The sequence below is a fragment of the Lathyrus oleraceus genome, chromosome 1, assembly GCF_024323335.1.
Source record: "Lathyrus oleraceus cultivar Zhongwan6 chromosome 1, CAAS_Psat_ZW6_1.0, whole genome shotgun sequence".
NCBI classification, from domain to species: Eukaryota; Viridiplantae; Streptophyta; class Magnoliopsida; order Fabales; family Fabaceae; genus Lathyrus; species Lathyrus oleraceus.
In genome coordinates, this window is record NC_066579.1 from 135440564 (window position 1) to 135512652 (window position 72089).

At 37.8% G+C, this 72089-nt stretch overlaps 2 protein-coding genes and 1 long non-coding RNA gene across 3 annotated transcripts; all 3 read right to left on the minus strand.

Moving 5' to 3' along the window:
- Positions 1-32153: 32153 nt before the first annotated feature.
- Positions 32154-33047, minus strand: LOC127095838 (uncharacterized). Its single transcript, XM_051034472.1, has 3 exons — positions 33018-33047; positions 32752-32793; positions 32154-32546 (listed from the first exon to the last, which is right to left on the minus strand). The coding sequence occupies exons 1-3, from the start codon at positions 33045-33047 to the stop codon at positions 32154-32156; spliced, it is 465 nt and encodes a 154-aa protein (XP_050890429.1).
- Positions 33048-33403: 356 nt separating this feature from the next.
- On the minus strand, positions 33404-36909 carry LOC127095845 (uncharacterized). Its single transcript, XM_051034479.1, has 3 exons — positions 34613-36909; positions 34223-34534; positions 33404-34136 (listed from the first exon to the last, which is right to left on the minus strand). The coding sequence occupies exons 1-3, from the start codon at positions 36907-36909 to the stop codon at positions 33404-33406; spliced, it is 3342 nt and encodes a 1113-aa protein (XP_050890436.1).
- A 2300-nt stretch (positions 36910-39209) lies between these two features.
- Positions 39210-39730, minus strand: LOC127122295 (uncharacterized). Its single transcript, XR_007803514.1, has 3 exons — positions 39656-39730; positions 39517-39568; positions 39210-39425 (listed from the first exon to the last, which is right to left on the minus strand). It is a non-coding gene; the product is annotated as an uncharacterized LOC127122295 (long non-coding RNA).
- Positions 39731-72089: the final 32359 nt, after the last annotated feature.

Genomic DNA, 72089 nt, shown 5'->3' on the forward strand with positions numbered 1-72089 from the left:
GATCGCGTGTATGATACAGTTCAGATTATTGACTATTGTGGTGAATTCCCTAATGTGCCTCTTCTTGGTACATGTGGTGGGATCAGCTACAATCCTATCTTAGCACGTCGTCAGCTTGGGTTCCCCCTAAAGGATAAACCCCATAACATTCTGTTAGAAGGTGTATTCTTCCAGGAGGGTAAAGATCCCCAAGGCCTGAAAGCCAGGATGGTTCGCGCTTGGCGCAATATTCATAAGAAGTGTAGAAACGAGTTGGGTCCGAAGAACTGCATTGCTTTGGAGCCATATACTTCTTGGGTCAGACAGAGAGCTTCTGAGTATCTTATGCCATATGACTATCCGAGACCTACACCGTTGGATGTGGCTGGGCCTTCAACCCTCCCCAACCAAGACGTAGAGGAGTTGAGAGAAGAAGACCTTTCACGTCCTTGGATCCGTGAAAGAGAGGAGTTGCTTCATCAGCTTAAGGAGAAGGACGCTCTGATATTATATCCTAAGGCTGAGGGATATCTTCGTAAAACGTCAAAGAGTTGGTTCGTTTCCTCTTGGCTCAAGGTAGCACTGACTATACCTAGACGATTCATCTCTTCATCGAGGAACTCATATCTCAGATTCTTAGGCAGTTCCTTAAGTTCTAAGGTTGGTTTCTTAGGGCATCGCATATGATCTGGGGTAAGGGATAAACATTTGTAAAGGTTATCATCGATGTAGGGTTTCCTAAAGTCATCATCTTCCATTATGAGAGTCGATGGTAACTTAATTGTTTTTATAATTTCTTCTTGTTCTAATTCTCTAACGCACTCATCAATGATATCTAAGGCATAACACGCATCTCCCATCACAGGTGCCATAAGAAACTTCGAAAGTATAAATTCTATTTTCTTGTCACCTACCTCAAAGGTCAACTTTCCTCTCTTGACATCTATTATGGCTCCTGCAGTCGATAAGAATGGCCTACCTAGAAGGATTGGTATATCATTGTCCTCTTTGATGTCCATGACAACAAAATTAGTAGGGATAAATAACTGACTTATCCTAACAGGGACATCTTCTAAAATGCCTATTGGATACTTAACAGATCTATCGGCTAACTGAAGTGACATCTTAGTAGGCTGTAATTCTCCTAAGTTTAACCTCTCACAAACCGCTAAAGGCATTAAGCTCACACTAGCTCCTAAGTCTAGAAAAGCTTTTTCGATGACATGACTACCCAAAAGACAAGGAATCGAGAAATTTCCAGGATCTTTATCTTTTTTGGCTAACTTATTCTCGGAAATAGCATTGCATTCCAAGGGCTTCGGATCGTCAAGTCTACGTTTGTTGGTAAGGATGTCTTTGAGAAACTTTGCATAAGAAGGTATTTGGGTTATGGCTTCTGTGAAAGGGATTTCTACGTGAAGTTTTTCTATAATTTTAATAAATTTCTGATATTGGTTATTGATCTGGGTTTGTTTGAGTCTTTCCGGATATGGTATAGGTGGTTTATATGGTGGGGGTGGTACATAAGTTTTATCTTTAGGTTTTTCTCTTTTTTCTTGATCTTCCTGGTTTTCAGATTCCTCTGGTTCCTTTACTTCGTCCGGGGGTTCGGTATATTCCTTAGAAGTTTTGGGTTCACTCAATCTTGGGTTTGGTGGCTCACCATAAGCGTTCCCACTTCGTAGGGTAATGACATTGGCTTGCCCTCTCGGATTTTGTTGAGATTGTCCAGGGAACTGTCTTCCAGGTGTGGTTTGGGGGGCTTGGTTTAAAGCTACCTGAGAGATCTAGGTTTCAAGCATCTTGGTATGAGTAACTATTTGGTCAACCTTGGTTCCTAACCAAGTAATCAATTCGTTAAAATGAATGTTTTGGTTCATGAACTCCTTGTTTTGTTGGTTTTGAGCAGTGATAAAATTTTCCATAATTTTCTCAAGGCTCGGCTTTGGTGGTACAGGTTGAATAGGTTGATTTGGTCTTGGGGCTTGGTAACCAGGTTGTATCGGAGGTGCGCTATTTTGGATAGGGTTATTATTCTTATAGGAGAAGTTCGAGTGATTCCTTCATCCAGGGTTATAGGTATTCGAGTATGGGTTCCCTTGGGTGTAGTTCACTTGCTCAGAGTGGGTTTCGTTTAATAGACTGCATTCTGCAGATTGGTGTCCTTTGGTTCCACATATCTCACAATCCGACGAAACTGCGGCTACAGTATTCGGTTTTATGCACATATGCTCGACTTTTAGGGCTAATGCGTCCATTTTAGCTTGCATCATGTCTATAGAGCTTAGTTCATGCACTCCTCCTTGGGATTCTTTCTTCTCAACTGTCGCTCGTTCGACTACCCATGATTGATGGTTTTGAGCCATATCTTCGATGAGGGCACTAGCTTCAGGATAAGTTTTGTTCATCAGCGCACCTCCTGCGGCAGCGTCGATGGTCATCTTAGTGTTGTAGTGAAGTACATTATAGAAGGTTTGAATGATTAACCAATTTTCTAAACCATGATGTGGGCATGCTCTTAACATTCCTTTTGCCTCTTATGTGTCTCACATATATAAATACATATACATGCATCATTCTCTAGTAAGGTTTATAGAGTGATTAAAATCTACATGAATCTAGGATTTCAAAGAATCTCATCATATTCAATTCAATTTATGCATACACACAATCAAACTACACATAATCATTTTTTGATTGGGTGCCATCTAGATTAAGATTGATAACATCCAATTAGGTTTGTTGTACAAAGAATATTGGGTTGCGATCTTTGAGGGATTCAAATAAGAAACCAAATTTGGGTTTTCCTTCAAGGTCTTCAGGGTTTGAAAGTTTTTGTCAAGATTGTGCAATTCGGATCCGGTCGAGTGAAAGCCTTGAGACTAGGTGTATCGGAAAGGGAGTAGCGTGAAAACGGTGGATCACATTGATAAATCTTGAGTTCAACAAGTGTGCGCTTGGGATTAATTCAGCCGGGTGAAAGCCTTGAGACAAGGAGGCCATACAAGGAAGTAGCAACATCATGTGGATTGAAGCGGAATTGTTGGTGACTTGATCAATATTTGATCAAGGTTTTTGGAGGTGCTAGAGACAAGAACAAACTTAGGGTTTGTGGGATTTTATTTCTCATCTCTTGTATTGATACTTTTGCAAAGTAAGATTTATTATATTAATATCTCAATTCAAATTCTAATTAAGGGAAGACGTACCCATAGAGAGGTCGATTGGGGAACTTCCTAAACAAATCCTTGCGTGTTCTCTCTCTCTCTCTCTCTCTCTCTCTCTCTCTTCATTTATTTTTCGATTCCCAAATTATTAATTACTTTGATATCTTGATCAAAATTGTTTAATAACTTTTGAATTCTTTGTTAAATTTTGTTGTTGTAGTAATCACTTACCATTTTATAGTGATTGGATTTTAAAAACTACAAACACTATACAAATATCCAAACTTTGTTGATTGCAAGCAAAGTGTTTCACGAATTGTGTCAACTAGTCTTTAGTGTGTTGTTGAGATTGGAGATAGATAGTTACTATAGTAGAGTATTCAATTTAATTCTTTAAGTATTGATAAACCAACTTGTGAATTATTATCATACCATTGTGCATATCCTAGTTTTTCAATAGAAGGTTCGGTTAGACGATTTTGGATTCGTGAAATATTTTAAACTTTCTTCTGCGCCATAAAATTTTATAAATCAAAGTTTCAAATAATTTTTTTATTTGGGATTTATTCACCTCCCGTCTAGATCTAGGCCTATCGTCTAACAAGTGGTATCATGAGCTCCGGTTGTTTCCGGTCTTAAGATTTTCTTATTAGATAATGGCTACCGAACCTAAAGGGACGCATAATAGAGCACCTATTTTCATCGACAAAAATTATGGCTATTTTAGAACTTGTATGCGTATCTGTAGCGGGGTATTCGTTACCATTAGAGATATTGACTAAATCTAAGGTAAATCATACAAGTCGAGTTGCCACCGCACTTCTATTTATCCAAAGGAATGGTTAGAAAGCGAACAAAACCTAAAAGTTTTAACAAAAACTAGTAAAAGAGAAACAGAGATCTGGGTAAGGGGGGTTGGTTATGCAATGGGAAGGTGTTAGGCACCCAAAACATCCTAGGTACTCCTAGGGAGCCCTTTTCACATTTGTTGTAGAGGTTGTTGTTTTTGTGAAAAATTTGTTTGTGCAAACATGATTGAAGAGATGAGAAAAGAATATACAAGTTTATTTACATTTTGTGTTTGGATGGATAAACCCATTGCCTACGTACCATCTTAAAAAAGATTAGGATCAAAACCTCGTAGTTCGGGGTAAAAAATCTAAAAATGAGTTGGTGGATTGATTGATCCAAAAGCCTTATGGTCTTTTGTTATCAAAGGGAGAAAACTCAACCTAAAACCACAAATCCACCATGTGAGGATAACTTCAACATGCTAGTGAGGGGTTAACCCTATAATAAGCATGGAAGACTCATTGTCCATCACTAAGGATATAGGTGAGTATTACATCTACCACAAAGATAACTCAAAACAGAAGATCAATGAACCAAAGGATGAAGGTTTAGAAGCTTTAGATCCAAAGATTCAACCAGATGTAGCTGAATTTTGGATCTGAAAAATTTGAAGAAAAGTGAAATAGCTTCTTTGGTGAGGTTAGGTTTTCAGTTCTGCAGCATTTCAGGTTGATTCATGGATCATTTTTGAATGAAATAGAGCTTATATTTATAGAGGAAATGGCAAGGAGAGGGTGATTCAATCCGTGTGCATGAAGTTGGACATTCCTTGCATGGGCTTGCATGATCATGCACAAGGCCCAAAACCAAAGCCAAATGCAATCTGAAATCATACCAAAGTGAACTAGACGTGTAATTTGAATGGTAATTGCTTGTGCATGGAATATTGAGGTGTTATGCATAATTGAACCAAAAGCTTCTCCTCTTCGAAAATACCATTTGCCAAATCCAAACATGAGCATGTGAGTAATGGTTGGAAAGGTTTTGATGTAAGGAACAATTGTTATGTTGGGCAAAAATCCATTTGAAGTGTGGAAATTGGTGAAATTGGAGTTTAAAGTGCAAGGTGCAAAACATGAAAAGGCAAAGTTTCTAAATTTGGCCAATGTTCAAGCCCTTCTGTTTTGATGATGCAATCCCCAAATGAAAAAACCTCCAACATCAAAGTTGTAGATATTTTCAATACAATCAAAATGGACTTAAATGTTGCATCATTTGGATTTTTGATGAAGAAGTTATGGGCATTTGAAGTTGGACTTTTTTGCCTTTCAATGCCTTTGGCCCAAAATGACCTATAATGTTTTGCATTATCACATGTATTTCCTTTGAGATTTTGAAATTTTGTTCAACATAACATTTGAATTAGACATCTTAGACTTTCCAATTAATTTGATACCACCTCAAAATCATACAAAATGAATGAGTTATATCCTTGGGAAGTTGACCCAAAATTAGGGTTTCAATCAAAATGACCTATAATGTATTGGAATGGGAGATGACCTTACACGCTTCAAATAAATTTTGGATGAACATGAAAGTTGTTCATATTTCCCTTAATAAAATTTTTTCTTTTGGAATCATCTCCATTTGACCAACACATAAAAAGTTAGGTCTCAGTGCATTTCAAAATAGTCAGATGAATTGACTGATCAACTTCTCAAGTCCATTACTCATATCTTGATGAATTGATGATTGAGGACACTCTAATAAGTTCAAATATGTATTAAATGAAGAATTAAAGAACTTCCCTTGATTGTATTTGACCATGGGCTGAGGTTGCTTCAAGAGCAAGGCATTGTGGTGCACAGATGAATTAGGGTTTCTTTGGGAACAAACCTCAAACCCTTTGACTTTGTTTTGATCAAAATGATGAATTGAGATGCTAGGAAGGCATATTTGATGGATGAGAGCTTTGGGAACCATTACCATGCTTGCTATCATCTTCACTTGGCCATATTTCTGCACAAAGGTTCTCCTTGAAGCTCTTGACCTTGTGATTGCTCAAGCTACAAACACAAGATGTTAGTGACATATTTTTGTGCTTTTGGTTAGTAAAAAAAATAAGAAAAGCAATAATATACAATTCAAGCATGCTTGGTGATCTCAAACCACTCACAAAAGGTCTCACCCAAAGGCAAAGGGAACCAAGATGCTAATGATCCTTGAGGCAATGCAAATGCAATGTTATGATACCATGAGGGATCTTAGGGCCAAAATTGGGGTCTTACAGTATCCATATCAACTCTATTAATAAGGGTGTATGGGACGTCATTTCCAATGGTCCTAATCAATTTACAATGACCAATGGTGAAGGCGTCATTGTACCAAAATACGGAAAATCAATGGAATGATAATGATAAGAAGTTGTGGTCTTATGATTGAAAAGCACAAAATATTCTCATATATGTATTAGGTGTTGATGAGTATTATCGTGTCTCTCATTGTGAAATCTCCAAGGCTATGTGGGATGCATTAGAATTTTCCCATGAGGGAACTAATGAATTCAAACAACCTAGGATCAATACTTTGAACCAAGAGTTTGAACTCTTTCGTATGAAGCATGGTGAAACCATTGCCGACATGCAAAAGAGATTCAAATATCTTATTAATAGATTTAATTATCTAGGTAATCCCATCTCCAATGTTATTGCTACTAAAAAGGTTTTAAGATGTCTTAACAGGGAGTGACAACCCAAGATCACCACTATCAAAGAGGCGAATGATCTTAAAGAACTTGATCTTATTACCTTGTTTGGTAAATTGGAAGAACATGAGCAAGAAATCATTTTCTTGGAAAAACATGAAAAATAATATGAAAGGAAGATGAAGAAAGAGAAAGGTAAAGATAAGGTGGAAGGAAGATGAAGAAAGAGAAAGGTAAAGACTTCTAGTTTAAAATCCTCAAATAGTGATTGTGAAACTAAAGATGACGAAGACTTTTATGAAGAAGACATAGGGTTGTTCATCAAAAGGTACAATAGATATATGTGGGACAAGCATATAAGCACTCCAAGAAGAAAGATTATGGCAAATCCAGAAGGTTGTCAAATTCCTCAAAGGACGATGAGAAGAAGAAAAGTAAGGGTAGAAGTACATGCTACCATTGTGGTAAAGAATGTCACATTAGGCCAGAGTGTCCTTAAATCGTGAAAGAAAATAAAAAAGGTCATCATAAAAGATCAAATAAGCCTAGAAAGGCTTATGTTGCTTGGGAAAGCGAAAGTAGTCCTTCAAATGGAGAAAGCTCTAGCTCAAGCGACAAATCGACAAAGATGTATTACATGGCCAACAAAGGAAAGAAAAATAATGTAAGTCACTTTAATCCTAAATATACTCATGACTTATCTTATTCTAAACTGCAAGAATCTTTTGAAAATCTACAAATACAAGCCATAGAAGTCTTCAAAAATCTTGCTTTAAATAAAATAATTTTCTCTCGTTTGCAAGATAAAATGTTAGAAAATGAAAAGAATATGGAAGCTCTAAGGAAATGCATGATACAAATTTTAAAAGATAATTGTCATGATAATAGAACTTCTTGGTTTGGGTGTGAGAGTTGTCATATTTGGCAAAAAGAGTCAAAAGATCTTAAAGTCAAGTTGAACAAGGCTTTGCAACCCAAAGCCACTTTTGCTATTGACACTTCAAAATATAATATTCCTTCTCATAACCCTTATAGAAGGCATGGTTATGTTGAAAAGAGTTCAAATAGCAAAAAAAGCCTATTCTCACAATATTTATTGCCATTACTGTTGCATGAAGGGTCATACCATTACAAAGTGTAACCTTAGGAGACTCTTGGTCCCCAAAGGCACTCATCAATGGTTGCCTAAGTGAAACCAAGTTTTCACTAATCATCAAGGACCTAATGAAGATTGGGTACCTAGCACTAGTCATTAATCTTGCATGATAAATGTCTTGACACTATGAATAGAGTATGAGATCTTTTTCGCAGAAGCTCAAGACATAATATTTGTAACACTTCTATATATCTTGACTTCGTGACAAGAAAGATAGAATGTGTTACTAAAGATTTTATTGCGTAGTGTTCTTTAAATTGGTAATAGTGTGTTGATTATTAGTAATGTGTTCTATCCAAGAAGTGTCAGAAAAGGTATTATTCTCAACGATGTAGGTTATATTTGAAAATAGATACTTAAGTTCATCAAATTAGGGATTGATCAACCTAAGATGAGAAAATGTGAGGAGGAGAAAGATGATTATCATAATTGAACAAGATTTAAAATCCAAGTATTAGGATGATGATCAAGTCAATGAGACTCTTAGACACATTATTAATAATACTCTCAAATACTTGTACAAAGAGAAAAGTGGTAAGAGCAGTTTTGTTCCTTTTGTGTTTGTGGAACTTGTGGCGTTCATTTCAACTTTTTTTCAAAAGTTTCTCATGGAATTCTTGTGCATTCTCCATCTTCCGCACGGTGAGGTTATATCATTTCAATTTTTTTTCTTATTTCGTAAGTGAGTATTTTTTTACCTGGTTAGTTTTCAAATATATATGATGTAGTATGTGTATGATATGTGTAATGTTTGTTCACTTCCAAAAATATGAATGCAATCATTGTGTGTTTCATTTCATATATTTATAGTGACTTCATACTAAATGTCATCATATGTGATATGTATTTTTTTTTGCCAACTCATGCTTACTCTTATGTTTGCATATTAATTGTTTTCAAACCATTAAATCATTGCGTATGCATAATGTCTTATTCATTAGTCATGCATAAGTCATTGTGAGTCATCAAAAATCATTTCATAAGTCATAAATGTGAAGTTTTGTCAAGCTTTGTACATCATGCATTGACACATGATCGCATAGGTCGACGCATAAATTGATTTTATTTGTATTTGTAAAAAACGCTTTAGAATATGTCGACACATCCATGGATAGGTCGGCCTGTGGAATTAATTTTTCTATTCTTGATTAAACATTTTAGTATGTGCCGACACATAACCTTAATAGGTCGACACATTAACTCATAGGTCGACTCATATTTAATTTTTGGTTAAAAAAATTTCATTTCACATTCATGTACTAAAATCTCTCAAGAGTCCAAGCTTCATCTCATCTCATAAAAGTCATTCATTTTCGTCAAATCTTGTTTGTCTCCATTAACCCATTTCACATTCCTTCACACCTTCATCAAATCTCCTATATTCCTCTTATTCTTATTCTTACTCTTTCAAAAACCCTCTTTTCATCCTTAGTCACAAAAAGTTTCAGATTTTCACTTGATTTTGGATTATTTTCTCTTTATTATGTGTTGTTGTATTTGTGTGTCCTGCTTGAGGGTGTAGGTATTAAAAAATATTTCATTCTCATTCATTGTTCATTCAAACTTTTTATCAAACACCTGGTGTGCATATCTTTGCTTCAATTTTCTTTATAGATTCAGAGATTTTTAAGTCCAAGATGATGCAAAGGATAAAAGCAAGGCTACTACTTATACTACTGTTGCTAAAAATCCATTCACTTTGGTTTCCAAGAAGTACGTCAAGGATTTTGAGTTAAAGCATCAGAACCGTCTTGTAGTGAAACAATTTATGTCGAAGTAGATTAATGTTGGCTGTTTGGATATACCTGATATTGTTAAGCTCGTTGAGCATTAACAAATCGACTATTTCCTACAACTTGCTCATGATTACAATGAGGGATCTCATTCGTGTGTTCTGCTCAGGTCCACATGAAGAACAAGGTTTTTGCTTCAAGTTTTCGATATGTAACAAAGTTTATCAGTTTACTAATGATTTGTGGAAAACTTTGTTTCGAATTATTGTGGGTGATGTTGATAAGGCTGACGGGGTTTATCCGTTGATAACGGATCTTTACACTCATGTAGAATTTAATTGGAATGTTCATTTGAATGAGATACTAAAGGCTCATAGTGGCGAGGACTGTTATGATCCCATTCCCACCAGTCATTTGAAGATGGTACCAAGAATTCTGCTATGGGTGGTGTCTCATATCTTACGACCAAAGAATGGCGAGTTTTCTAGAATTGACTATGCTGAGATTCATTTGGTATACATTCTGCTGCACAAGGTCAAAATCAATTGGCCTCACTATTTTGTGTCTCGTATGTTCTCTATAAAAAAATGCAACAAGGGAACTTCTTTTTGCTATCCTTCTATGATTGATAAGATTTTAAACTTCTTTGACATTGGTTTTCCGAATCTCACCTACAAATCTCCTGGTTATTCTCAAGAATTATCTCACCGCACATTAGTTAACATGAACTACTTTTGGGATGTAAATCGACGTGTGTACTATCTGCGCTTAAGTAAGTGTAAGACCCCAATTTTGACCCTAAGATCCCTCATGCAATTTCATCATAAGCATTAACAATGGGATCATACCTTGGCATCCTCCTTACCCCTCTTTCATTGGGTTTGTTTTGGGAAAGATCACCAAGCACTATATGATTTTATCATACTTGTATTTTATCATTTTTCACTAACCATAATACCAAAAATATGTCTTTGTATTTGCCTAACTCTTTTGTAGGTAGGGCATGATCTCATAGATCTATCAAGTTCACATCTAGGGTTTGAGACCCTCATGAACAAAGAACACAACCATGGATTGATACAAGAATGGTCATAAGCATCATATATGAGTCCTAATGATCTTTGCATGTTATTTTGATCAAGTTTTCTTCAAGAGTTTAAGGGTGATTTGCCTTGGAAACCTTAGTTTGACTAAGTAACTTGAGTAACTTCTCCAACAAGCTATCTCAACAATTGATCAAATTTCTTAAGGGATACTTCAAAATTCATCATCCTATGCATATATGATCTACCATGAGCCAAGAAAGTCAAGAGAATTGAAGTTTAGCAAGTTGGTTGATGGTGGTTGGCCAGATGAATTCATCTAATCAAAACTGGGTCTCCCTAGACCCTATCTCCTACAATTTTCACCATATGAGAATGATTCCAAGAGAAAAAAATACTCTAAATAACATTCCAAACAACTTTCATGTTGAGACCTATATCTAGTTTTTCTTGGAAAATCACTTTCTATGTTGAAACATTATAGGTCATTTTGTCTAAACCCTAATTTGAAAGTCAACTTCCCAAGGCCATAACTTGCTCAATTTTTTGAGATGAAAGATTTATAAGTTGCGCAATCAAATTCAATATGTCTAATTCAACTTTGATGTTTGGAGTGAGAGATAATTCAACTTTTATGAGCATGTGATATGAGTATACATTATAGGTCACTTTTGATTTATACCATTTAACAAGTGATTTTTCCAAACTTCAGAAATGCATAACTCAATCATTTCAAATCCAAATGACATGAAATTGGTGACCATTTTGAAGGTCTTTGAAAGAGATACAATTTTTGTGAATACACTTTTCTCATTTGAAGCTCAAATAAAAAGTTAAGCAAGGTGGAATATTGAGATATATGGCTTGACACTTAGAAAAAATTTCAACATGTTGAGATTTCCAAACTTCCACTTCAAAATTCATCATGATACAAGCTTCAAATGGAAAAGTATTGAACATGAAAGTTGTTCCTCTTGATCTAAACTTTCCAAAAAGTCCAAGTTCATCCATTTTGGACAAGAATTGAATAGGCTGCGCATGGGTTGAACATTGCATCATCATTTGGCAAAGATCAAACTTCAAGTTTCCATGTACACTTGCCTTGCAATCCAAGTTGATTTCAGACTCTCTAACACTCAATTGTGGACCTAAAGCAATGATCTCATGGGCCTGTACACGCCCATGCACCCATGCATCAATCATTGCCAATTTTGGAAAGTCATTTGGAAGGTGCAAATATCACATGATCCAACTATAAATAGAGCTCCATATGCTCATAATTCAACACACATTCGCACCAACTTTTATCCTAAACCTCTAACCCTTCCAAGACCTTTTGTGCATTTCATTCTACTTCTGCAAGCATTTTGAGTGAGATCAAGCACGAGCCAAGGCAAGAACAGTTGAATCCAGACCTGCATTGAAGGTATTTTCCAGAAAATTTCATCTCTTCGATTCTCTCACAATCTTGCTCAATTCTCTTGATTCTTTGATTGTCTGAAGTCCTACCAATGTAGGCAAGAAGATTGAGTTGCTTAGAGGTCAAATCGAAGCAACTCAGTTGACATACCTCAAAATTCAACTCCTCATATCTTTCTATATGTGAGGAGTTAGTTAAAATTGAGGTCAGATTCATGCTCTACGCCATTTTTTATTTAAGATCATGTCCTCTTTTTCCATTTTTTTGATGGTGATGAGTGGACCAGTCCGGTCAGGGTCACCGAAGAAGATGACCATCCTTTGGACGTCGGTGATGTGTTGACACGGTTCAGAGTCATTGATCCCTTTTAAATTGTTTTAATCTCGTGCGTTGTGTTTAGTTACCATGCATGTGCCGCGTTGACTCAAGTCCACCATGGAACGCGCGCTGGTGGCCACTTGATCTGCCACCTCAATTAATGAGGGAGATCAAGTGGTCCACGTTTTTTCTAATTATTTGAATTTCATTTTAATTGCTTTATTTTCATTAATTCATATTAATTTTAATATTGATCCAAAAAATATGAGAGTTTCTCCAAAAAATTTCAAATAATATCCTCTTTCATATTCTGAATTAAAATTATTTTTTGGATCATTATTAATATTTTTTATGATTTAATTGATTTTGCATTTGTTTTTAATTGTTTAAAAATACTTTTAAGTCTTCAAATATTCTGAAATTTTTTCTCCAAGGTCCTTTGACCTTGTTTGACCGATGATAAATCTCATGGCCATTTATTTGGTGTTTTGATGAGGTTTTAGGAATTTGACAAACCATATTTAATTTAAATGCCTTATTTTAGTATTTTTAATTTGAATAAATGCCAAATAATTTTTTTGACCAATTGTGATGACTTGTTTGTGTTTGACTCTTGTTGTTGCGCCTTGGTCAAGGTTGATTTGACTTTGTCAAGTTAATATCATTGAATTTAGGGGATTGATGGAATGTACATTCCATCTCCCAAAATGAATGGATGATATTAATTTTGTAAAAGTCCTCCTTTGATCAATTTGAGTTTTCATCTATTCCTCTCCCACTTCATCTCATTCCCTTTCTTTATGCATTCATCTCATTTGGCCTATGATATCTCAAAGTCCTAAAGCTAGTTGATTGAAAAATTAACATGAGTATGGATGAGATTAAGCCACACCTTTTGCATATTCTTTTTGTGTGTGGTATGTTTCATGAGCATAGTCCATAATACTATGTCTCTAACATGCATTAACACCAAAATTCTATTGCCCGACCTCAAATAGTTGTGACTTCTATATAAGTCCAATTACGATTGCTTAACATAGCGCTAAATTTGTGACATAAAAGGCATAACATTCTAGTTAGTGAGATTGTAAGTCTCCCATCTTTCATGATATTGTGTGGAAACTTGGCCTTTTTTCCTTCCTTTGGAAGATGTCTTGGTTCAAGGATCCATGCTTGTGATAAGTGGGTTGAGTGTTCTCCAAAGAATGTCTTAAAATGAAAAACAAAAGCAAAACAATACTAACTTCTAAACTATTAACAACTAACTTTTAATTTCAAGCCATTTACTTTAATGTCATTTAATTCTAGCTTTTATATATATGCCGTTGTTCATATCATTCTAATTGTTTATGTTAATGCAATTTTCACTTTATCCACTTGGACCATATTGTGTGATATTCCTTGTGTGTATACTTTGCTTGTTTGTGTGGTCTTTTACCATTAATGTACATAATAACAAAAAAACCCTAAAAAATTTTTGTGTGGACTGTTGGCTTGATCTTGGACAAATGGACTTAGAACTTAGGCAACATTCCTATGCTAAAGGACTTGGCCAATGCCAAATTATTGAGAAACCAAGTTCTTGCAATTTGAAACTTCATCTGATACATCATTCAAGATCCCTTTGAGTTCATCTGCAACATGATCATCGTGAAGCTGTTATTTTGAACCTGTGACTCGTGGAATTCATCTGTTACATGGGCTATTTTGAAGAAGATCATGGAATGGATAACCTTGGATGTGGCTATCTTTATTTGATGCCTTGCTTTTCAAGATAAAATAATTGTGCATTTGTGTGTTGCTTGATTCTAAAAAGTCCAAGCGAATTTTGGATTTCTATTGACATTCTTGTCTATTGGATTGCTACCCATTTGGTCAGATCTTTTCAACTCTCAACTTTTAATTTTGTGCATAGGATTAGTCCTTTCATATTCTCCCCATTTCTTTAATTTCAAAATCTCTCCCTCCCTTTTTCAAAATCTTCTTTGATTGAACTTATTTTGTTCTAAAACTTTGACCACTTTGCAAAAAGATAGAAACTTTGGCCTTATGCCATTGTATTTTCAAACTTCTTTTCTTAAATCAAACTTGTAAATAAGCTTAACCATACTTGACTTAAACTTTCAAAAAACCAAAAAGAACTAACTCATTCAAACCAATTTTAGGCCTTTGTGCCTTTCAAACTTAATTTTTGTTAAAAGCAATGCATCCATTTTGAAATTTGTATCACGAACTACGAGGTTTTGATCCCTCATTTTATGTTGGTAGGTAGGCACAAGACCGAAGGTCTTGCTAAACACAAAAATATAATAAATGAATTCTTTTCTCATCCCCCCATTCTATTTGTTTGTAAACATCATTTTGTACCAAATACACATGCACACAAAAAGGGCTCCCTAGGAGTACCTAAGACACTTTGGGTGCTAACACCTTCCCTCTGTGTAACCAACCCCCTTACCTGTAATCTCTAACATTTTATTAGTTTTGATTTGAAAACTTCTTACTTTTGGGTTTTGTTCATACTTTTTCCCTTTTCCCTTGGAAACAATAAAAGTGCGGTGGCGACTCTTGTGGGGAGTAGTCTCCAGTGGGTTTAGCCTACATTTTGTGTGTATATATTTGTATATATGTGATGTTTGTATATATGTATGTGTGAGATAATCTGCTTGTTGTGCTTGGTGATCTCTGAGTGGTGAGATAAGTTCTAACCCGAACTTGAGTGCAATTAAGATAGGAGGATGGTATAGTCATGTTCGACTTGTGTGGAGTAGTCCTTAACAAGTTGGCTTGAGATCCATCTGCTCAGTGGAGACTCTTTTGGATTTGGAAATGTCACACAAGTATTTGTGGTTAGGCATTACTATCTCTAATTTGGGTCTGAGAAGCTGATGACCGTAGAACATTTACCCCCTATTGGCCTATTTAGGACGTAGTGCGAAAATTGTTCAAGTGTAGACTTGATAACAGTTGTTACACGATACTACACTCAGACGAGTTTCTCTTGAGAATATTATGGGTCGATGAGTCAGTCATCTTAACCTGTAATATCCGATAGATGGAATTAAGACTCTAGGAACTTTTTAGAACATGATCTATAGGTTTTATCCTTAGTTCACTCCTTTGGGATGGTTTTTACCCAGTCTCCATGCTCGTGACTTGCAACAAACCCTTGATTCTTGGTTGATCCAATCAAATCTTGTCAATATCAATGGAACTTGGGTATTGATAAGGTGTAATCCGTAATCCACCAAAATGGATGATTGATCTTGACAATGACTTGATTCATCCCTTCACCTTTGTTTGCCTTGTGTGTGATCCCTTATTTGTGATTGTTGCATTCATGCATTCATACGCATCATAACATTCATCACATGAAAATTTCAAGGAACTGAGGTATTGTTTGCAAATATTTTTAGACCATGGATTGTGGACAAAGGAACACTAAGAAGTACAGTTTCAAATGTCCCGACTTGAAAGAGTTAAGGAAGCTAGCATATTTTGTATTAGATCCCTTGTACTTCAAACAACGTCATGGGAAGCTTTTGTCCATCTTGTCTACTGATGTAGTTGAAGGACTTTTGAGTGTGCTTGTGCAGTTCTATGATCCCCTCTACCGTTGTTTCACTATCCCAGATTTTCAGCTTATGCCTACATTGGAGGAGTATTCTCATCTTTTGGGGATACCTATTTCTATTAGAGTTCCTTTTAGTGGATTGGAGGAGATTCCCCGATCTAGTATTATTGCCGAAGCTCTTCACTTGAAGAAGTCTGAGATTGAGCCTCATTGGATGAAAAAAGGAGGATTGTTTGGGTTGCCATCCGATTTCCTCATCAAGGAAGCTACTTCTATTGCTCAAGCCGGTAGTATGGATGCTTTTGAAGCTATCTTTGTATTGATCATCTATGAATTAGATTTGTTCCCTAACATTGACGGTTTTGTTGATGTTACCGCCATTAGACTTTTCTTGATTGGGAATCCTGTGCCTACTTTGTTGGGTGATATGTATTTCTCTTTGCATCTAAGGAATTCTAAAGGTGGTGGAACTATTGTCTGTTGTATTCCTCTTTTGTACAAGTGGTTTATTTCTCACTTGCATCAGACACCTGCTTTTGTGGAGAACAAACAATGTCTAAGGTGGTCTCAGAGACTTATGTCTCTCACTAATGATGATATAGTTTGGTATGATCCGTCTTTGAGCAGTTTGGAGATTATTGATAGTTGTGGTGAATTCTATAATGTGTCTCTCATTGGTACACAAGGAGGAATTAACTACAACCCTGCTTTGGCTCGTCGTCAACTTGGGTTCCCTTTGAGAGATAAGCCTAATAACACTTTGTTATAAGGTCTTTTCTACCAAGAGGGTAAAGATCCCCAACATTTGAAGTAGAAGATTGTGCATGCTTGGCATAATGTGCATAGGAAAGGAAGATCCGAGCTTGGTCCGCACAATTGTGTAGCTTTGGAAGCTTACACTCTTTGGGTGAAGAAGAGAGCTTTGGAATTGAAGATGCCTTATCCTTGTGAAAGACCTATATCTATGGTTGTGGTTGAGCCATTAACTCTCCCTAACCAAGATGTAGAGGAGTTGGAAGACACACTCATCAAGATGAAGCAAGAGAAGGATATGTAGGAAAAGCGTTTCCGTGCTTTGAGCAAGAAGCATGAAGAATTGCAGTTGGAGTCTAAGGGCAAAGATGCACTTATTGAGTTACTTGAAGACCGAGTGACGAAGAGACAGAGAGAGCCAAAGGTTTCATCTTCTAGCATGCCTCAGCCTTTCGTTGCTTGGAAGAAGATTGTTGACCAGCTTGTCCTCGAGAAGACTCAAATGAAGACTTCTTTTGAGACCGAGATCCGTCACATTCGAAGGATGTACGCGCCTACAGCCAGATCTTCTGAGATTGTTGTTAGGGATCCTTAGGATGCCTAGTCTCCTTTTCCCTTGTATTTTTCATTTGGTTTTTGAAATTGTACTCAGTGTAATCCTTCCAATTATATAAATGAAAAGAGATTTTTTGGTCATATAAAATTATTGCAATTGTTGATATATATATATTTGCAAATGATATAAGTAAGTTCCTTGAAAACAAAAATCAATAATCGAGCATTGCATTTCATGTATCATGTGCATAAGCAGGTTTCTCTTTTGCCAGATGTCTCATTGGTGTTTCTTTTGTGCTTTAGTCGAGCTGACTCACCGGTATAACACCTGCGCCAATCATTTGAAAATCATGGAGCATCTAGAGCAAGAGAACATAGAATTGAAGGACGAGATCGCCCGCCTGACTGCCATGATGGAGTCAGTTCTTGCTGCTCAGAGTCAATCTTCTCAAACGCCTGCAACTCCTCCTGTGAGGACTGTTATTTCAGAGGTGGCTACCTCTACCATGCCTGCTGCTGCCGCCCATTTTGCGCCGACTATGCCCGCCACATTCCCGTGGGGAATGCCGACAACTTTGCGCCCGAAGGTTTGTGCCTACATTTGCTTCCATGTTGGCATCTAGCCCGGTCATGTCTGTGCCACCTCCGGTTGTGCACACCCTGCCCCGTGTAGAGGATACCATCTATCACTCCAAGTCGTCTGAGGGTCCGGATGTCTATGAGAAAATGGATGAAATGAAGGATCAGTTTCTTGAGTTGAGCAAGGAATTGAAGACGCTGAGAGGTAAGGATTTATTTGGGAAGAGTGCTGCTGAGTTGTGTTTAGTGCCCAACGTCAAGATCCCGGTGAAGTTCAAAGTGCCTGACTTTGAAAAATATAAGGGGAACTCTTGTCCGCTTAGTCATCTTGTGATGTATGCTAGTAAGATGTCTACTCAGACCGACAATGATCAATTTCTTATTCACTACTTCCAAGATAGCCTGACCGGCGCTGCGCTCCGTTGGTACATGGGATTGAACAGTGCCAGCATTCACACTTTGAATGACTTAGGGGAGGCTTTTGTCAAGCAATATAAGTATAATGTGGATATGGCGCCTGATAGAGACCAACTGAGGTCTATGTATCAGAAGGACAAAGAGACATTTAAAGAGTATGCGCAGAGATGGAGGGAATTGGCTGCCCAGATCACTCCTCCTTTGGAGGAAAAAGAGATGACAAAGATCTTCTTGAAAACTCTGAGTTCATTTTACTATGAACGAATGATTCCTAGTGCCCCCAGTGACTTTACCGAAATGGTAAACATGGGGATGAGGCTTGAGGAAGGGGTCCGAGAAGGACGTTTGTCAAGAGATGAGGCATCAACAAGCAAGAGGTATGGCAGTAATTTCGGTAGGAAGAAGGACAGTGAGATGAATGAAATAAGCAGTGGGAGGCAGAGGATGCCTCATATCAGAAGAAATCCACCATCCCGTCAACATCATCATTAAGTATCTCCCGTTATCCCGATATTTTCTGATCAACAAACAACACCAGTTCAACAACAACAACAACAACGAACGAACACCTACAACAACAACAATACCAATAACAATCATCCTTAACACAACATTGAGAGGAAGAAGGTCTCTTTCGACCCGATTCCTATGTCTTACGCAGAACTCTATCCATCCTTGGTTCTTAAAAACCTGATCCAACCAAGAAACCCGCCACAGATTCCAGAGCCACTTCCTTGGTGGTATAAACCTGAGCTCCGTTGTGCTTTTCATCAAGGAGCACCTGGATATGATATTGAAATTTGTTATCCGCTCAAGTATGAGGTTCAAGAATTGATGAAGAGTGGTATGGTGTCCTTCGAGGACCGAGCACCAAATGTGAAAGCGAACCCGTTGCCCGCCCATGGGAACTCTTCTGTGAATATGGTGGATGGTTGTCCTGGAGAGTTTAAAGTTTTTGATGTGCGGTTTATCAGGAGGTCCTTGGTGCAGATGCATAAGGATGTTTGTTTGGTAAGTGAATGTGAGCACGACCATGATGGTTGTGGTGTTTGTAGTGTTAACCCGAGGGGTTGTGAAGTTATGAAAAGGGACATCCAACGACTGATGAATGAAGGCATGATTCAAATTGTTCAGTCCCGTCATGTAGATGATGATGTTAATGTCATAGTGCCTATTTTCAAGTAGCCTGAGAAGTTGGTAATCCAGTATGACTCCAGTAACAACAACAGTCAAAGATCAATATCGCCGTTGGTAATACGGTTAGCAGGCCCAGTCCCGTATTCATTTGATAAAGCTGTGCCGTATCAGTATAATGCTACAATGATGAAGGATGGTTAAGAGGTCCCGTTACCTACGACTAGTACAGTAGTGAGCATTGCTGATGTTACTAAGGTGACCCGCAGTGGTTGAGTGTTTGGGCCGGTGTTCCCAAAGGATAAAGAAGAATCAGTTGTGAGTAGGAAGGTGGAAGTGCCTGTTGAAGACTCAGTTGGATTTTCAAAAGGTAAGTCTGGTGAATCCAGCAATTTGAAACCCAATGATGATGATGAGGTAGTTAATCAAAAGAAGCGAGTTCAATATGATGGAGCAATTGCTCCAAACCCCTTCAAAGATCTTAGTGTTGTCTCTGCTCATGAATTCTGAAGCGCACAGAGAAGCACTGCAGAGAGTTCTAGAGCAAGAGTTTGTAGAACATGATGTTACAGTGGATCAATTCGATCATATTGTAGCTAACATCACTTCTTGCAATAATCTTAGCTTATGTGATGAAGAGCTCCCTGAGGAGGGCAGGAACCATAATCTGGCTTTGCACATTTCTATGAATTGCAAAGAGGATGCTTTGTCAAATGTGATTGTTAACACTGGGTCATCACTGAATGTGCTTCCAAAGTCAACTTTGTCAAAGCTATCATACCAAGGAGCGCCTATGAGGTATAGCGGCGTAATCGTCGAACCTTTTGATGGTTTGCGCAAAACGGTTATTGGCGAAATGGACCTTCCAGTCAAGATTGGTCCGAGTGATTTTGAAATTACTTTCCAAGTAATGGATATCCACCCGGCCTACAGTTGCTTATTGGGAAGGCCATGGATCCACGAGGCAGGAGCTATTACCTCCACTTTGCACCAGAAGCTCAAATTTGTGAAGAATGGCAAGCTAGTGATTGTTGGTGGAGAGAAAGCGCTGTTGGTTAGCCACTAGTCATCTTTTTCTTACGTTGAAGCTAAGGATGAGGTTAGAACTCCGTTCCAAGCCTTATCTATCGCTGCTGAAAAGGGGGTTGGGGAACCTATGTCCCCATTGAAAGATGCTACGAAGATTGTGGAAGAAGGCAATGTTTATCAGTGGGGGCGCATGGTAGAGGTCTCTGACAACAAAGGCAGAACCGGTTTGGGGTTCCAGAATGGTTCAACAACTGCAAGGTCGAAGATATGCAACTTAGCTTCCGTAGCAGAGGGTTCATTCATAGCAATGAACAACACTTAGCTGTTGTACTAGAGGATGACGAAGAGGAAGACTGCACCAATTTTGTCACGCATGGAAAGGCTTGCAACAATTGGACTGCTGTTTATGTTCTTGTTATTTTTGGTCGATCTAAGTAATTGCTTTTATATGTTTTTAAAAATCCTTCTCCTATGCCTAAGGGAGAAGAGAACATTGTTTGGGCATTTTCAAATTGATCATCAATAAAATTAATTCTATTCATCCACATATATGGTGTTTATTAGTACTTTTTACTTTATTCTGAAAATGGTAATCACAAAAAACATAAATAAACAATATAATTATCCATCTGCATAATATTTGGTCACAAATTCACTTCTCTAAAATCAAAATATCAAATCATTATGCAGGTTGGTTCCTAACCCCATTGAATACAATGATCCTTCTCCTTCTCTAAATTTTGAATTCCCTGTGTTGGAAGCCAAGGAGGAAAGTGATGTAGAAGTGAGTGATAAATTATCTCGTCTTCTTGAGCAAGATGAAAAGACCATTCAGCCGTTCGAAGAGCATATTGAGTTAGTTAACTTGGGTTCCGAGGATGATGTGAAGGAAGTCAAGATTGGGTCTCGCCTGTGTTCAGATTGCAAGAAGGGGTTGAATGATCTGCTTCGAGAGTACTATATGTGTTTCCTTGGTCCTATCAAGACATGTCTGGTTTGGATTCTGAGATTGTGGAGCATAGATTGCCGTTGAAGCCAGAATGCCCGCCAGTCAAGCAGAAGTTGAGAAGAACACATCCTGATATGGCTGTGAAGATCTAAGAGGAAGCGCAGAAGCAGATTGATGCTGGTTTCCTTGTAACTACTGAGTATCCGCAATGGGTGGCCAATACTGTACCAGTGCCGAAGAAAGATGGAAAAGCCTGCATGTGTGTTGACTATAGAGATTTGAATAAAGCCAATCCAAAAGATGATTTCCGTCTGCTACACATTGATATGTTGGTAGATAATACTGCTAAATTCAAAGTCTTTTTATTTATGGATGGATTTTCCGGATATTATTAGATTAAGATGGCACCCGAAGATATGGAGAAGACCACATTCATTACACCTTGGGGAACATTCTATTATAGAGTGATGCCTTTCGGTCTAAAGAATGCTGGTGCAACTTACCAAAGAGCAATGACTACTCTTTTTCATGATATGATGCATAAAGAGATTGAAGTTTATGTCGATGATATGATTGCTAAATCAATAGATGAAGAGGAACATGTTGAGCATTTGTTGAAGCTATTCTAGCAATTGAGCAAGTATAAACTCCGCTTGAATCCCAATAGGTGTACTTTTGGTGTTCGTTCTGGTAAATTGTTGGGCTTTATTGTCAGCAAGAAGGGTATTGAAGTTGATCCTGCCAAGGTCAAAGGAATACAAGAGATGCCCGTGCCCAAAACTGAGAAGCAAGTCAGAGGTTTTCTCGGCCGCTTGAATTATATTTCCAGATTCATTTCCCACATGACTTCCACATGTGCGCCTATATTCAAGCTCCTTCGGAAAGATCAGTCTTGTGATTGGACCAAAGACTTCCAGAAAGATTTTGACAATATCAAAGAGTATCTGCTTGAGCCTCTGATTTTGTCTCCTCCTGTTGAAGGTAGACCATTGATCATGTATTTAACTGTGCTTACGGATAGTATGGGTTGTGTCCTTGGTCAGCAAGATGAGACTGGAATGAAAGAATTTGCAATTTACTACCTCAGTAAGAAATTCACCGACTGTGAGACTTGATATTCTATGCTTGAGAAGACTTATTGCGCATTGGCTTGGGCTGCTAAGCATCTGCGCCAGTATATGTTAAATCATACCACTTGGTTGATATCCAAAATGGATCCAATCAAGTATATATTTGAAAAGTCTGCCTTAACTGGGAGAAGTGCCCATTGGCAGATGTTGTTGTTAGAGTATGATATCGAATACCGATCTCAGAAGTCGATCAAAGGTAGTATCTTGGCTGATCATTTGGCTCACCAACCGATTGAAGATTATCAATCAGTGCAGTATGACTTTCCTGATGAAGATATTTTGTACTTGAAAAATGAAAGATTGTAATGAACCATTGCTTGAAGAAGGGCCAGAACCTGGTTCCCGTTGGGGCATGGTATTTGATGGAGCTGTTAATCAATATGGAAATGGCATTGGGGCAGTGATTATTACTCCTCAAGGCACACATCTACCATTTACAGCTAGGTTAACTTTCAAGTGTACAAACAATATGGCAGAATATGAAGCTTACATTATGGGGCTTGAAGAGGCCATGAATCTTAGAATCAAGTATTTGGATGTCTTCGGTGATTCAGCTTTGGTTGTGAATCAGATCAAAGGAGAATGGGATACAAATCAACCCGGTTTGGTGCCGTATATAGATTATGCGAGGAGGATTTCAACTTTCTTTACAAAGGTTGAGTTTCATCATATCCCTCGAGATGAGAATCGGATGGCAGATGCTCTTGCAACGTTGGCATCAATGATTGTGGTAAAATATTGGAACGAAGTTCCCAATTTATCTGTGATGCATCTTGATAGGCCAACTCATGTGTTTACTATGGAAGAGATCAAAGACGAGAAGCCGTGGTATTATGACATCAAATGTTTCCTCCAAAGTCAGATTTACCCGCCTAGGGCATCTGTGAAAGATTAGAAGACTTTGAGAAGATTATTCGGCAATTTCTACTTGAATGGTGATATACTATACAAGAGAAACTTCGACATGGTTTTACTCAGATGCGTGGATTGACACAAAGCAAACTTGTTGATGATTGAAGTGCATGAAGGTTCCTTTGGTACTCATTCCAATGGACATGCAATGGCGAAAAAGATGTTGCGAGCAGGTTACTATTGGCTGACAATGGAATTTGACTGTTGCAAGTTTGTGAAGAAATTCCACAAGTGTCAAATTTATGCTGATAAGATTCATGTGCCTCCAACACTATTGAATGTTATCTCTTCCCCATGAGCCTTCTCCATGTGGGGAATTGATATGATTGGGATGATTGAACCCAAAGCTTTGAATGGACATCATTTCATTTTGGTGGCAATTGACTATTTCACAAAATGGGTTGAAGTGACATCGTATGCAAATGTAACCAAGCAAGTTGTTGTAAGGTTTATCAAGAATCAGATTATGCGAGGTTACATTTGCATATGACGCCGCTTCAACCCATTTTCTGAAGTAGTCAATTGCCACTAAAATGAAGCAATGTCCATTCGAAGCTTTGGGCTCGATCATCCCAATCATATCAATTCCCCACATGGAGAAGGGCCATGGGGAAGAGATAACTGTAGGTGTTTAATTGGCTGCATTGTATGGTAAAACACTAGCTGGATTCTAATGTCTTGACTAATGTCATCACATGTTGTGAAGGCGTTTATGTGACTGCATTGGAGGTTAGAGTATCTAATTGTACTCTGATGTCTTGACTAATGTCATGACATACCTGAGTAACTTACTGCAGGATTAGCTAATACAGGATTTATTGAATGTCAAATTGGATGTGGTGACATTCATCCCTGTCAGCAGATACTGAGGAATAGAACAGTTGGTGTTCTGTTAGAGCTCAGTATTCATTTGCAGTCTGGTTATCAAGGAAATACCAGACCTGGCATAAGGCCTACTATATGAATGTCAAACTGGATGTTATGACATTCATCATGGACAACATATACTGAATAATAGACAGAGTGGTGTTCTGCTATACTTCAGCATATTTCTTAGTTTGTTCTTCAAGAGGATAACAGAACTGACTTAAGGCCAAATGTGTAAATGTCAAATTGGATACTTTGACATTTATTAATGTAAGCTGTTACTGTAGTATGGTCATTTTGGTCATATACAGGTCAGCAAAATTGTACAGTCTGTTTTCTGGAAAAACAGACTTAGCATATGATCCTTGATGTGAAGCTGAATGTCGTGACATTCATTCCTGACAGCATATGCTATATTGTAGGTTGTTCAGTTTTTTGTTTCAGCTTTTTCTCAGGCTATTCTTCAGGGATTCAACAGCTGAGAGAAAATCCAGGAAATTAACAACCAAGCTACATTTAATGAACCTAACAAATAGCCTATTTGTTAGTAACCTAGATGTGGAATTTAGGGGAACTCGCGTGACCTTAAATTCAGGAGAATACAAGTGCAAAGGCCCAAGTACTGCAATATAAAAGGAAGTCGTTCCTTCATTCAGAACTGGGGATTTTGAGGCGTGAAGATTTAGTGTGTCCATCATACTTCACTGCTGTATTTTTGTGAGTCTTGTATTAGACATATCTTGTAAGCCAAGTCATTATCACGTAGATGATTGCTTTGGCATAGGGTGTTCATTGAGTTGTAAGTGTTGTGTCGCTCAAAGCTTTTAAGCGTGAGTGCTGTGTATCTTGATTAAAGCTGTTAAGCACAATCAAGAGTTGTTTGAAGTGTGACTTCAAAATTGTCTTTAATATTGATTAAAGGTAGTAATCACTGAGGTGATTGAGGGGGAGTGAGTAGGAACTCTGATCTTAGAGTAAGATTGAAATTGCATTGGATAGGGATTAAGTGAAGAGTTGTAAACGGGTGAGTTTAGCTTTGAATTAATACTACTGATAGTGGATTTCCTCCCTGGCTTGGTAGCCCCCAGATGTAGGTCATGTTGGACTGAACTGGGTAAACAATTACTTGTGTTATTTACTGCACTTACTTTTAAGTTCTGCATAATTCTTGTCTGTGCAGAATTGGATGTCATAACAACCCGTGTGACATCTAAAGTCTGATAACTAGAATTTCAATTGGCATCAGAGCAGGCACCCTGCCTGTTAATATCTGGGTGAGATCTAGGGAAGTTACTTTCTAGTACCATGGACAAGGATATAGGACACTCAAATAGACCACCCATGTTGGATGGCTCTAACTATGATGACTGGAAGCGTCGTATGATAGCCTTCTTAAGGTCTCTAGATAGGAAAGTCTGGAGAGCTGTCAACAAAGGATGGGAACATCCAACAAAGACAGGTGAAGATGGAGTCAGTGTGCAAATTCCTGAAGAAGAGTGGGACAAGGAGCAAGAGGCATTAGCTCTTGCAAATTCCAAGGCCTTGAATGCATTGTTCAATGGAATCAGTAAGAACATCTTCAGACTGGTGCACCACTGTGAACTAGCTAAGGAAGTTTGGGATACCCTCAAGGTAACTCATGAAGGTACTTCCAAGGTGAAGATGTCCAAACTTCAGATGCTGACCACCAAGTTTGAAAATCTGAGGATGAAAGAGGATGAGACTATTCATGACTTTCACATGAATATTCTTGAAATTGCAAACACCTCTGGTGGACTAGGTGAGAAAATGGCTGAAGAGAAACTTGTAAGAAAGATTCTCAGGTCCTTGCCTAAGAGATTTGCTATGAAGGTCACAGCCATAGAGGAGGTGCAGGACATCTGCAATATGAAGGTGGATGAACTAATTGGCTCTCTCCAAACCTTTGAAATGGGCTTGGGTGAGAATGCTGAAAAGAAGAACAAAAGTGTAGCTTTTGTATCTAATGCTGAAGAGGAGTCAGAAGCAGGATACACTGGAGGTGATGAAAGCATATCAGAAGCCTTAGCTATGCTTGGGAGACAGTTCAACAAGTTCGTGAAGAAGATTGATCAAAGAGGTAGACCTAATGTCAAGAACATCCCGTCTGACATTAAGAAAAGATCAACTTCTGAAGAGAAGTTCAACCACGACAAGGGAATCCAGTGTCATGGTTGTGAAGGGTATGGACACGTCAGAGCTGAATGCCCTACTTACCTCAAAATGCAAAATAAGGGGCTAGCTATCACATGGTCTGAAGGAGATTCTGAAAGTGAATCTGAAGGAGAATCTGCTAAACATGTCACTGCACTAACCACTGTTTGTGCCACTGATGATGACTTAAGTGCAGATGAACTGACCTTTGATGAACTTGCTGCAGCTTATAAGAAGCTGTGTGTCACCAGTACAGAAGTACGTGTACAAGGAGAAAAGCAGAAGAAACTCATCAAGGAGCTGGAATATGAGAAACTGAAGCATCTGACGGCCATAGAGGATCTAAATGGTGAGATAACCCTGCTGACCTCCAAGCTGAATCAGATGACTAAATCCATCAGAATGATGAATAAAGGAACTGACACCTTGGAAGAGATCCTAAAGGTAGGACAGAAGTCTGGAACCACATCTGGTTTAGGCTTTGGGAAAAGATCCTCAGCTGAACGCAAACGCCCAAAGGCTAAAGTTCATAAATTCAAAGGGAAGTCACATCCAATGTCTCAACATCGGGCAACCAGGATGACTAATCATCAGAAGAGGAAATTCCAGAAATGGAAATGTCACCACTGTGGTAGGCTTGGGCATATAAAAGCCTTCTGCTACAGGCTTCATGGTTACCCGAACCAAGTCCCTCATGTCAGACCTAAGCATAAGACATTTAGGCACCATGTCTCCAACAAGAAGCGACAATGGTATGCTAGGTTAGCCCACACAACTCTAAGAGCTTCTACCAAAGAAGACTAGTACTTTGACAGTGGATGCTCAAGACATATGACTGGTATGGAAAATCTATTGGCAGATATCCAACCTCACACTACCAGCTATGTGACCTTTGGTGATGGTGCTAAAGGAAAAATAAAAGGTGTGGGTAAGCTGGACTTCTCTGGAGTTCCAAAACTGAATAATGTGTTGTTAGTAAGAGGACTAACTACAAACCTCATCAGCATAAGCCAACTGTGTGATCAAGGGTTCTATGTTCAGTTTACTAAGGAGCTATGTATTGTGACGAATGGTGACAATCAGGAAGTTATGAGACGATCTAGGTCCAAAGATAACTGCTATCTGTGGGAACCTAAAGTCTCAAACTTATCCACAATATGCTCTTCAGTCAAGGAAGAACAGGAGGTGAAGCTGTGGCATAGACGCCTTGGACATCTCCACTTACAGGGAATGAAGAAGATCATATCCAAGGAAGCAGTCAGAGGAATTCCAAAGCTGCTCATTGATGAAGGAAGAGTCTGTGGAGAATGCCAGGTGGGCAAGCAAACCAAGATGTCACATCCGAAGCTGGGACATCCTACTACTTCCAGAGTTCTGGAACTGCTGCACATGGACTTAATGGGACCTATGCAGGTTGAAAGTCTGGGGGGAAAGAGATATGCCTACGTGGTGGTTGATGACCATTCCAGATACACGTGGATAAGTTTCATCAGAGAGAAGTCAGATACATTTGATTTCTTCAAAGACCTGTGCATCAGACTCCAAAGGGAAAAGGACAGCTGTGTTGTCCGAATTAGGAGTGATCATGGTACGGAATTCAAGAATTCCAAGTTTGATGAGTTTTGCTCGTCTGAAGGAATAAGTCATGAATTCTCTTCCCCTATAACTCCCCAGCAGAATGGGATAGTTGAAAGGAAAAATAGAACTATCCAAGAATCTGCCAGAGCTATGATTCATGCAAAGAAGCTCCCTATGCACTTTTGGGCTGAAGCTATGAATACCGCGTGCTATGTTCACAACATAGTCACCTTGAGAAAAGGAACCTCCTCCACTCTGTATGAAATATGGAAAGGCAGAAAACCCACTGTGAAGTACTTTCATATCTTTGGAAGTAAATGCTACATTCTCACAGATCGTGAACAGAGAAGGAAACTGGATCCCAAAAGTGATGAAGGTATATTTCTAGGATACTCCACTAACAGCAGGGCGTACAGAGTGTTCAACTACAGGACCAATGTCCTGATGGAATCCATAAATGTTATTGTGGATGATAAAGAGGAAGGAATCAATGTCATAGAGGATGTTGCAACATTCCCTGATAGTTCAACAGACATTCCAGTCAAGTCTGAAGAAGTACAGGAACCTCCTCCTGAATGTGAAGTAGATGCAACCACCACTACTAGAAAAACAGTTATTAGCGTCGGCCACTTTCAGACGCTAAAGGTGAAAAAACAGACACTAATATGTGGTTAGCGTCGGTTTAGCGTCGGTGTCGGGCCTTGAATAAAAGTTGCGAAGCTACTGTGTAACGTCGGCTAAAGATACACCGAGGCTACGTAGCCTCGGTGAAACGGAGGCTAACGCGGACACTAATGGGACCGATGCTATATTGTTTCAAAACCATGAAAAGTCAATATTATGTTTAGCGTTGGCCTGTCCGACTCTATAGTCAACAAAAAAAGTCAACTTTTTTTATGCATCGATCGACTGGCATTGAGGTCAATTTATAAAACTCAAGAAAAAACAGATAGCGTCCGTAGCACCGACTCTAAAGTCAACATAGAAAAGTCTATAATAATATTTAGCCTTGCATAGACCGACTCTAAAGTCAACAAAAAAGGACAATAAAGATGTTTATAGTCGGGTTGCAACATGACAACCTCACTCGAACAAATTTTTTCAATCCACTCCATCAACCGAACAATATCATATTTATGGTAAAACATTTGGAAACAATTTTAAACATTCGTGAAAGAAACTACAAAAGTTCTACCCACATTAACTTTCAAAAAACATACACAAAAAGTAATCACATCCGAGATTAATTCGTTCTACTAAAAGTACAAGATCAATCTTCATCTAATGATTGATCATCCAAATTGTCATCATAATGATGAGAATGTGATACAAAAGTTGAAGTGTCAAATTTCTTCATCATAAATTCCTTCCAAGCATTCATCTCCCTCTCCATCCTTTGTGCAGTCTCGGTAGCAGCTTTTGCAGCCTCGGTAGCAGCTCGCATTGCTTCGTTAGCCTCTTGTAATTGGGTCGTTGCAGCCTCGGCAATTTGTTCAGCTCTAATTCTAGCTGCTCTTTCAGCTTCTAATGACATCCCAAACATAGAGTGTTGAGGAGTTTGAGATTGTTGGGTAAAACTTTTTGATCCACGTTTTAGATTAATAGCTAAATCTGCAGCGCCATAAACCCGACCACGGTTACGGCCCCCAGCAGCCTCTGTCCATAGCTGATTTACACGCTCTCCATCTAACACTTGAACAACCTCTCCATTCCCTTCTTCAGTTGGCTGAAGTTCTGCATCAAACTTCTCTTTAAAAGTCTTCTGCATAACACAACATTATAATGCTAAGTTAGTGCTCTGTTAAGAATTTAGAGATGATATGTTGGTTAGAAGTTAGTGCTCTGTTAAGAATTGTTAGAATTTGTTAAATGTTGTTAAAAGGTTGAATCAGTTAACTATTTATAATGCTAAGTTTGTTTGAGTTACATAGTTAGTAATAGTTAGTTTCCTAATTGATTTTTCAACCTGCGTTTCAATTTCATAAAAAACTGCAGCAACAACAACTTAACCAAATTTGTTCAATCACATTCATTTCCTAATTGATTCAATAACTTCGTAATTCAATAAAATGCCAACAGTAATAACCATCCTATTTAATATTCAAATAAGTGTGACAATAATGCATAATCAATTAACAGTAGGTATTCATAAATCATGAATCAAATCAATTTGCACCACAAGATTGCTAGCATTTTCATGTGACTGAACCAATTAAGCTAGTTTCCATTTGATCAAAATCGACTTAGTAAACTCATGCATCTAGAAGGTAATATATGTGACAGAATTTCATTTTCAATGGAATCGATTCCCTAGCAGAATTCAACTTGTCCAAACATCTAACAAATTAACTCTAACCGAATTAACATTCCAACTGTCATCTAACAGAAGTTATAATTAATTGCATTTTAACAACTCTTTCCTAACTTCACTCACAGTGTAACAACCAAACAAAAAAACTAATAAAAAATATTACTAACTATGCTCCTTGTTGATTAATAGAACGAATTATCACAAAAGTTAGAGTTAGTTTACATGGATAGAGTTAGCAGTTTTGAAACTCTATTAGAATTATATACCAACCTTAATTGGACTGCAAGTAAAAAAAATAGTTCGAATTAGTGGTTAGCATGGTTAATTGAATGTTTGATTTCTGTTAGTGTTAGGAGTCGGATTAGTGAGTAATGTTGAGTTGTTAGCACGTCACTGTCAGTAGGTTGAAAAAGTAAGGAATATTTAACAGCAAGATAACACAAGCAGGAATTTCAAACTGATTGCAGGAATTTCAAACTGATATCAAACAGCACAACAAATATTGATGCAGGAATTTCAAACAAATATCAAACACCACAGCAAACTGATTGCAGGAATTTCAAACTGATAGTTAAACATAGGACTTGTGCTATTATATCTAACTTACATTAGACTATAAAAATGGATAACTAGATCCTTTTTGGAGAGTTTAATTTGAATAAGTCTGCTTCTGAAAGCATGGATGCAAATATTGATGCAGTAAAATTTACGAGAACTTACATAAGTAGATGCAGCACGACTGTCAACCCATTCACCATTTTTCCTCTTGTGTGTTTTTAAAAATAACTCATCGGGACGCAGATCCCTTTGAAGTTCACGTGACTACAAAAATCAAATAATCCAATAATCAATACAGAATACGAGTAAAACTGTCAAGATATAAAGAATCTTCATAATAATAATAATTTGTTAGGATTTTATTACTTACAAGTTGAAGTGCAACATCAATATGAGCCTTATGGCCTGTGGTGTGGACTGCTCCGCCTCTTGCGGAAGCTCGATTGGTCTTGTTTTGAGAAGACACAGCCAAAAACTCGGTCTTTTTCCAATAAGTTTGAAGTTCAACCCAAGCATCATCACCAATCCATGAAGGTCGAGTCCCTTTTCTCCTCGCCTTCCCCAACATGTCGTTTAATCGTTTTCTTCCTTTTTTTTCAAATGCGCTATAGACAAATGCATGATCGAAAGGATCCCACGAAACCTTCTCCTAAAAATAATTAAAATCACATAATTAATATTAATAACCAATTAGTTACTTTTTTAAATATAATTTGATCAACTTAAGTGACAAAAGTCAATAAATACTTACTCCAAACAACTTAAACCAATCAGCTTTCGTATCAGGATCGAGTGCAGACCAATGATGTATAGGTTTATAAAATTGTTTGCGTATCGCATAATTAATGGCACCAGCAACTTCTTTGGCAGGAACTAGCCTACAAAATACAATAATAAAACTACTCAATTATTAAGAATCATATGGATAGTAATATTCTCAACTTTCTTAACAGGTTATATATATTTTAGACAAAATACAATAATAAAACTACTAAATTATTAAATTATGAGAATATATATGACTTACCCAGTACCAGATGGTTTTATAATAACTTTCCCATTCTCATCTATTGTTGGCACAAGAGGGGTAATAGTTTCTTGACCCACCGCCTCATCCTCATCAGCATCCACATCTTCCTCCTCTGCCAAATTTGAAGGGCTAGCCATTGTTTGAAGGTTTATACTTTGAGGGCCAGCCATTGTTTGATGGCTTAAAGTTGGAGTAGGCATAAAACTGAATTTCTCAGAGGTAGTGGCATGAACAGGTACTACAGTTGGAGCTGGTGTTGGCATCGACGATGCAGCCTGCACAGACGATGCTGCCTAAGCTGGTGTTGGCATCGACGATGCAGCCTGCACGGACGATGCTGCCTGAGCTGGTGTTGGCATCAACGATGCAGCCTGCACACACGATTTTTTAGAAGCTGATGTTGGCATTGATGATGCAACCTGCACGGACGATGCTTCCTGAGCTGGTGTTGGCATCGACGATGCAGTCTGCATAGATGATTTTTTCGAAGCTGATGTCGGCATCGACGATGCAACCTGCAGGGACGGTGCTGCCTGAGCTGGTGTTGGTGCCGATGATGCATCCTGCATAGACAATGTTGTTTGAGCAGGTTTCCTAACAATATGCTTCTTGTTAATTATGCGATTTCGTTCTTCTTGAAGTTTTCCTGGTGCTAATACCTTAGCTTTTCCACCTCTTTTAGTCATCTGTTGTCATAAAAATAAAAGGATTAGTCAGTCTCACACTCTTAACATTATCATAACATTATCAAATGCAGTTTCTGATAAAATTAAAAGTAAAAGAAAAGAAACAATGTTGTTTCTGATAACACGCAAAAACCCCTCCAAACATCAACAACAGCAAAAACCTCTCCATACTGTGGCGAGTCCGAAAACTGCCACGTATACCTACCATAGCGCCGCAGTTACGGATATTTGATAACACAACACTGCTCTACAGGAAACAATTTGAGCAATTTACAGTACGGATTCTTAATGGAGAATCCAAAATGCCCCCTAGTTTCAACAGAGAAGATGTGGATTTTTTATTATATGCCAGAAGACAGATAAAGGGAGGCGGCTGCTTGCTAAATAAAAAAATTTCATAAAACATATAAAGTGAATTCTAGTTCTACTAGAAAACAAAACATTCATTGTTGTTGTACGATATTCTCATACATCTCCAAACTTTATAAAAACAGGACTCATATTAATCAATCAATAAAAAAAGTTAAGAGAAAGATATGCATACTCTATTGTGGTCCTAAAGTAATAATAACTAAAAGATTAACAACAACTTCATGATAAAGCATGCAACGATCTAATGCAAAAACATGTAAAATGATATTGCAAGGTGTAGAAAACTGTATTTGACCTTTAGAAAGTATTATACTACATGATAGCACAGGGAAGAACTATAGTGATTCACTACATAGCCAAATTATTGGATATTAGAAATGGAGCCATTTCAAATACAAAGGAATGCTGCTAACAAAGGAGGGGTAAACAAAGAAAAAGTTCTCTACAAGGAAAAGATAAATGCACAGCGACTTAATTTATCTTCATCAATGCCCTCTATCTGCTTCACTAGTAGAGCAATCAAAAATCTCTTCAAACACATCTAATTGTGACATGTCACGCAAACAAGATATTGCTTCAATTTCTACATTGGGTAGTGCCGGTAACATCCCATCAGATTGATAAGGTACTTCATCCTCTATGTTGTCAATCTCTACGCGACCCCTTGGTTTTATGGTGATTGCCGCACACCATCCACGCATATCTCTACACATTTCTGGATATGGGACATAATACACTTGTCTTGCATTTTGCGCAAGGATGAAAGGATCATAAGGACGATAACGTTTATCCATCTTAATATCCACAGTTTTATATTGTGGGTGAACCTTTGTGCCCGTATTCCTTGTTGGATCAAACCATTCACAATAAAAAACTGGAATCTTATGCTTCAGACCAAAGTAATCTAGCTCAAAGATATGTTTGATTATTCCATAAAAATCAGTATTTCCTCCTTCTGCAAGACCTTTCACGTGCACACCACAATTGCTAGTTTTTCTACCTTTGCTCCATTCTTCAGTATGAAACTTGTACCCATTGATAAAATACATGTTCCATGATATGGCCATTGATGCAGGACTGCGAGACAAGGCAATTATATCTTGGTTAGTAACTCCATTTGTCTCCTCATTTACATATTTCTTCAGCCATATGGGAAACTCTATATGTATGCGCCCAGATGAATCTTCTATATCTAGAGAGTGGTTCTCTAAGAATATGCTGAAATAAATCACACGATTCATAAGTAAATATCTATTATGATATGCATCAATAATTTGATTGAATATATTATGATGCACACTTACTCAAGATATGGTTTAACCTCATCACAATTTATCAAGACATGCACATGTGAAGACTTCCATTCCTTATCAGATAGAAAATATTTTCGTGACTTCCCACTTGGTCGACCGCCACTTTGTAGAATGGACATTGTAGGTAGAATGTCATCATTGTCTAAATGAGGTTTGTTACTAAGATTTATGGTTGGCAACAAACGGAAAGAGTTGAAATAATGAGAGCAAAAGTAATTTGTCTCGCGATGTATATAATCACTGCATATGGAACCTTCAACTCTAGCCTTATTTGTCACTGCCCTCTTTGAGACTCCCATAAATCTGCACATTCAATCATTCCACGTTTATTAATTTATGATAAACATGCAATAACTTAATAAAATCAACCACAACAATTACCTTTCGAATGGATACATCCATCGGTACTGTACTGGACCACCTAGAATTGCTTCTTTGGCAAGATGGATTGGAAGATGCTCCATTGAGTCAAAGAAACCTGGTGGAAAAATCCTTTCCAACTTGCATATGATAATTGGAATATTCTCATCCAACTTAATTAAGTCGTCCATCCTCAATGTATTGCAACAAAGATCTTTAAAGAATCGACTTAGCTCAGTTAATGGTTTCCAAACCAAATCTGGCAATGAATGGAATGCAATTGGGAGTAAACATTCCATGAAAACATGACAATCATGGCTCTTCATCCCATGCACCGTACCCTTTTCTACATTGGCACACCTACTGAGGTTTGAAGCATAGCCATCTGGAATTCTCAATTCCTTAAGCCATTTACAAACCAACTTGGCTTCAGATTTGGTTAGAGTGTAACTAGCCTTTGGTTTACCATTCTTTCCGTTTTCTAAGGGTTGGAGCTCCAAGTCCCCGCGAAAGCATAATTTAGCCAAGTCTTCTCTTGCCTTTTCATTATCCTTTGTTTTATCCTTAACATTCATGACAGTATTAAATATATTATCGAAGACGTTTTTTTCTATGTGCATCACATCGAGGTTATGCCTTAACAAGTTATCCTTCCAATATGGGAGATCCCAAAAAATACTTCGCTTTTTCCAATTGTGATCCACTCCATACCCTTCGAATTCTTTCCATTTCGCCTCCCATCCAATTTCAGTAACTTTTGGAAAATTACTTATTACCGCCCATATATCTTTCCCTGTGGAAATGGGAGGTGGCTCATTGGTCACAACCCTATTTTTTAGGAAACTTCTTTTACTCCTTCTGAAGGAGTGATTAGATGGCAAGAAACGACGATGACAGTCAAACCAGGAATTCTTATGGCCACTTTTCAAGGTGAAAGCATCAGTGTGTTCCATACAATGAGGGCATGCCAATTTACCTTGTGTTCCCCATCCAGATAACATACCATAGGCTGGAAAATCATTAATTGTCCACATCAAGCAGGCTTTCATGATGAAGTTTTGTTTTGTAGATATATCATAGGTCAATATTCCATTGGACCACAATCGATGTAGATCATCAATCAATGGTTGCAAGTAGACATCTATCTTTAATTTAGGGTTTTTAGGTCCGGGTATGAGGCATGCCAAAAACAAGTATGGTTTGGTCATGCACATTTCAGGGGGGAGATTATACGGAGTAACTATTATTGGCCAACATGAGTATGGAGAAGCAGACGCTTGAATGTAAGGAGTAAAACCATCTGAACACGGACCCAACCTTACATTTCTGGGTTCCCTAGAAAAGTCAGGATATACACTATCAAAATGTTTCCATGCTTTTCCATCTGACGGGTGGCGAAGGATGTTGGAACTATTTTTGTTCATGTGATGCCATCTCATTTCACTTGCCGACTCAGTTGATGCATACAATCTTTGTAATCTGGGAATGATTGGGAAGTAGAACATTCTCTTCACTGGGATATCTTTGTACTTTCCCATGCCAGTCTTGCGAGGAATGAACCTAGGAGCATTACAAAATTTGCACTCTGATAGATTGCTATCATCCTTGTAATATAACATACAACCATTCTTACAACAATCAATCTTCTCAACCTTTAGCCCTAACTTAGATACCAACTGTGTTGCTTGGTAATAGTTCTCGGGCAAGCATTTTTGAACTGGACATACACTTTTAAGCATTTGTGCAACAAAATCTAAACCTTTTTGTGGTACATGCCAATTAGACCTAATTTCAAGAAGTTGAGTAGATATTGATAATATTGATTGGGTAGCTCCCTCATAAATGGGCTTGTTGAAAGATATCAACTTGTCATAAAATCGTTTGGCATCTTCGTTGGGAAACTCATCCTCCGTATATTCCTCAACTTCTATGTTATCATTCACGTGAGAGAATACTCCATAAGGCCTAAAAGCATCATACACCATCTGATTCATTGCCTCAATTTGGTCATCATGATGCACATGCTCACTACTATTTGAATCATTCCTTGTATTAACATTGAGCTCTACTTCTCCATGTTGAGTCCAAATCCAATAGTCTGGTTGAAAGCCATCTTGATACAAGTGAAGTCTAACATTAGTTGGTGTTCTTATCTTGAGACACTTGCAATTTATACACGGACACCTTATCCCTCCCTCAGATTTACAAATAGGTTGTTTCAAAGCCCTCTTTACGAAGTCTTTAACCCCGCGAACATACTCTTCTTTCAATCCGTGTCTATTGGAATATACTCTATCGTACATCCAAGTACGATCCATTTTCTATAAGGCAAACAATTAACTCGTCAACCACTGAAAATTAAAACATATATTAGACAAAAATGAATGGCTGATAAGTTCCTAATGGGTATTAGGAGAAAATCAGATAACTTCCTAATGGGTATTAGGAGAGAATAGAATACATGTATTCCAAGGGATTTTTATTTTATTTTCAGTGGTTCAAAAATTAAACATGACGAACATACCAAATTTTAATACTATTGTACATTATTATTTCAGACCGTAAACAAAATTGCTGCACAGATTTATAAATCTATTAAACTGCTGTATATTTTAACAAATCCAATAAGCTATTGTACTCACTTCCTGAAATCTAACTAAAACAACGTAAGCCTTAATTCTTAGTTTATTTTTTAATGTAAACCGAACCAAAACTACATGTTAATGGAAATAACTAACAACTTGCAGTATGTAGTCACTATATAGACTGTCATGTACAGTAGTACCAAATTATTACCATGCCAACACAAATCAACATACAAACCAAAACAAAACTTCTACCTACAAACATACGCAACCAAAACGCATAAGGTAGCCGATACACAAAGCAACCGCCTCGAAACCAGAAAAAAAACACAACACTGGGACAATCACAACAACAGAATAGAACTTAATTCGAAATATAAACAAAATCTATGCGAATCAAATGCCACAAAGGTGAAAGGTTATATCCCGATGCTAGAATTTCATTTACAACATAACCAATTCGCAATCCAAGGGAAACCGAAAAGAGAAAAACACAACATAGCCAATGCGTGTTCGAAATCAAAATAAAGTTTAAAAATTTGTAAATCATACACTTAGCTCGAACTATGAGTTTAAACAAGTGGTAACCACAATCAAACAATTCTCTTATAACAATTAGAGTTAACGGTGCCGACAAAAACTAACGGTAACTATAACCAAACCGTCTACGCAAACAGAGCCGTACAGTGCAAAAAGAAGAAACAAAATGGATTTGGAACTCTTTCATAAATAAAGAGTGTTCTCTCGTAGAAGCATGTCAAGCCTTATGAAAACACCTTGAAAGAGGTTTATCACACTATACAATGATATGATTTGAAATAAATTGGCACTTCTAAAAGTTAAATTTGAATGGTGAAGGATTGATTATAATTCTAAAAGTAACATCCAATTATCCATTTCACTATGCTTCACAAGCAGGGTATAACAGAATATCTTATTTGCAAGGAAAATGGAAATTTAACATCCAATCATCCATTAAAACACAAGGAAGCACAAGACAAACAAGACAGTAGGAATGGAGAAATCAGAAACACGTGAAGCTAACTCGGGGAATCGAGAAACATATTGATTTCAAAAATATGGATGAACTGCTAGCACAATAGGACAACAACACAAGACAGAACAAAGGAACACTTCTCAATTGCAGTCACTAGAAGCAAGCAAAGCACTAACTAAGACACATCAACAACAGTTAGAAAACAAGCACTAATAATCAGGTCACAAATATATAGCAGACACACAGATTGTTACAAATGGCTGATACTGGCACTGCAACTCACATCAGAAATCAGTTATGGAATGCAGGCACAACAGATAATTCAAGAAGCACAACAGCCAAATCAGGTGGCACAATGAAAACATCACCTTCAGCCTGAAGCAAGGAAGGCTCAACAGCAAATATCTCATCAAGAACAGGACAATCTAGAGCATTAGAGGACATACATCAAGCAACAAAAGGGAAACTAAACTACAGATATGAGTTCATCTATAAAGCACTCAAGCAGCCGCATCATCAATACACAATGCAACAACTGGAAATTACTCGGAGGCAACATCATCAAGAGAACCACATGAAGGACATTCAAGATAAGAGGAAGGATGAAAACATGCATCAATATCATCAACATACCAGAAACCTTGGTTCCACAAAAACAAATCTAAACCAGCACAAACTTTTTCAGCTCTTTTAGTTTGACCCCATAAGAAATAATTAAGCAGAACTTAGGAAATTCCATAGCCTCCTCATAACCACAAAATCAATTCATAAATAATTCTCAACAGCTTCACTTATTCCAAATAATTGTATAATAACTAAAGTGTTAAGTATTTCAAACTTCAAACATTGCAACAGTAAAATTATTCGACCTCATTTTTGTCATAATCACAATCACATTTAACACATTTAACACCACACATATGTTCATAACAGGAGTATCATAGAAACTATACAGCTTTCACAAACACAGCTTTCACTACTGATGCAAACAGTTAATAAATTTGAGTCCAGAAAAAACATTTCCTTCAAAATAAATTATAACCCCAACCTTGAGAAATACTAACTGATGCAAACACTAACTATTGCAAACACTAACAGTTCAGTCTGGTTCCAAATTAACATAGGGATGACTAACCTTGAGAAAGAGTTGTCTTTGCAAAATCCCGGATGATATAGTGCTTCGGTTCCAAATTAACTTGCATTCAACAACTGCTTACTGCCTCCACTAAGTAAGATGAGCATTCTTGAAAACCTACATTCAGAAAACCAATTAGCAAATAATTTGATTTTTGTAGTTTCAGACTTAAAGGAGACTTTAAACATATTTGGAAACAATACTAAACTTGCAAAGAAAAGTTGATTCCAGCATCCACAAAGCCGATAGTTCTGGAAAACCTACATTCAGAAAACATAAAACATATGACTATCTCATACTCATTAAACCAAAATCCATGGAAATCACTTGAGATGAATATGCATTACCTTTGATGATTCAGAAACCCTTTAACGAGGGATTTTGAATTAGGGATTCTTCAATGGATTCACGGATTAGGGATTCACGGATTAGGGATTCACGAATCGGTTCACGAAATAGGGAAAAAAGGGATTCACGATTTAGCATGGAATTAGGGTTTTCGTTTTGTGAAATGAAATGGAGGGAGAGTGAAAAATGACGAGGGAAAAGGAAAGAGGGAAATAAGATGTCGCGCAATTTTTGGTCCGAAATAGAAAATTCCATAGAGTCCGCCAAGCGAACTCTAATTAATAAATAAAATACTTAAACCTTAAATATATATATATATATATATATATATATATATATATATTATAGATAAATAAATGGAAAATGTATATGTTATAAGAATATAGTCGGCTCAGCGGACTCTAAGTAAATAAATACTAATTAAAAAATAATGCTACTAGATAGAGTCGGTCTCACCGACTCTAAATAAATTAATCAAACATTCTTCAAAGGTAACATAACAAGTAGTGTCGGTTTTGCCGACACTGATAAAAAAAATAACTTGTCTTAAAAGATGTACCTAGATAGAGTCCGTTAGTGTAGGCTTAGCCGACACTAATAGTGTCCGTGTCGGTGGCCGACTCTAAACTAGGAGGCTAAAATGACTTATTCTAGTAGTGCACCAAAATGCCATCTATCAGAATTCAGAAAGATCACCCTAAGGATCTTATCATAGGGGATCCCAATAGTGGTGTGACTACCAGGTCAAGGGGAATGAGCTCAAATTCCTGTTTTGTTTCCAAGGTTGAACCCAAGAATGTGAAAGAAGCCCTGACTGACGAATACTGGATCAATGCCATGCAAGAGGAACTTGAGCAGTTCCAAAGGAATGAAGTATGGGAGCTAGTTCCAAGACCTGAAGGGACCAACATGATTGGCACCAAGTGGATCTACAAAAACAAGTCTGATGAGAAAGGAGTAATTACTAGGAATAAAGCAAGACTAGTAGCTCAAGGATACACTCAAGTTGAAGGGGTTGATTTTGATGAGACGTTTGCTCCTGTGGCTAGGCTTGAGTCCATCAGATTGCTGTTAGGTATATCATGCATTCTGAAGTTTAAACTGTTCCAAATGGATGTGAAGAGTGCATTCTTGAATGGCTACTTGAATGAAGAAGTCTATGTGGAACAACCTAAAGGGTTCTGTGATCCTAACCAACCTAAGCATGTATACAAGTTGAGGAAAGCCTTGTATGGGTTGAAGCAAGCACCTAGAGCATGGTATGAAAGGTTGACCGAATTTCTGACCTCAAATGGATACAAAAAAGGTGGAATAGATAAAACCTTGTTTGTGAAGGATGAAGACGGCAAAATCATGATTGCTCAAATCTATGTGGATGATATAGTCTTTGGTGGTATGTCAGAACAAATGGTAACACATTTTGTTCAACAAATGCAATCTGAGTTTGAAATGAGTCTGGTTGGGGAACTAACCTACTTTCTTGGAATGCAAGTCAACCTAATGGAGGACTCTATGTTTCTCTCCCAAAGCAAGTATGCCAAAAACATAGTTAAGAAGTTTGGTATGGATAATGCTAGGCACAAGAGGACTCCTGCTCCTACTCATCTGAAGTTAACCAAAGATGATGGAGGGCCTAGTGTTGATCAATGCTTGTACAGAAGCATGATAGGCAGTCTACTATACCTAACTGCAAGTAGACCTGACATTTCTTATGCAGTTGGAGTATGTGCTAGATACCAAGCAGAGCCTAAAGTGAGCCACTTGAATCAAGTCAAAAGGATTCTCAAGTAAATCAATGGGACTTGTGACTACGGGATGCTGTACTCACATGGGTCTGAGCCTGTCCTATCTGGGTACTGTGATGCTGACTGGGCTGGGAGTGCTGATGACAATAAAAGCACATCAGGAGGATGTTTCTTCTTGGGAGACAATCTCATATCTTGGTTCAGCAAGAAGCAGAATTGTGTATCTCTGTCCACTGCAGAGGCTGAATACATAGCTGCTGGAAGTAGTTGTTCCCAACTGGTTTGGATGAAACAGATGCTCACTGAGTACAATGTCACTCAAAATGTCATGACATTGTTCTGTGATAATCTCAGTGCCATAAATATCTCCAAGAATCCCATCCAACACATCAGGACCAAGCATATTGACATTAGACATCACTTCATCAGAGATCTGGTGGAAGACAAGGTGATCACCTTGGAACATGTAGCCACTGAACTTCAACTGGCTGACATATTTACAAAGGCTCTGGATGCTACTCAGTTTGAAAACTTAAGGGGCAAACTGGGAATATGTCTCTCTGAGAACTTATAGCAACCACTGATGTTTGGGATGTATTGTTTAATATCTCTGCCTGTTAAACAATTGAAACTATGCTCTGATTGGTCAACAGATCACAACTATGCCACGTACAACAAGTGTGGCAACAAGAGGGTAAGGAGACACCCTAACGTGAGAAGGGATATGCACCTGCAGGAATTCAAGGATGCTGTTCATGCAGGAGTGGTTCTGGATGTCAGAAACAAAGTCATGGCATCCGATATGGCTGTACCTACAGTAAAGCAAAAGTGGGTGATTACTTGATCAAAGCTGTGAAGCATGATCAAGTGGGTGCTAACTTGGTTGAAACTGTGAAGTAAAACCAAGTCTGTAATTCGGTCATTTTTTTCTGTTTATGTTGTTGGCTTTGGTAACATTTTTGACAAAAAGGGGGAGTAACAGGTGATACCCCAGACAACAGATTGGTCTGTTAAAACAGACTTTCATGACAGATTCGAAGATTCCCTCCCCTGCAGCTGATGTGTGTTGAAGTTTTTATTTAACTTCTGTATGTGTGCTGTTATGTGAAGTTTTATTTAACTTCCTTGTGTGTGAGTGTGCTGTCACTCTGAGTGTATTAGCTAGGTCTATTACCTGCTAGATGTGTGATTTCCGCTGCTATGAACTCTGTTGTGGGATCAAAGTGTTTTAGCCAAAAATTTGCCAAAGGGGGAGTTTGTAGGTGTTTAATTGGCTGCATTGTATGGTAAAACACTAGCTGGATTCTAATGTCTTGACTAATGTCATGACATGTTGTGAAGGCGTTTGTGTGACTGCATTGGAGGTTAGAGTATCTAACTGTACTCTGATGTCTTGACTAATGTCATGACATACCTGAGTAACTTACTGTAGGATTAGCTAATACAGGATTTATTGAATGTCAAATTGGATGTGGTGACATTCATCCCTATCAGCAGATACTGAGGAATAGAATAGTTGGTGTTCTGTTAGAGCTCAGTATTCATTTGTAGTCTGGTTATCAAGGAAATACCAGACCTGGCATAAGGCCTACTATATGAATGTCAAACTGGATGTTATGACATTCATCATGGACAACATATACTGAATAATAGACAGAGTGGTGTTCTGCTATACTTCAGCATATTTCTTAGTTTGTTCTTCAAGAGGATAACAGAACTGACTTAAGGCCAAATGTGTAAATGTCAAATTGGATACTTTGACATTTACTAATGTAAGCTGTTACTGTAGTATGGTCATTTTGGTCATATACAGGTCAGCAAAATTGTACAGTCTGTTTTCTGGAAAAATAGACTTAGCATATGATCCTTGATGTCAAGCTGAATGTCGTGACATTCATTCCTGACAGCATATGCTATATTATAGGTTGTTCAGTTTTCTGTTTCAGCTTTTTCTCAGGCTATTCTTCAGGGATTCAACAGCTGAGAGAAAATCCAGGAAGTTAACAACCAAGCTACATTTAATGAACCTAACAAATAGCCTATTTGTTAGTAACCTAGATGTGGAATTTAGGGGAACTCGCGTGACCTTAAATTCAGGAGAATACAAGTGCAAAGGCCCAAGTACTGCAATATAAAAGGAAGTCGTTCCTTCATTCAGAACTGGGGATTTTGAGGCGTGAAGATTTAGTGTGTCCATCATACTTCACTGCTGTATTTTTGTGAGTCTTGTATTAGACATATCTTGTAAGCCAAGTCATTATCACGTAGATGATTGCTTTGGCATAGGGTGTTCATTGAGTTGTAAGTGTTGTGTCGCTCAAAGCTTTTAAGCGTGAGTGCTGTGTATCTTGATTAAAGCTGTTAAGCACAATCAAGAGTTGTTTGAAGTGTGACTTCAAAATTGTCTTTAATATTGATTAAAGGTAGTAATCACTGAGGTGATTGAGGGGGAGTGAGTAGGAACTCTGATCTTAGAGTAAGATTGAAATTGCATTGGGTAGGGATTAAGTGAAGAGTTGTAAACGGGTGAGTTTAGCTTTGAATTAATACTACTGATAGTGGATTTCCTCCCTGGCTTGGTAGCCCCCAGATGTAGGTCATGTTGGAATGAACTGGGTAAACAATTACTTGTGTTATTTACTGCACTTACTTTTAAGTTCTGCATAATTCTTGTCTGTGCAGAATTGGATGTCATAACAACCCGTGTGACATCTAAAGTCTGATAACTAGAATTTCAATTGGCATCAGAGCAGGCACCCTGCCTGTTAATATCTGGGTGAGATCTAGGGAAGTTACTTTCTAGTACCATGGACAAGGATATAGGACACTCAAATAGACCACCCATGTTGGATGGCTCTAACTATGATGACTGGAAGCGTCGTATGATAGCCTTCTTAAGGTCTCTAGATAGGAAAGTCTGGAGAGCTGTCAACAAAGGATGGGAACATCCAACAAAGACAGGTGAAGATGGAGTCAGTGTGCAAATTCCTGAAGAAGAGTGGGACAAGGAGCAAGAGGCATTAGCTCTTGCAAATTCCAAGGCCTTGAATGCATTGTTCAATGGAATCAGTAAGAACATCTTCAGACTGGTGCACCACTGTGAACTAGCTAAGGAAGTTTGGGATACCCTCAAGGTAACTCATGAAGGTACTTCCAAGGTGAAGATGTCCAAACTTCAGATGCTGACCACCAAGTTTGAAAATCTGAGGATGAAAGAGGATGAGACTATTCATGACTTTCACATGAATATTCTTGAAATTGCAAACACCTCTGGTGGACTAGGTGAGAAAATGGCTGAAGAGAAACTTGTAAGAAAGATTCTCAGGTCCTTGCCTAAGAGATTTGCTATGAAGGTCACAGCCATAGAGGAGGCGCAGGACATCTGCAATATGAAGGTGGATGAACTAATTGGCTCTCTCCAAACCTTTGAAATGGGCTTGGGTGAGAATGCTGAAAAGAAGAACAAAAGTGTAGCTTTTGTATCTAATGCTGAAGAGGAGTCAGAAGCAGGATACACTGGAGGTGATGAAAGCATATCAGAAGCCTTAGCTATGCTTGGGAGACAGTTCAACAAGTTCGTGAAGAAGATTGATCAAAGAGGTAGACCTAATGTCAAGAACATCCCGTCTGACATTAAGAAAAGATCAACTTCTGAAGAGAAGTTCAACCACGGCAAGGGAATCCAGTGTCATGGTTGTGAAGGGTATGGACACGTCAGAGCTGAATGCCCTACTTACCTCAAAATGCAAAATAAGGGGCTAGCTATCACATGGTCTGAAGGAGATTCTGAAAGTGAATCTGAAGGAGAATCTGCTAAACATGTCACTGCACTAACCAGTGTTTGTGCCACTGATGATGACTTAAGTGCAGATGAACTGACCTTTGATGAACTTGCTGCAGCTTATAAGAAGCTGTGTGTCACCAGTACAGAAGTACGTGTACAAGGAGAAAAGCAGAAGAAACTCATCAAGGAGCTGGAATATGAGAAACTGAAGCATCTGACGGCCATAGAGGATCTAAATGGTGAGATAACCCTGCTGACCTCCAAGCTGAATCAGATGACTAAATCCATCAGAATGATGAATAAAGGAACTGACACCTTGGAAGAGATCCTAAAGGTAGGACAGAAGTCTGGAACCACATCTGGTTTAGGCTTTGGGAAAAGATCCTCAGCTGAACGCAAACGCCCAAAGGCTAAAGTTCATAAATTCAAAGGGAAGTCACATCCAATGTCTCAACATCGGGCAACCAGGATGACTAATCATCAGAAGAGGAAATTCCAGAAATGGAAATGTCACCACTGTGGTAGGCTTGGGCATATAAAAGCCTTCTGCTACAGGCTTCATGGTTACCCGAACCAAGTCCCTCATGTCAGACCTAAGCATAAGACATTTAGGCACCATGTCTCCAACAAGAAGCGACAATGGTATGCTAGGTTAGCCCACACAACTCTAAGAGCTTCTACCAAAGAAGACTGGTACTTTGACAGTGGATGCTTAAGACATATGACTGGTATGGAAAATCTATTGGCAGATATCCAACCTCACACTACCAGCTATGTGACCTTTCGTGATGGTGCTAAAGGAAAAATAAAAGGTGTGGGTAAGCTGGACTGCTCTGGAGTTCCAAAACTGAATAATGTGTTGTTAGTAAGAGGACTAACTGCAAACCTCATCAGCATCAGCCAACTGTGTGATCAAGGGTTCTATGTTCAGTTTACTAAGGAGCTATGTATTGTGACGAATGGTGACAATCAGGAAGTTATGAGAGGATCTAGGTCCAAAGATAACTGCTATCTGTGGGAACCTAAAGTCTCAAACTTATCCACAATATGCTCTTAAGTCAAGGAAGAACAGGAGGTGAAGCTGTGGCATAGACGCCTTGGACATCTCCACTTACGGGGAATGAAGAAGATCATATCCAAGGAAGCAGTCAGAGGAATTCCAAAGCTGCTCATTGATGAAGGAAGAGTCTGTGGAGAATGCCAGGTGGGCAAGAAAACCAAGATGTCACATCCAAAGCTGGGACATCCTACTACTTCCAGAGTTCTGGAACTGCTGCATATGGACTTAATGTTGACCTATGCAGGTTGAAAGTCTGGGGGGAAAGAGATATGCCTACGTGGTGGTTGATGACAATTCCAGATACACGTGGATAAGTTTCATCAGAGAGAAGTCAGATACATTTGATGTCTTCAAAGACCTGTGCATCAGACTCCAAAGGGAAAAGGACAGCTGTGTTGTCCGAATTAGGAGTGATCATGGTACGGAATTCAAGAATTCCAAGTTTGATGAGTTTTGCTCGTCTGAAGGAATAAGTCATGAATTCTCTTCCCCTATAACTCCCCAGCAGAATGGGATAGTTGAAAGGAAAAATAGAACTATCCAAGAATCTGCCAGAGCTATGATTCATGCAAAGAAGCTCCCTATGCACTTTTGGGCTGAAGCTATGAATACCGCGTGCTATGTTCACAACAGAGTCACCTTGAGAAAAGGAACCGCCTCCACTCTGTATGAAATATGGAAAGGCAGAAAACCCACTATGAAGTACTTTCATATCTTTGGAAGTAAATGCTACATTCTCACAGATCGTGAACAGAGAAGGAAACTGGATCCCAAAAGTGATGAAGGTATATCTTTGTAAAGAAAGTTGAAATCCTCCTCGCATAATCTCTATATGGTACTAAATCGGGTTGATTTGTCTCCCTCTCACCTTTGATCTGATTCACAACCAAAGCCGAATCACCGAAGACATCTAAATACTTGATTATGAGATTCATGGCCTCTTCAAGCCCCATAATGCAAGCATCATATTCTGCCATGTTGTTTGTACACTTGAAAGTCAATCTAGCTGTAAATGGTAGATGCGTGCCTTGAGGAGTAATGATCACTGCCCCAATGCCATTTCCATATTGATTAACAACTCCATCAAATACCATGCCCCAACAGGAACCAGGCTCTGGCCCTTCTTCAAGCAATGGTTCATCACAATCTTTCATTTTTAAGTACAAAATCTCTTCATCAGGAAAGTCATACTGCACTGACTGGTAATCTTTAATTGGTTGGTGAGCCAAATGGTCAGCCAAGATACTACCTTTGATCGCTTTCTGAGACCGGTATTTGATATCATACTCTAATAACAACATCTGCCTATGTGAAATTCTCCCAATTAAAGCAGGCTTCTCAAATATATACTTTATTGGATCCATTTTGTATATCAACCAAGTGGTATGATTCAACATATACTGACGCAGACGCTTAGCTGCCCAAGCCAATGTTCAACAAGTTTTCTCAAGCATAGAATACCGAGTCTCACAGTCGGTGAATTTCTTACTGAGGTAATAAATGGAATTTTTTTTCTTCCCAGTCTCATCTTGCTGACCAAGAACACAACCCATACTATCTTCTAGCACAGTCAAATACATGATCAACGATCTTCCTTCAACAGGTGGAGACAAAATCGGAGGTTCAAGTAGATATTCCTTGATACTTTCAAAAGCTTTCTGGTAGTCTTTGGTCCAATCACAAGACTAATCTTTCTGAAGAAGCTTGAATATAGGCGCACATGTGGCAGTCATGTGGGAAATGAATCTGGAAATATAATTCAAGCAGCCGAGAAAACCTCTGACTTGCTTCTCAGTTTTGGGCGCAGGCATCTCTTGTATTGCTTTGACCTTGGTAGGATAACTTCAATACGCTTCTCGCTGACAATAAAGCCCAATAACTTACCAGAACGAACACCAAAAGTACACTTATTGGGATTCAAGCGGAGTTTATACTTCCTCAAACACTGGAATAGCTTCAACAAATGCTCAACATGTTCCTCTTCATCAATTGATTTAGCAATCATGTCATCGACATAAACTTCAATCTCTTTATGCATTATATCATGAAAAAGAGTAGTCCTTGCTCTCTGGTAAGTTGCACCAGCATTCTCTAAACCGAAAGGCATCACTCTATAACAGAATGTTCCCCAGGGTGTAATGAATGCGGTCTTGTCCATATCTTTGGGTGCCATCTTGGTCTGATTATATCCGGAAAATCCATCCATAAACGAAAATACTTTGAATTTAGCAGTATTGTCTACCAACATATCAATGTGTAGAAGAGGGAAATCATCTTTTGGACGGACTTTATTCAAATCTCTATAATCAACACACATGCAGACTTTTCCATCTTTCTTCGGCACAGACACAATATTGGCCACCCATTGCGGATACTCAGCTGTTACGAGAAAACCGACATCAATCTGCTTCTGAACTTCCTCTTTGATCTTCACAGTCATATCAGGATGCGTTCTTGTCGACTTCTGCTTGACTGGCGGGCATTCTGGATTCAATGGCAATCTATGCTCCACTATCTCAGAATCCAACCCAGGCATATCTTGATAGGACCAAGAAAACACATATGAATACTCTCGAAGAAGATCAATTAACCCCTTCTTAGCATCCGGACACAGTCGAGACCCAATCTTGACTTCGTTCACATCATCTTCAGAACCCAAGTTGACTAGCTCAATCTGCTATTCAAACGGCTGAATAATCTTTTCATCTTTCTCAAGAAGACGAGACAATTCATCACTCACTTCTACATCACTTTCCTCTTCGGCCTCAAACATAAGGAATCCAAAATTTGGAGAAGGAGAAGGATCATTGTATTCAATGGGGTTAGGAACCAACTTGCATAATGATTTGATATTTTGATTTTAGAGAAGTGAATTTGTGACCAAATATTATGCAGATGGACAATTATATTATTTATTTATGTTTTTTGTAATTACCATTTTCAGAATAAAGAAAAAAGTAAAAATAAACATCAAAGATGTGGATGAATATAATTAATTTTATTGATGATCAATTTAAAATGTCCAAACAATGTTCACTTCTCCCTTAGGCATAGGAGAAGGATTTTAAAATAGAAAAGCAATTACTTAGATCGATGCAAAATAACAGGAATATCAACGGCAGTCCAATTGTTGCATATCCTTCTATGCGTTACAAAGTTGGTGCAGTCTTCCTCTTCGCTATCCTCTAGCACATCATCTAAGTGTTGTTCATTGCCATGAATGAACCCTCCGCTATAGAAGCTGAGTTGCATATCTTCAGATCTAACAGTTGATGAGCCTTTCTGGAATCCCAAGCCAGTTCTGCCTTTATTGTCAGAGACCTCTACCATGCGCCCCCACTGATCAACAGTTCCTTCTTCAACAATCTTCTGAGCATCTTTCAACAAAGACATAGGTGCCCTAACTCTCTTCTTAGCAGCAATAGATAAGGCTTGGAATGGAGTTCTAACCTCATCCTCAACTTCAACATACGAGAATGATGAAAGATGGCTAATCAACAACGCTTTCTCTCCTCCTACAATCACTAGCTTGCCATTCTTGACAAATTTGAGCTTCTGGTGCAAAGTGGAGGTAACAGCCCCTGCCACATGAATCCATGGCCTTCCCAATAAACAGCTGTAGGCCGGGTGGATATCCATTACTTGAAAAGTAGTCTGAAAATCACTCGGACCTATCTTGACTGTAAGGTCCACTTCACCAATTACCATTTTGCGCGAGCCATCAAAGGCTTTGACAATTACCCCAATATATCTCATGGGTGCTCCTTGGTAAGATAACTTCGACAAAGTTGACTTTGGAAGCACATTGAGTGACGAACCGATGTCAACAAGCACATTTGACAAATCATCTTCCTTACAGTTCATTGAAATATGCAAAGCCAGGTTATGATTTCTTCCCTCCTCAGGGAGTTCTTCATCACAGAAGCTTAAATTATTACATGAAGTGATGTTAGACACAATGTGATCAAATTGATCCACAATAACATCTTGCTCTACATATGCTTGTTCAAGAACTCTCTGTAGTGCTCCTCTAGGTGCTTCAGAATTCAAAAGCAGAGACAACACGAAAATCTTTGAGGGGGTCTGGAGCAACTGCTCAACCACATTAAATTCACTCCTTTTTATCAATCGGAGTACCTCATCACCATCATTGGCTTTCAAGTTGTTGGATTCACCAGACTTATCCTTTGAACAACCAATTGGTTCTACATTAGGTAACTCCACTTTCTTACCAACAATCAACTCTTTGTTTTCTGGGACAACTGGCCCGAACACTCGACCACTATGGGTCACCTTCGTAACATCAACAATGCTCACTACTGAACTAGTCGTTGGTAACGGGACCTCTTGATCATTCTCTATAATTGTAGCATTATACTGGTACAGTACATCTTTATCAGATGCATACAGAACTGGGCCCGCTAACCATATTACCAACGGCGATACTGATCTTTGACTGACATTCTTGTTGTTGCTGCTATCATACTGAATTATCAACCGCTCTTGTTGCTTGAAAACGGGCACTATGACATTGACGTCGTCATCTACATGACGGGATTGAACAATCTGGATCATGCCTTCATCCATCAGACGCTGGATGTCCCTTTTCACTACATCACACCCTCTTTGGTTCACGCTACAAACAACACAACCATCATGGTCATGTTCACAGTCACTCACCAAACAGATATCCTTGTGTATCTGCACCAAAGATCTTCGGATAAACCGGACATCAAAAACCTTGAATTCTCCAGGACAACCGTCCACCATATTCACTAAGGAGTTCCCATAGCGGGCAAAGGGTTTGCTTTCACATTTGGAGCTTGGTCCTCGAAGGACACCATACCACTCTTCATAAGTTTTTAAACCTCATATTTCAATGGATAGCAGTTTTCAATATCATGTACGGGTGCTCCTTGATGAAAAGCACAATGAAGCTCGGGTTTATACCACCAGGGAAGTGGTTCTGGGATCTCTGATGGGTTCCTCGGTTGAATTAAGTTCTTGAGAACTAGCGAGGGATACAGCTCTGCATACGACATATGATTGGGTCAAAAGAGACCTTCTTCCTCTCAAAGTTCTGCTGATGCTGATTGTTGTTGATATTGTTGTTGTTGTAGGTGTTCGTTCTTTGTTGCGGTTATTGTTGTTGACGTTGATGTTGTTGTTGTTGTTGAATTGGTGATGCTTGCTGATTAGAAAATACCTGAATTACTGATGACACTTGATGATGATGACGTTGACGGGGTGGTGGATTTCTTCTGATCAGAGGCCTCCTCTGCCTCCCACTGGAAATTGCATTTGTCTCACTATCTTTCTTCTTGCTGAAACTGCTGCCATACCTCTTACTCGTTGATGCCTCATCTCTTGACAAACGTCCTTCACGGACTCCTTCTTCAAGTCTCATCCCCATATTTACCATTTCATTAAAATCACTGGGGGCACTAGCAATCATGCATTCATAATAAAATGAACTCATGGTTTTTAAGAAGATCTGTCATCTCTTTCTCCTCCAAAGGAGGAGTGATTTGGGCAGCCAACTCCCTCCATCTTTGCGCATACTCTTTGAATGTCTCTTTGTATTTCTGAGACATAGACCTCAACTGGTCTCTATCCGACGCCATGTCCATATTATATTTGTATTGCTTCACAAAAGCCTCTCCTAAGTCATTGAAAGTGCGGATGCTTGCACCATCCAACCCCATGTACCAACGGAGTGCAGCACTAGTCAGGCTATCTTGGAAGTAGCGAATAAGCAATTAGTCATTATCAGTTTGAGTAGACATCTTGCGAGCATACATCACAAGATGACTGAGCGGACAAGAATTCCCCTTATATTTTTCAAAGTCAGGCACTTTGAACTTCACCGGGATTTTAACATTGGGTACCAAACATAACTCGACAGCACTCTTCCCAAACAAATCTTTACCTCTCAGCGTCTTCAATTCCTTGCGTAGCTCAAGAAATTGGTCTTTCATTTCGTCCATCTTCTCATAGACATTCGGATCCTTAGACGACTCAGAATGATAGATGGTGTCCTTTACGCGAGGCAAAGTGTGCATATTAGAGGTGGCACGGACCTGACCAGGCTAGATGCCAGCATGGAAGCAAATGTAGGCGCAAAGCCTTCTGGAAAAAAATTAGGAGGCATTCCCCACGGGAATTTCGCAGGCAGGTTTGGTGCGAAGTGGGCGGTAGCTGCAAGCACGGTAGAGGTAACCACTTCTGAAGTAACAGTCCTCGCGGGAGGAGTTGCATGCGTTGGAGAAGCTTGACTCTGAGCGGAAAGAACTGACTCCATCATGGCAGTCAGTTGGGCGATCTCGTCCTTCAACTCTCTGTTCTCTTGCTCCAAATGCTCCATAATTCTCAGATGATAGGCACTGGTATTATACCAGTGAGTCAGCTTGGCTTCAAGCACAGAAGAAACACTAATCAGACACCTGGAAAAGACCTGTTTATGAAAATGATGCATGAAATGCAATGCTTGATTATTTTTTATTTCCAAGGAACTTACTATATCATTTGCAAATATATATATTTAAATGGCAATTGCAACAATTTGATATGACCAAAAATCTCTTTTTATATATAAATTGGAAGGATTATACTGAGTATAATTTCAGAAACCAAAATAAAAAGATACAAGAGAAAAGGAGACTAGTCATCCTAAGGATCCCTAATGATAATGTCAGAAGATCTGGCTGAAGGCGCATACTTCCTTCGAATGCGACGAATCTAGGTCTCAAAAGAAGCCTTCATCTGAGTCTTCTCGAGGACAAGCTGGTCAATAATCTTCTTCCAGGCAACGGAAGGCTGAGGCATGCTAGAAGATGAAACCTCTGGCCCTCTCTGTCTCTTCGTCACTCGGTCTTCAAGTAGCTCAATCCGTGCATCTTTGTCCTTAGACTCCAACTACAACTCTTCATGCTTCTTGCTCAAAGTACGGAAACGCTCTTCCCACATATCCTTCTCTTACTTCTCTTGACGAGTGCGTCTGGCTTAACCATAACCATAGACATAGGTCTTTCACAAGGATAAGACATCCTCAACTCCAAAGCTCTCTTCTTCACCCAAAGAGTGTAAGCTTCCAAAGCAACACAATTGCACGGACCAAGCTCAGATCTTCCTTTCCTATGCACATTATGCCAAGCATGCACAATCTTCTGCTTCAAATGTTGGGGATCTTTACCCTCTTGATAGAAAATACCTTCTAACAACATATTATTAGGTTTGTCTCTCAAGGGGAACCCAAGTTGAGGACGAGCCAAAGCAGGGTTGTAGTTAATTCCTCCTTGTGTACCAATGAGAGGCACATTAGAGAATTCCCCACAACTATGAATAATCTCCAAACTGCTTAAGGACGGTTAATACCAAACTATATCATCATTAGTGAGAGACATAAGTCTTTGAGACCACCTTAGACATTGTTTGTTTTCCATAAAAGTAGGTGTCTGAGGCAGTTGCGAAATAAACCACTTGAATAGAAGAGGGATACAACAGACAATCGTTCCACCACCCTTAGAATTCCTTAGATGCAAAGAGAAATACATATCACCCAACAAAGTAGGCACATGATTCCCAATCAAGAAAAGTCTAATGACGTTAACATCAAAAAAACCATCAATGTTAGGGAATAAAGCTAATCCATAGATGAGCAACACAAAGATAGCTTCAAAAGCATCAACACTACCAGCTTGAGCAAAAATAGTAGTTTCCTTAATGAGGAAAACATATGGCAATCCAAATAACCCTCCTTTCTTCACCCAATGAGCCTCTATCTCAGACTTCTTCAAGTGAAGAGCTTCAACAATAATACTAGATCGGGGAATCTCCTCCAATCCACTAAAAGGTACTCTACTAGAAATATTTATCCCCAAAAGATGAGAATACTCCTCCAATGTAGGCACAAGCTGAAAATCTGGGAAAGTGAAACAATGGTAGAGAGGATCATAGAACTGCACCAATACACTAAAAAGTCCTTCAACCACAACAGCAGACAAGATGGATAGAAGGTTCCCATGATGTTGTTTTAAGTCCAAGGGATCTAATACAAAAGATGTTATCTTCCTTAACTCTTTCAACTCAGGACATCTGAAACTGTACTTCTTAGTGTTCCTTCGTCCACAATCCATGGTCTGAAAATATTTGCAAATGATACCTTAGTTCCTTGAAATTTTCATGTGATGAATGTTATGATGCGCATGAATGCATGAGTGCAACAATCACAAATAAGGGATCACACACAAGGAAAACAAAGGTCAAGGGATGAATAAGGTCATTGTCAAAATCAATCATCCATTTTGGTGGATTATGGTTTTCACCTTATCAACACCCAAGTTCCATTGATATTGACAAGACTTGATTGGATCAACCAAGAATCAAGGGTTTGTTGCAAGTCACGAGCATGAATTCTGGGTAAGAACCATCCCAAAGGAGTGAACTAAGGATAAAACCTGTAGATCATGTTCTAAAAGTTCCCAAAGTCTTAATTCCATCTATCGGATATTATAGGTTAAGATGATTGACTCATCGACCCATAATATTCTCAAGAGAAACTCGTCTGAGTGTAGTATCGCGTAACAACTGTTATCAAGTCTACACTTGAACAGTTTCCGCACTACGTCCTAAATAGGCCAAGATGGGTTAAATGTTCTAAGGTCCTCAGCTTCTCGGACTCAATTCGAGATAGTAATGCCTAACCATAAATACTTGTGTGGCTTTTCCAAATCCAAAGGAGTCTCCACTGAGCATATGGGTCTCAAGCCAACTTGTTAAGGACTACTCCACAAAAGTCGAACATGACTATACAATCCTCCTATCTTAATTGCACTCAAGTTCAGGTTAGAACTTATCTCACCACTCAGAGATTACCAAGCACAACAAGCAGATTATATCACACATACATATATACAAAAATCACATATATACAAATATATTCATACAAAAAGTAGGCTAAACCCACTAGAGACTACTCCCCAGCAGAGTCGCCACTTAATTTATGTAGCGGGAAATTCATGATCATCAAGCTATTGACAAGCTAGAGATTAATTAACAAGAGTCGCCACCGCGCTTTTATTGTTTCCAAGGGAAAAGGGAAAAAGTACGAATAAAACCCAAACAGTAAGAAGTTTTCAAATAAAAACTAATAAAAGTCAGAGATCATAAGTAAGGGGGTTGGTTACACAGAGGGAAGGTGTTAGCACCCAAAGTGTTATAGGTACTCCTAGGGAGCCCTTTTTGTGTGCATATGTATTTTGTACAAAATGATATTTACAAACAAATAGAATGGAGGGATAAGAAAAGAATTCATTAATTATATTTTTTGTGTTTGACAAGACCTTCGGACTTGTGCCTACGTACCAACATAAAAATGATGGATCAAAATCTCGTAGTTCGTGACACAAATTTCAAAGTGGATGCGTTGGTTTTAATAAAATTTAAGTTTGAAAGGCACAAAAGGCCTAAAATGGTTTGAATGAGTTAGTTATTTTTGGCTTTTTGAAAGTTTAAGTCAAGTATAGTTAAATTTATTCACAAGTTTGATTTAAGAAAATAAGTTTGAAAATGCAATGGCATAAGGCCAAAGTTTCTATCTTTTTGCAAAAGTGGTCAAAGTCTAGAAAAAAAGTAGTTCACACAAAGAAGATTTTGAAAATGGAGGAGAGATTTTGAAATTAAAGAAATGGGGAGAAGATGAAGAGACTATCCTATGTACAAAAATTTAAAAGTTTAGAGTTGAAAAGATCTGACCAAATGGGTAGCAATCCAATAGACAAAAATGTCAATAGAAACCCAGAATTCCCTTGGACTTTTAGAATCAAGCAACACACAAATGCACAATTATATTATCTTGAAGAGCAAGACATCAAATAAAGATGGCCTCATCCAAGCTTATCCCTTCCATGATCTTCTTCAAAATAGCCCATGTAACAGATGAAATCCACAAGTCACAGATTCAAAATAACAGCTTCACAATGATCATGTTGCAGATGAATCTTAGAGAAGTCTTCAAAGATGTATCAGATGAATTTCAAATTACAAGCACTTGGTTCTTCAACAAGTTGGCATTGGCCAAGTCCATTAGCATAGGGAGGATGCCTAGATTCTAAGTCCATTTGTTCAAGATCAAGTCAACAGTCCACTCAAAAGATTTTTAGTGTTTTGCTTTGGATTTTTCTTTTCAAGATATTCTCTGGAGAACACTCAACCCACTTATCACAAGCATGGATCCTTGAACCAAAACATCTTCCAAAGGAAGGAAAGAAGGCGAAGTTTCCACACAATACCATGAAAGAGGGGAGACTTACAATCTCACTAACTAGAATGCTTATGCCTTTTGTATCATAAATTTAGCGCTATGTTAAGTAATCGTAATTGGACTTATGTAGAAGTCACAACTATTTGAAGATGGGCAATAGAATTTTGATGTTAATGCATGTTAGAGATATAGTATAATGGACTATGCTCATGAAACATACCACACACAAAAAGGAATATGCAAAAGGTGTGATCTAATCTCATCCATACTCATGTCAATTTTTCAATCAACTAGCATTAGGACTTTGAGATGTCATAGGCCAAATGAAATGAATGAATTAAGAAGAGGAATGAGATGAAGAGGAGAGGGGATGAATGAGATCACAAATTGGTCAAAGGAGGACTTTTACCAAATTAATATCATTCATTCATTTTGGGAGATGGAATTTACATTCCATCAATCCCCTAAATCCAATGATATTAATTTGACAAAAACAAATCAACCTTGACCAAGGCCCAACAACAAACAAACAAACTCAAACAAGTCAATACAAATGGTCAACAAAAAATAATTGGCATTTAATCAATTAAAAATAATAAAATAGTGCATTTAAATCAAATATGTTTTTTCCAATTCCTAAAATCTCATCAAAACACCAAACAAATGACCATGAGATTTATCATAGGTCAAACAAGGTCAAAGGACCTTGGAGAATTTTTTTTATAATTTTTGGACATTTAAAAATATTTTTAAACAATTAAAAACAAATGCAAAATCAATTAATTCATGAAAAATATTAATAATGATCCAAAAATAAATTTTAATTCAGAATATGAAAGATAAAAATATTTGAATTTTTTTGGTGAAAGTCTCATATTTTTTGGATCAATATTAAATTTAATATGAATTATTGAAGAAATAGCAATTAAAATAAAAATTCAGAAAATCAAAAATATGTGGACCATCATAGCTCGAATCTGACCTCCATTCACTCCAATTCCAAGTATATTGAGAGATACATGGAAATGAAATTTTAGGTACATGAACTAAGTTGCTTCGATTTGACCTCAAAGCAACTCAATCTTCTTGCCTACATTGGTAGGACTTCAGACAACCAAAAAATCAATTGAATTAAGCAAGAATTTGAGAGAATAGAAGAGTTCAAAATTTCTAAAAAATAACTTCAATGGAGGTCTGGATTCAATTGATCTTGATCTTGCTTGTGCTTGATCTCACTCAACTTGCTTGCAGGAGAATGATTGAATGGTTTAGAAGCTATGGATTCCTGGAGAATTGAATTCCAAAACAGTGGAGATTCAAGCTCAAATTCAAGAGAATTTTTCAGGCTTATCCTTTGAGAAGTGAGGATTTGAAATGGGGGATCAAATCTGGCGCGATTGTGTGTGAATTTCTGAGCAATTGAAGCTCTATTTATAGCTGAAATGGTTGATAATTGCACACTCTAATTCACTTTCCAATTTTGGAAAATGGTGATGTAATGGTGCATGGGCGCGCATAGGCTCATGAAATGATTTCTAGAGGTCCAAAAATGAACATCAGATGCTATGAAGTAAGCTTGGATTGCAAGGAAAGTGCACATTGATGTTTGAAGTTTGATCCATGCCAAGTGATGTCACCCTATTTAAGCCATGTGCAGCCAATGCATTTCTTGTCCAAATTGAATGAACTTTAGCTCTTTGGAAAGGTGAGATCAAGAGGAACAACTTTCATGTTCAACACTTTTTCATTTGGAGCTTGGAACTTAGAGAAATTTGAGGTGGAAGTTTGGAAATTTTCGACATATCAATTTTTTTCTAAATGTCAAGCCATATGTCTCAATATTCCACCTTGCTTAACGTTTTATGGGAGATTCAAATGAGAAACGGGTATTCATAAAAGTTGTAGATATCTCAAAGACCTTCAAAATGGTCACCAATTTCATGTCATTTGGATTTGAAATGATAGAGTTACGCATTTTTGAAGTTTTGAAAAATCACTTGATCAATGGTATAGGTCAAAAGTGACCTATAATGTAGCCTTATATCACATGCTCAAAAAAGTTGAATTAGCTCCCACTCCAAACATAAAAGTTGAAGTAGACACATTGAATTTGATTTTGCAACTTGGAAATATTTCATCTCATAACAATTGAGCAAGTTATGTCCTTGGAAAGTTGACTTTCAAATTAGGGTTTAGACAAAATGACCTATAATGTTTCAACATAGAAAATGATTTTCCAAGCAAAACTAGCTCTAGGTCTTAGCATGAAAGTTGTTTGGAATGTCATTTAAAGTAAGTTTTCACGTGGAATAATTTTCATATGGTGAAAATTGTAGGAGATAGGGTCTAGGGAGACCCAGTTTTGATCAGATGAATTCATCTGGCAAACCACCATCAACCAACTTGCTAATTTCCAATTCTCTTGACTTTCTTAGCTCATGGTAAATCATATATGCATAAGATGATGAATTTTGAAGTGTCCCTTGAGAAACTTGATCAATTGGTGAGATAGCTTATTGGAGAAGTTACTTAAAATACCCAGTCAAACTAGGGTTTCCAAGGCAAATCACCATCAAACTCTTGAAGAAAACTTGATCAATATAACATGTAGAGAACATTGGGACTCACATATGATGTTCATAACCATTCTTGAATCAATTCTTGGTTGTGCTCTTTGTTCATGAGGGTCTCAAACCCTAGATGTAAACTTGATGAATCAATGAGATCATGCCCCACGTACAAAAGAGTTAGGCAAATGCAAAGACATATTTTTTTTGGTATTTTGGTTAGTAAAATGATAAAATACAAGTGTAATATAATCACAAGGTCCTTGGCGATCTCTCCCAAAACAAACCCAATGAAAGAGGGGTAAGGAGGATGCCAAGGTATGATCCCAATGCTAATGCTTATGATGGAATTGCATGAGGGATCTTAGGGTCAAAATTGGGGTCTTACAAAGTTGTTGTAAGGTTTATCAAGAATCAAATTATATATCATTATGGTTTGCCAAGCAAGATCATTATTGATAATGGATCGAACTTGAATAACAATATGGTAGAAGCTCTTTGTAAAGACTTCAAGATTGCACATCATAATTCTTCTCCCTACAGACCCAAGACGAATGGGGTTGTTGAAGCTGCAAACAAGAAAATCAAGAAGATTATTCAGAATATGGTTATCACATACAAGGATTGGCATGAGATGCTCCCATTTGCTTTGCACGGGTATTGTACATCCATCCGCACTTCAACAGGGGTAACCCCTTTCTCTCTTGTGTATGGTATGGAAGCAGTGCTCCCCGTAGAGGTTGAGATCCCTTCATTGCGTGTGCTCATGGAAGCCAAGTTGACTGAGGCTGAATGGTATCAGACCAGGTTTGATCAATTGAATTTGATTTAAGAGAAGAGATTAACTGCCATGTGTCATGTTCAGTTGTATCAGCAAAGGATGAAGAGAGCTTTTGATAAGAAGGTCATACCTCGTGTGTTCAGACAAGGTGACCTTGTGCTCAAGAAGATTTTGACGTTTAAACCAGATTCTAGAGGGAAGTGGACTCCTAATTATGAAGGCCCATATGTTGTTAAAAGAGCATTTTCAGGCGACACATTGATTCTTACAACTATGGATGGTGAAGAGTTCACTCGTCCCGTGAACACAGATGCAGTCAAGAAATACTTCGCCTAAAAAGAAAAAGAACAGCTCGCTAAGTTGAAAACCCGAAAGGAAGGCTTAGGAAAAAATGAGCGTCTCGGTGGATTGAAAACTTGAAAGGGAGATCCAGGCAAAAATTAGAGACATAAAACAAAAAGAATTTCCCGATAAGTTGAACACCCAACCTTGGGGCCACTTATGCAAAAATTAGGGGTTATGGAAAGTAACTGCATTCTGCTGATCTTCAATGTTTTGAAGACTTGATGGAGCACAAGGATTGACATCAATTCATCACCCCGACAGCGGTCAAGAGCACATCGAATATCAAGAGTTGATAGAAGGATTAAGGATCATTTGTATTCAATGTAACCCTTTTCCATGTAAATTATCATTTTCAGCTTTGTAAAAATCTATGGAGTCTTGTCATTTACAGACTACCATTCTATCAAATAAAGTTGATCTTTCATCCAATTGTTTCTACTCTTATTTACTTCACCCAATAGTTTTAAATTTTATTATGATCATTTTTGAAAATTTAAAATTTAAAATCAAAATCTCTTCTTAAAAAATATAAAAGCAAGAATTTTCCAAAGCAATTGAAAAGAAATATCAACAGCATTTTGATGGATAACAAGTCCTTGAGTGCGAAACATCAGAGGTTCCCCAAGCAGTTAACCCCTTCGGGTATCCCTAGACGATTGTGTTGATTCAGTTCCTTGGCGGAGTGTTTGGTTCCCTAGTGGAGTTTCGTTCCTTTTCCCTAGCTGATTTGGTTGATTCAGGTACTCTGCGGCTTGTCTCCCCCCACAGAGTTTCTGCCCTCCCCAGTGGAGTTTGTGTTCCTTCAGCATAAGTGGTTGATCTCCCCACTAGATCGCATTGGTTTCCCCTCCAATCGCCATTCAACTTGCTCCCCAGTCAGGGTTTCCTCCTGGTTTCTGAGCAGTTTATTTCCCTATAGAGTTGTCTCCCATTTTTATGGTGTTGACCTAAAATTCCCCACATATTCGATGATATTTCTCTTTCCTCAGCATATCTCCTCCTTCCCCAGTTAGGGTTGAGCTTTTTGGATTGTTGATCGCTCTGTTCTCCAGCAGTTGTCTCCATATTTTATGGATTGACCGAGGATTGTACCGATGATTCAATTTCTTTGCGACACCTTTGTATCCTTTGTGATTGTTCTTGTCAGCATAATCATGACACACACACACACACACACACACATACATATATATATATATATATATATATATATATATATATATATATATACATTCATATAATTTCATAATTACATATTTGCATATCTGATTAACTTGTTGGTTTGAGATTCTCATTCCCTGTATGGCGGTACTTTATCCCCATACAAATTCCGGTGTCTGTCCTCCCTCAATTGTAGAGCATCAGCCCCTTAGGCAGAAAGACTTTAACCTTTCTCCTCTTAACCACTGGGTTGTTTCCTCGTGGATGATTATTATTTCAGTTTCCTCCCTAGTTGTTCATCTGGATGGAACCACTCCCCTTGAGTTATGTCCTCATTGGGTTGAGTCTTGTTTGACTGTTTCTTTCTAGCTCTTACCTAGATAGATGCTTCGAGTCTCCTAAGAGTTTATTTCCCAGTAATTGGTAATATTCTTCTTAGTTTGCAGTGTGTTACTTCTTGCCTAAAGCATGGCAAAAGTACCCCTGTTTTTCGCCTCGGTAGCGTCCCTAGTGGATATATTCCTCGGAAAGTATATCCTTGATATGTTCACCCTAACCGGTGATGGATATCTTTCTCTCCCCTGCCTGAGTTTATCCTTGATATGTTCATCCTAACCGATGACGGATATTCTCACCTTTGGTATTCTACCTATTAAAAGGGTAGTTGTAATCCCTATTCTTGTTTCCTAGAGAGTTAATCCTTGATATGTTCATCCTAACCGATGACGGGTTTCCTTCTCTTTGCAGTCTTCTACCTAGTAACCGGTAGTTGTAAATCCTGCTTTTGTCCCCTCCGTAGAGTTGATCCTTGATATGTTCACTTTAACTAGTGATGAATTCTCTCTCTTGGTATTCTATCCAGTAACTGATAGATGTAATCCCTATTTTTTCCCCTATCAGAGTCTATCCTTGATATGTTCATCTTAATCGATGACGGGTATCCTCCTTGACTTTTCCCAGGAAAGTCTATCCTTGATATCTTCATCTTAACCGATGACGGATTTTCTTCCCTGTTGAGTTTATCCTTGATATGTTCATCCTAACCGATGACGGATTCTCCCACCCTTGGTCTTCTGCCCAGTAACTGGTAGTCGTAAATCCTATTTTCTACAGTTCCCCAGCAAGGTTGTTCTTACCCAGTAACCGGTAATGAATACTCCATTCTGTTGGTTCCCAGTGAGTCATCCTTGATATGTTCATCCTAACCGATGACGAATGATCTCTCTGTCAGATCTTTATTATCTCGTCACCCAGTAACAGGTAGTAGATAATAGATTTCTGCTCCTCCTGTGTTGAAGTTTATTTCTTCCCCAATCGAGTTGAGTGCGCATTTCCTTAGTGAAATCGCTTTTCCTGCATGATTCAAGTACTTCAGTTTCATCCTGACTTACTCGTACCCCCTATAGATGTTTTTTTTGTTCCCTGACTGAGTCTTTTCCATGTTTGTATGGAATTCCTCGAGTCCTCCAGTATTTTTAAGTCGTAGCCTGGCATGCGCATAACTCCTTTATCCCTAGAGTCTCTGTCTCCCCAGTGAGTTTTCCTTGTGGAATGCATTATACTCCTGCGGACTTTCGGTCTCTCTGATTTATTTTCCTTTGTAGCAATATTTCCCCACAAAGCATTTACTTTTACATTCATATCATATGCATCATGAGGTCTCTTAGGGACCAAAATTTGTTTCTATATGTTGTTATTTAAGCCCATTCTACTGAGTTGACATGAAGATTTTAACCTTCGCCTCCTCAGTTAGAATGTCCTTAAATAGGGGCAGCTCTAAGACCCCAATTTTGACCCTAAGATCCCTCATGCAATTTCATCATAAGCATTAGCAATGAGATCATACCTTGGCATCCTCCTTACTCCTCTTTCATTAGGTTTGTTTTGGGAAAGATCACCAAGCACTATATGATTGTATTATACTTGTATTTTATCATTTTTCACTAACCATAATACCAAAAATATGTCTTTGTATTTGCCTAACTCTTTTGTAGGTAGGGCATGATCCCATTGATCTATCAAGTTCACATCTAGGGTTTGAGACCCTCATGAACAAAGAACACAACCATGGATTGATACAAGAATGGTCACAAGCATCATATATGAGTCATAGTGATCTTTGCATGTTATTTTGGTCAAGTTTTCTTCAAGACTTTGACGGTGATTTGCCTTGGAAACCCTAGTTTGACTGGGTATCTTGAGTAAATTCTCCAACAAGCTATATCACTAATTGATTAAATTTCTTAAGGGATACTTCAAAATTCATCATCCTATGCATATATTATCTACCATGAGCAAAGAAAGTCCATAAAATTGAAGTTTAGCAAGTTGGTTAATGGTGGTTGGCCAGATGAATTCATCTGATAAAAACTGGGTCTCCCTAGACCCTATCTCCTACAATTTTTAGCATATGAGAATGGTTACAAGAGAAAACTTACTATAAATATCATTCCAAACAACTTTCATGTTGATACCTAGAGCTAGTTTTGCTTGGAAAATCATTTTCTATGTTGAAACATTATAGGTCATTTTGTCTAAACCCTAATTTGAAAGTCAACTTCCCAAGGCCATAACTTGCTCAATTTTAATGATATGAAAGATTTCCAAGTCGAAAAATCAAATTCAATGTGTATAATTCAACTTTGATGTTTGGAGTGGGAGCTAATTCAACTTTTTTGAGCATGTGATATGAGGCTACATTATAGGTCATTTTTGACCTATACCATTGATCAAGTGATTTTTCCAAACTTCAAAAATGCATAACTCTATCATTTCAAATCCAAATGACCTGAAATTGGTGACCATTTTGAAGGTCTTTGAGAGAGATACAACTTTCATGAAAACACTTTTCTTATTTGAATCTCCCATAAAACGTAAGCAAGGTGGAATATTGAAACATATGGCTTGACATTTAGAAAAAATTTCAACATGTTAAAATTTCCAAACTTACACTTCCAAATTCATCATGATACAAGCTTCAAATGGAAAAGTGTTGAACATGAAAGTTGTTCCTATTGATCTAAAATTTCCAAAAAGTCCAAGTTCATTCATTTTGGACAAGAATTGAATAGGCTTCGCATGGCTTGAATATTGCATCATCATTTGACAAAGATCAAACTTCAAGTTTCCATGTACACTTGCCTTGCAATCCAAGTTGATTTCAGACTCTCTCACACTCAATTGTGGACCTAAAGCAATGATCTCATGGGCCTGTACATGCCCATGCACCCATGCATCATCCATTGCCAATTTTGGAAAGTCATTTGGAAGGTGCAAATATCACATGATCCAACTATAAATAGAACTTCATATGCTCAGAATTCAACACACATTCGTGCCAGCTTTGATCCTAAACCCCTAACCCTTCCATTTGAGAGGATAATCCTGAGAATTTCATCTTGAAATTGAGTTTGAATCTCACTGTTTTGAGATTCAAAACTCCAGGGATCCAAGACCTTTTGTGCATTTCATTATACTTCTGCAAGCATTCTGAGTGAGATTAAGCACGAGCCAAGGCAAGAACTGTTGAATCCAGACCTGCATTGAAGGTATTTTCCAGAAAATTTCATCTCTTCGATTCTCTCTCAATCTTGCTCAATTATCTTGATTCTTTGGTTGTTTGAAGTCCCACCAATATAGGTAAGAAGATTGGGTTGCTTAGAGGTCAAATCGAAGTAACTCAGTTGACATACCTCAAAATTCAACTCCTCATATCTTTCAATATGTGAGGAGTTAGTTAAAATTAAGGTCAGATTCGTGCTCTACGCCATTTTTTCTTTCAGATCATGTCCTCTTTTTTCATTTTTTTGATGGTGATGAGTGAACCAGTCCGGCTAGGGTCACAAGAGAAGATGACCGAACTTTGGACACCGGTGATGTGTTGGCACGGTTAAGAGCCATTGATCCCTTTTAAATTGTTTTAATCTCGTGCGTTGTGTTTAATTACCATGCCTGTGCCGCGTTGACTCAAGTCCACCATGGAACGCCCGCTGGTGGCCACTTGATTTTCCACCTTGTTTGTGACGACTTGTTTGTGTTTGACTCTTGTTGTTGGGCCTTGGTCAAGGTTGATTTGACTTTGTCAAGTTAATATCATCGGATTTAGGGGATTAATGGAATGTACATTCCATCTCCAAAAAAGAATGAATGATATTAATTTGGTAAAAGTCCTTCTTTGATCAATTTGAGTTTTCATCTATTCCCCTCCTACTTCATCTCATTCCCTTTCTTTATGAATTCATCTCATTTGGCCTAAGATATCTCAAAGTCCTAAAGCTAGTTAATTGAAAAATTAACATGAGTATGGATGAGATTAGGCCACACCTTTTGCATATTCTTTTTGTATGTGGTATGTTTCATGAGCATAATGCATAATACTATGTCTCTAACATGCATTAACACCACAATTCTATTGCCCGACCTCAAATGGTTGTGACTTCTATATAAGTCCAATTACGATTGCTTAATATAGCACTAAATTTGTGACATAAAAGGCATAGTATTCTAGTTAGTGAGATTGTAAGTATCCCCTCTTTCATGGTATTGTGTGGAAACTTGGCCTTTTTTCCTTCCTTTGGAAGATGTCTTGGTTCAAGGACCCATGCTTGTGATAAGTGGGTTGAGTGTTCTCCAAAGAATGTCTTAAAATGAAAAACAAAAGCAAAACAATACTAACTTCTAACCTATTAACAACTAACTTTTAATTTCAAGCCATTCACTTTAATGTCATTTAATTCTAGCTTTTATACATTTGCGATTGTTCATATCATTCTAATTGTTTATGCTAATGCAATTTTCACTCTGTCCACTTGGACCATATTGTGTGATATTCCTTGTGTGTATAATTTGCTTGTTTATGTGGTCTTTGACCATTAATGTACATAATAACAACAAAAACCCTAAAAAAAAATTGTGTGGACTGTTGGCTTGATCTTGGATAAATGGACTTAGAAGTTAGGCAACATTCCTATGCTAAAGGACTTGGCCAATGACAACTTATTGAGAAACCAAGTGCTTTCAATTCGAAACTTCATCTGATACATCATTCAAGATCCCTTTGAGTTCATCTGCAATATGATCATTGTGAAGCTGTTATTTTGAACGTGTAACTTGTGGAATTCATCTGTTACATGGGCTATTTTGAAGAAGATCGTGGAACGGATAAGCTTGGATGTGGCTATCTTTATTTGATGCCTTGCTCTTCAAGATAAAATAATTGTTCATTTGTGTGTTGCTTGATTCTAAAAAGTCCAAGGGAATTCTGGGTTTCTATTAACATTCTTGTCTATTGGATTGCTACCCATTTGGTCAGATCTTTTCAACTCTCAACTTTTAATTTTGTGCATAGGATTAATCCCTTCATATTCTCCCCATTTCTTTAATTTCAAAATCTCTCCCTCCCTTTTTCAAAATCTTCTTTGATTGAACTTATTTTGTTCTAAAACTTTGACCACTTTGCAAAAAGATAGAAACTTTGGCCTTATGCTATTGTATTTTCAAACTTCTTTTCTTAAATCAAACTTGTAAATAAACTTAACCATACTTGACTTAAACTTTCAAAAAACCAAAAAGAACTAACTCATTCAAACCATTTTTAGGCCTTTGTGCCTTTCAAACTTAATTTTTGTTAAAAGCAATGCATCCATTTTAAAATTTGTATCACGAACTACGAGGTTTTGATACCTCATTTTTATGTTGGTACGTAGGCACAAGACCGAAGGTCTTGCCAAACACAAAAATATAATAAATGAATTCTTTTCTCATCCCCCCATTCTATTTGTTTATAAACATCATTTTGTACCAAATACACATACACACAAAAAGGGCTCCCTAGGAGTACCTAGGACACTTTGGGTGCTAACACCTTCCCTCTGTGTAACCAACCCCTTACCTGTAATCTCTGACATTTTATTATTTTTGATTTGAAAAATTCTTACTTTTGGGTTTTATTCGTACTTTTTCCCTTTTCCCTTGGAAACAATAAAAGCATGGTGGCGACTCTTGTTATTTGATCTCTAGCTTATCCATAGCTTGATGATCATGAATTTACCGCAAAGTAAGCATGGTAGGAAGGTGTACAACCTTGATGATCCTATTGAGTGTGGTGACGTAACTGAAGCTCCCATGAATGATGAGCAACCTACGGGGGTTCATCATAATGTTACAGAAGGATATGATGTAATGCATGATGCTCCTAGTGGTGATGACCATGGTGCAAGTTTTGGTACTGAGTATCCTGATACTGCCTCTATTGTGACTATGCTTCAGGATATGCAGCTGAAACAAGATGAGAGATATGATGAGGAGTGAAAGTGGCGAGAGTCCTTTGAAAGTGCACAAATGAAGTAGTTCCATATGATGTAGCAGCACATGTCTACTCAAGATTCCAACTTTGAGGCCTTTACTTCATCCATCACTGAGGCTTTGGTGTCCCTATGCACTGATATGAATGCAAATCATGAAGTTATTTTGGATAAAATCAATCACATTATTTTTGCACATGAGGATGTCTCTCATCAATATGAGAGTTTCTACTGGAAGATGTGTGAGGTTATAGATTCTCAATAACGCAATGAAGGACGGGGCTAGGAAAGGGGTGCACCAAGAGGACATGAGAGAAGATAGATTGGTGTTTAAAAGATGTGTTGTGAGATTAGTCTGGTGGGATCTATTTATGTTTGGTGTCTTATGATGTTATGCATTTTGTTAATTCATGTTTGGTATCTTTATGCATATGCCTTTTAGATTATGGTTTGTTTGGCTCTTGGTTTATATATTAACAATGACTCTTTAATTGTTTGGATTTAAACAATGGTTTTTGTATTAAGTACTTATGGTTGTTGTCATTGTTGTGTTGTTTTTTTAGTTTGTGTGTTATCATATATGTTGTATAAATGTGAGAAAATTTCTTACCTTTGCAAATTTCCTATGTATTATCTACTGTGTATATGCGATTCTTCTAATTGTGTGCCTGGTCTCCTTTTGATATTGCCAAAGGGGGAGAAGTATGATGCACAAATTTAAGGGGAACTTTCCATGAACAAGAAAACATATTGTCTCAATTTTTTCCATCATAAAAAAAGGGGAGTATGTGAGTTCATTCTTACGTTTATATGTGTTTTGCATGATTCCAAAACTAGGAAGTAGCGTTTATGTACATTGGATAGTAACATTCGAGTCTAGCTATGCATTTTAGCGTTCTTGCATTAGGAAACATGTCAACATTGTTGGAAATGGTCTTGAAAACATTTATGCATCAAAATAGCGTGTTGAGCATGAAAATTTTGTTTTGAAGTGAAAAATCCTCATTATAGGTCAACACATATGACTAAAGGTCGATCTATAGATGAATTTTTAAAACTACAGGTTAACACATAGATGGTATAGGCCGACACGTACACTGCAGTATTAAAGCCTGCATATTCTGTCTCATGTGCTGAGTCTTCAGGTCAACCTATGGGCAACACGTAACCTTACAAGTCGACACATGCTTCAAACAGTTTGACACATGATTCGTATAGGTCGACCCATTGGTTAAATTTTTTTAAAAATTATATTTGTTTTCATTCCTTTTGCCTCTTATGAGTCTCACATATATAAATACATACACATGCATCATTCTCTAGTAAGATTTCTAGAGTGAGTGAAACCTACATGAATCCAGGATTTTAAAGCATCTCATCATCTTTAATTCAATCTATGCATACACACAATCAAACTACACATAATCATTTTTTTTTATTGGGTGTCATCTATATTAGGATTGATAATGTCCAATTAGGTTTATTGTACCGAGAATACTGGGTTATGATCTTGGAGGGATTCAAATAAGAAAACCGATTTGGGGTTTCCTTCAAGATCTTTAGGGTTTGAAGGTTTTTTTCAAGATTGTGCAATTCATATCCGATCGAGTGAAAGCCTTGAGACTAGGTGTGTCGGCAAGGGAGTAGCGTGAAATGGTGGATCACATTGATAAATCTTGAGTTCAACAAGTGTGCGCTTGGGATTAATTCAACCGTGTGAAATCCTTGAGACAAGGAAGTCGTGTAAGGAAGTACTAACAACAGGTGAATTGAAGCGGCATTATTGGTGACTTGATCAATCTTTGATCAAGGTTTTTGGAGGTGCTAGAGTCAAGAATAAACTTAGGGTTTGTGTGATTTGATTTCTCATCTCTTGTATCGATGCTTTTGCAAAGTAAAATTTATTATATTAATATCTCAACTCGAATTCGAATTGAGGGCAGACATACCCTTAGCGAGGTCGATTAGGGAAATGCCTAAACAAATCCTTGTGTAGTCTTTCTCTCTCTCTCTCTCTCTCTCTCTCTCTCTCTCTTTCTCTCTCTCTCTCTCTCTCTCTCTCTCTCTCTCTCTCTCTCTCTATATATATATATATATATATATATATATATATATATATATATATATATATATATATATATATATATATATATATATATATATATATATATATATATATATATATATATATCTTTTATCTTTTGGTTCATAAATTGCTAATTACTTTGATCTCTTGATCAACATTGTTTGGATGATAAATTATGAATTCTTTGTTAAATTGTGTTGTTGTAGTAATCACTTACCATTTGGTAGTGATTGGCTTTTAAAAGCTACAAACACTATACAAATATACAAACTTTATTGATTGCACGCAAAGTGTTTGACGAATTGTGTCAACTAGTCTTTAGTGTGTTATTGACATTGGAGATAGATAGTTACTATAGTAGAGTATTCAATTTAGTGCTTGATGTATTGATAAAGCAACTTGTGAATTATTATCATACCATTGGTACACATACGCATATTCGAGTTTTTCAATAGAATGTTCGGTTAGACGACTTTGGATCCCGAAAATATTTTAAACTTGCTTCCGCGCCATAACATTTTCTAAATCAAAGTTTAAAGTTATTTTTTAATTTGGGATCTATTCACCCCCTATAGATCTAGGCCTATCATTTAACAAATAAAAACTCACAGACAGCTCACAGAGGAGGTGGGAAGCACAACCTATAAGAATTTTTTTCTCTTTCTACCTTATTCTCTTGATTTTTACTTTTTTTATTAGAATAATCCATACCTGCAAAATGAAACAACATAAAAGGCATAAGTAGGTAAAAGCATGGGTTTCCTCCCAAAAAACATTTAGTTTAACATCGTTTTAGGTCGAAGGTCCATGAGTGCAAGCACTCACGGTGGCTCCTTAAAAATGGTAGTGATTTTAGGAATCCATAGCCACTTATCAAGCCTTCTCTCCTATCCATTACTCTTCCTTTTCTTTTTCCTATAGGGTGGTTCATACTTCTGATCCCGTGGGGGTGATTCTGGTTCTATCCTAAGTATCAACTTTTCGGGTTTGGCTTTAATCCTTTCATCCCCACCACAAAGGTCAACCATCCCCTCTTAAAATCAATAATTTCCCCACTTTCATGGTCCTCCAATTTTCCCCTTTTAGACAAGACCTCAGTATTTTCCAATATTTCCATAGACCTTCTGGAATGGACCTTACCTTAGCCTCCATAAATCTTTGCGGGAAATGAATCAGTGGCTTGTAGGGAGGAGGATCAACATAAGGTGCTTCCTTTTATACCTCTTTGGAAACCTCCTTTTCGGATGGTGTTGATGAATTTTCCTCAATATCTACCTTTTTGTCACTAGAACTCTCCTCAATCTCTTTATCATTCTCCTTAGAATTTTCAACTTGGTTTTTACTTTTGGTTGTTACAACATTAACATGTACCTCATGGAAGGGTCCTAGAGGGATGTATGCAAGATGAGAGATTTGGGTCTCCAATGCCTTGTTGTGTGTCATGAGGGACTTGATCATAATGTTTTAATGCTTAAAGACTTCACTAGTATGGAGACTTTGGTTTCTAAACTCTTCATTAGGGAGAGTTTGCATCACCAAAATAAAGGTGTTTTAGTCTAAACGGTGTTGGAACATTATGAAAGGAAGGTTTTTTTTTCTAAAAGTAAAGGTGTTTTAGTCAAAACAGTGTTGGAACAAAATTTCAATGTCAAAACACTCCCTAGAAACGGTGCCAAAAACTTGATGTGTGTGAACTGCAAGTGCACGATATGTCAAGTAGTAAAAAGAATCGAACCCACATAGATATGTATGATTACCAATTCTTACTTCAACTATGTTTATCTAAAGTGATCGAAAAAGGTTTGTTTGATGCAGATTGAAAATAGATTTTAACAAATAATAAAAGCAGTACTAGAAGTTATGGTCATCCATATAGACTCACCCCTATGATCATTCATGTTTGGATTACGAGAAATTTCTAAGTTATTTTTATAGAAAATTAGATAAATATGTGCGACACTCACTTTCGTGGTGTGCACATCTAAACGTGTTTCAGGCATTGCTTGTAGTTCAATCAAGAGCGTTATGGCTTATCACACAATGATATATCTTTGATTATTTCTCAACTGAGATCAAGTCTCCTATTCAGTGGCGCCTTGAAATCAATTATTTAGTAACCCATTTTAGGATGTCAAATCATTATCTTTCGATACATGATCGACATCCATTCTGCCTTTGCTTTCGCAACTGACAGAAACATGTATTATAGTTTGAATTATAAAATGAAGCAAACATATATTTATCGTAATTTCAAATGAAATACTTAATAGGGGATTTTCATGAGGTGTACTCTCTTAACCCCATGTCCCTAAGGATCTACTCACTCATGGTGAGATGAACA

Bases quoted from the DNA above. Each gene is read 5' to 3' on its own strand.
- LOC127095845 (XM_051034479.1), bottom strand. From the start codon at position 36,909: ATGGATCGTACTTGGATGTACGATAGAGTATATTCCAATAGACACGGA. The intron at 34,535-34,612 runs GTAATTGTTGTG...TTGAATGTGCAG, and splicing joins TGGATGTATCCATTCGAAAG to ATTTATGGGAGTCTCAAAGA. The intron at 34,137-34,222 runs GTAAGTGTGCAT...GATTTATTTCAG, and splicing joins GAGGTTAAACCATATCTTGA to CATATTCTTAGAGAACCACT.
- LOC127095838 (XM_051034472.1), bottom strand. From the start codon at position 33,047: ATGAGTCCTGTTTTTATAAAGTTTGGAGAT. The intron at 32,794-33,017 runs GTATGAGAATAT...TGTTTCCTGTAG, and splicing joins TTTTTATAAAGTTTGGAGAT to AGCAGTGTTGTGTTATCAAA. The intron at 32,547-32,751 runs GTAGGTATACGT...TTATGACAACAG, and splicing joins TCCGTAACTGCGGCGCTATG to ATGACTAAAAGAGGTGGAAA.